The following is a 72,089-nucleotide window of genomic DNA, read 5'->3' on the forward strand; positions in this document are numbered from 1 at the left end:
GCGGTCTCGGAGATATTCTGGTCCAATGCCATGAAGGGCTTTATAGGTCATAACCAACACTTTGAATTGTGACCAGAAACTGATCGGCAACCAATGCAGACTGCTGAGTGTTGGTGTGACATGGGCATACCTAGGGAAGCCCATGATTGCTCTTACAGCTGCAGTTCTGAACACTCTTCAAAAGTAGCCCCATGTAGAGAACGTTTCAGTAGTCGAACCTTGAGGTGACACGGTCTGATGGGGTCAGTAATTCACCCCTCAGGGTGATGGATGGAGAGATGGGATTGTCCTGGGGAGGCAAAACCCACAGCCACTCCATCTTATCCAGGTTGAGTTTGAGTCTTTTGACACCCATCCAGACCACAACAGCCTCCAGGCACTGGGACATCACTTCTACGTTTTTCGTTGATAAAATCGCTCGGATCCGGGCGGACCTCGACTCCAATTGGATAACAGAGTTGACTGACAACGAGTAGGTAGAGGTGACTGGGGCCCGTACTTGTCCACTGTCTGGGAAGAGTTTGATCTGGTGACACCTGATGAAGTGGACAAGGCCATTGGAGCTGTGAGTTCCGCCACCTGCTTATTGGATCCGTGTCCCTCCTGGTTGCTCTTATAGCTCAGACAGCAGGGAAGTGACATGGAGCTGGGTCCAGGAGATTGTCAATGCTTCTTTGGGCAGGGGGTCCTTTCCAGATCCCTATAAGGAGGCACCCCCTCCTCAAGATGCCTTCCCTGGACCCAGCCATTCTTAACCCACTGTCGGCCAGTCTCCAACCTTCCCTTTATGGGGAAGGTTGTTGAGAAGTTGGTGGCGCTCCAACTCCAACGATCCTTGGAAGAAGCTGATTATCTAGGCCCTCAACAGTCAGCATTCAGGCCTGGCTACAGCACAGAAACTGCTTTGGTCGCGTTGATGGATGATCTCTGGCAGGCCCGGGACAGGGGTTTATCCTCTGTCCTGGTGCTTCTTGACTTCTCAGTGGCTTTCAATACCATCGATCATGGTATCCTTCTGCGTTGGCTGGAGGGGTTGGGAGTGGGAGGCACTGTTCTTCAGTGTTTCTCCTCCTACCTCTCCGGTCGGCCACAGTCAGTGTTAGTGGGGGGTCAGAGGTCGATCTCATGGTCACTTCCTTGTGGGGTGCCTCAGGGGTCTGTCCTCTCTCCCCTGCTATTCAATATCTACATGAAACCACTGGGTGAGATTATTCAGATGCATGGAGCGAGGTATCATCAGTATGCAGATGATACCCAGTTGTACATCTCCACCCCATGTCCAGTCAACGAAGCAGTGGAAGTGATGTGCCAGTGCCTGGAGGCTGTTGGGTTTTTGGATGGGTGTCAACAGACTCAAACTCAACCTGGATAAGATGGAGTGGCTGTGGGTTCTGATTCCCAAGGACAATTCCATCTCTCCATCCATAACCCTGGGGGGGATTATTGACCCCCTAAGAGAGGGTCCGCAACTTGGGTGTCCTCCTTGATCCATAGTTCACATTAGAGAACCATCTTTCAGCTTTGGCGAGGGGGACATTTGCCCAGGTTTGCCTGGTGCACCCTGTCTGGACCGGGACTCACTGACATACCATACATAAATTGTATAGGCCCGGGGGAGATATCTCAATTCCCCCATGCCTGGCGGCAAAGGTGGGTTTTAAGGAGTTTACTAATACATACATATACATATATACATACATAAAAATGTAATAATGCCATATTTCCAAAATAAAAAGTCATTTCACTAATAGAGTTACCCTAAATTCTTAGATCACATGCCTGTGGGAGCAGCCAGATTTTAAGATGACTAATGGGATCCATGTTAAATATGGGCAAGAAAAAATGACTAAAACAAAGTAATGAAATATTAGAGAATGTTTATTTAATTTGCTATATCACTATTTTTTTAAAAATGAAGCAAGATCAGTAGGAGAAAAGAAATAAAAAAGAGTGTGAGAAAGAGACAGTTAAAAGTCTAGTCATGCTGTATTACCTCTCATGTCTGCTATCTGTGCTTAATATTTGAAATGTTTTTTCAGTGCAAACTGAAATAAAATAAAATAACCATGTCCTATTAATACCTCAGTAACTTTTAACTCATTTAAAATGGAATGCTTCCATACTGAAAAATATATCTTTTGAAAAAAGACTAAACCACATTAGCTTTAAATAAAGGCTGTTAATAGACAAAAATAATTTTTAAAAGGTTTGGTTTCAAATTATTAACTTTTTCTCTTAATGAGATATTCCCTATTATTTAGCTCTGGCCTAACAATGATTATGTAACATTTGGGAAAATATATACAAACAAGCAAGCCAGCACTGGAGGCCAAAATGGAGAAAACCTCCACAGCCACCATGTATTTGCCTTTGGTGCTCATGTAGGATGGAACAAAGGAGAGCCATACACTGCAGAAAATCAGCATGCTGAATGTGAGACATTTGGCTTCATTGAAACTGCTGGGGAGTTTCCGGGATAAAAAAGCAACAGTGAAACTGGCAGCTGCCAGAAAGCCCATGTAGCCTAGGACACAGTAGAACATGGTAGATGAGCCTTCATTGCAAAGCAATATAATTTCCTTAGTTTCTGAATGGGTGTCAATGTCAGGGAAAGGGGGAAATGTGAACACCCACACAAGACAGATTCCTGATTGAATAATGAAACCAGAGAGAACGATAGAAAGTGACAGTCTTCTTCCCACCCAGTTCCTCATCCTGGATCCTGGCTCGGTGGCCATAAAAGCCAGAACCACAGTGATAGTTTTTGCCAGCACAGAAGACACAGCCACTGAGAAGATGATGCCAAAACTAATTTGTCGGAGGAGACATATTATATTGTTAGGTACAAAAAGGAACTGCAGTGAGCAAAGGAAGCAGAGGAGGAGGGAGATTAGTAAAACATAGGTGAGATTTCGGTCATTAGCTTTAACAATGGGAGTATGGTGATATTTCAAAAATGTTGCCAGCACTACAATTGTGGAGAGAGAAAAGAAAATTGCCAGAATCACTAGACTTATTCCCATTGGTTCCTCATAGGATAGGAATGAAATTCTCTTAGGAAGACATGAATCTTGATTCTTATTTGGATATTGACCATCTGGGCAGTCTGAACAGTCATCCATATCTGGAATTGAAATATACATGCATTTAAATTTGTGTTTTTATTTATTTGTTTGTTTGTTTGTTTGTTTATTTATTTATTTATTTTATATGCCACTAACTCCAAAATGGACTCTGAACAGCTAACAACAGTCATAAATGTAATACAAGTAAAAAGAGCAATACATACATCAATAAAATCTACAGTGCCATAAAAAACTACTATATCATTAAAAAATACCCCATACATACTCACAGTCAATCCTAATTCCAGGCCTGCTGAAAAGGCCAGGTTGTAATACCGGTAGGGAGGAGATTATTGTTCTATTATTATTATTCCATTAATATTATGAAGATATGTATATCATAATATGACATATATGACATCCCAAACTCCATAACTTTAATCTTAGACTATCAACTATGACCTCAGCCCATTCCTAAGAGGTCTATAACAGTTTTAGGTTGTAAATCCCATCACTATCAGTTTGCATGCATGTGCAGAAATATCCCAGGTGGCGGTGGGGAGCCTCCCACTGCCACCTCTACCAATTCACCAAACCAGGAGCAACCCACCACTGGTCTGTAAGGAACATGCACAAGTGCACCAACATGTCTACAGTCCCTGTCTTATTGTCTCTTTATTTATATCTATTTCCTGTATTCATATAGAATAGAACAGAACAGAACGGAGTGGAGTGGGTGGGGTGGGGTGGGGTGGGGTGAGATGGAATGGAATGGAATAGAATAGAACAGAATAGAACAGAATAGAAGTAAAGACAGGTGGGTGTGAAGTTACAGAGAGCTGCTCCTTAAAAAAACATTCCCTAATTCGTAGCAGATGGTTTCTTGAGTATGAAATCTGTTTAGAATTGCAAGGAATAGTAGAAAATGAAGAAACCATCTGAGAGCATTTCACCAGGGCAGCCTTCATCGGCGCCATCTTGGAAAGTTTATACTCTGTTATCTTATACATGCTTGACAAATACAAACAAACAAACAAACAAATGCCTTTAATTTACCATTTGTTTGGACTATGACCCACTTTATTGTCTCCCGAAAGGGGGTGGAAAATCTGTGTGGCTGAATCTCTACCCACCAGCAGCCATTTTTGGCCTCTATACCACCCCATTTTGGAGGCTTTTTTGGATTGTTTTGGGGGCTTTTTTCAGCCTATATTTGAGTCTTTTTTCTGACCATTTAGAGACTTTTTTCAGCCCGTTTTTTAGACTTTTTAAGCTCTTTTTAAGGCTTTTCTTGTTTATTTTTAGGCTTTTTTGCCCATTTTTCAGCTTTTTTCAGGCCATTTATTGTCAACTCATTTCCCTATTACTCATGTGACACAGATTTTATGGAAGACCAAATAATGCACAATTATAGAAATGAGAAGATAATCCCAATGTGAGAGAAATTAGGAGTTTCAATATTATTTTAATCAACTCTATAATTGTTTGATTTGGGTTTTTTGTCAAATGCTGAACTCATTGCCTTAAGTCTTCTTTTCATTTGGTAAGGCAAACCTTCCTTCTGGAGACAGCAAAAACCAAGAGAATGCAAGTCAGCTTCCTGTGGAACCATAATATAACTTGCTTCATGATGTCTCTTACCCTTCTGGATTGATATTTTCTTTTTGGGACATGGATAACAATCATAGCAGCAAAATGGCTTTGACTCCTGCTTTTTTTTGTAATTACCAGGTGGGCAGCTCTCAGAACACACTGAAACAGGCAAGGTCTACCCGATAAGTAAAATAAGAAGGAAAACATTAGTGTTCACTCTAGTACTAAAAAGAAGATTTTAAAAATATGGTTGTTTGGGAAACACTGCATTAGAATAATGTATGATTAAATATTTTTCCTATAGCTTTCTTCAAGTTAACTACAATGTATGCATGGAAACTAAATAATATTTTTTAATATATTAGATAACACTACTTTTCAGATATATGTAATTCATATACTGTTTACAATTCTTTTCAGTTGTGGGAGACATTTATCAGTCTTCTATGTTAAAGGATGTAGAGGTGTCATTTAGATATAGGTAGTCCTAATTTACTGACCTCTTGATCAATGATTGTTCAATATTACAATGGTACTGAAGTGATTTTTGACTAGTCTTCAAAGTTGCAGCTTTCACAGTATTTCTGCAGTCACATAGACTTCATAGCCAGTTTCTGACAAAGAAAGTCAATAAGGAATCTGACAGGAAGTTTCATGCTGCAATTATCTAACTATTTAATATTCATATGGTGATTTCCTAACAATTGCACCTGGACATGGAGCTGTATGTTACCACAATCATGTTATGTTTCATTTTATGAATATGTATCCTTGCAAGAGAGATGTTGGTCCCAATTATGATTGGTAAAAAATAACTACCTGTATCATCCCAGTCATCCAAATGAAATCATCTACACTCAGAACATACTTGGTTGAAAGAGCTGGGCCAAGTGATGGATTCCTCATGAATGGTGAACATTTGGTCTTCAGTAGCCCAGGAATCCAGCTTCCCAACTTTCAATCGATAGAATGACTGGTTGGGGAATGTGATCCAGTTCTCAAGATCCAAACCTGTAACCAGTTCTCCTTTCTCATCAAATGAAATTTCATCTCCAACACTGTTGTTAAATGCAATTCTTTTCAAAAAGAAGTGTAACTGAATAGAGAAATAATTGAATATATTTATAAAAAGAAAAGAGTAGAGGAAAAGAAGAGCATGGTTAAGATACAGAATTATGTATCAGCTCAGAAAAGTTTACACAGGGGGATACTTCTTAATATGCAATGTTCTAGTGGTCCCCCTTATTTGTTTATGTTCTGCCTGACCGGCCTCAAGCAATGATTAACGGTCCAGGAAAGAAGGTCAGACACACACGTGCATAGTTAGTCAGCAAACTTGTATTAAACAGAAAAGAAAAGGCTAAAGAAAACTGTCCTTATTTTCAGGAGTAAAACACAGTTTGAGTTGAGCATGCAGCTAGGTACAAAGTTCATGAAAAAGCAAACAAATACAAAAGTCAAGTAGCATAAATGTTCCAAGAGTTCTCTAAATTCTCACGGCACAAAAGCAGCAGCTTGTCCCAGAGTTTTCAACTCCCACAACGCTGAGTTGAAATCCAAGAGCAGAAACTTCAAAGCAGGAACAACGACGCCACACAAACCACCCAGATAAACAGCCACAGTTTGCCTTGGCCCCTGTTCCCTTTTTATGCCTTTAGCCCTCATTAAGGGAACCACACCCAGCCCAGGTGCGCCTATCATGCCTTATCATACTTCTTAAAATGATCCCTTCTTTGTAAAGCTCTTCGGTTGCGTAAATTAATATATTGCCCTGCAGACGAACTGAATGAGGACAAACTGTCCGAAGAACTGCCAGCCAAATCCCCTGGGCTGTCTGCTGAATCCTCCTGGCTCTCTGCCACATCTTCCTGACTGTCTGCTACATCTTCCTGGCTGTCAGCCAGGCTTTCACAGTCACTGTGTGCTGCGTCTCCCCCATCTGTGGAGGCAACGGCTGGCCCAGGCCCAAACACAACAGTTTATATGTCACCATTGATCAAAAATAATTATATTGTAGTTATTGTGATAATTTAATAATAAAAGAAATCTAGACTCACCTCACCCAAAAGATCCCATGTATCAAGGAGATTTTAATTCTGAAAAATATTCAGATTTTGTTTGGAATGGGGGTTTATTTTACTTATAAATATAATATAATTTGCACTTCTTTTAGCAAGGAACAAAAGTAAATGTTTTAACTATTATATATGCAGATCAGAAAAGATTTAGATACAAACCTATAGTTATAGAAATAATATAATAGATATGATTATTGCAGCTGTAATTTTAGTTTAGCATCTGTCATTTCTGGGTGTCATAAAATTTTTTGGATATAATCTGTTACCAACAGACTACAGGAAAGGCCTTTTGCTACTATCCAAGTAGTCACCTAGGAGTTTGAAAATATGACAATCCAGAAAAGAAAAAATAATGAATTGCCTGTAACATTTTGAGTTGTGTTTGATTTAGGCTGTGTTTTTGAGACATTGAAATCTGAAATGGTATAGAGCTTCCTGCTTGAGCAGGTGGTTGGACTAGAAGATCTCCAAGGTCCTTGCCAGTTCTATTCTGATTGATTGATTGATATTAGTACAAGTAATTGTTGATACCATCTCTTTTAATGGAGAAGGTGCAATGCAGCAGTAATATTGGCTATTTAAGAAAGTGGTAGAGGGTGGTTTTTGTTGTTGTTTTGATGTAAACAAAAACCCTGTCAAACAATGGCTTGGACAGGTGCTGTTATTGCTTTTAAGATGTACTGTTATTATGGATCACATGCTGGTAGAGTTATTGCATAGGAATGTTATAATTTTTCAATGGTGCACAAGGATAGTCAGCTGATGTAAGAGCAGACTGAAGATACTATAGGACAGAGGTGTCAAACTGATGGCCTATGGGTCAGATGCATCATGTGCAGGCTACACCCATCCCAGCTCTGTGAAAGGAAACACATTAAGATACATCACATGATGGCAACTATTGTTGTGAGCTGCCCCAAGTCTCCGGAGAGGGGTGGCATACAAATCTAATAAATGATAATGATAATGATAATGATAATGATAATGATAATGATAATGATAATGATAATGATAATGATAATGATAATGATAATGATAATGATAATGATAATGATAATGATAATGATAATGATAATGATAATGATAATGATAATGATAATGATAATGATAATAATAATGTGATGTCACACATTTGACACCCATGCTGTAGGACAGTGTTTCCCAACCGGTGTGCCGCGGCACACTGGTGTGCCGCGAGACATGGTCAGGTGTGCCACGAGGCGGAGGCCAGCAAAGGTTGTTTTGAAAGTCGGCCCCCTCGCGCGCATGGCCTCTCCTCACTAATAGTGGCGGGCAATAGCCGGGGGAGGGGCGGCTTCTGCAAGTGGGAGCTCCAGGGCTGAGGCTTCCACTTGTGGCTGTCCCCGCCCGATCCGTCCTTCTCTCCGGCTTTCTTGGGGCGCGGACCCCTCTCACAGTCCCGCTTGGTCTTCTCGGCCACCGACATGCTGCGGGAAGCCCGGGAAAACCAAGCAGAGCGCCCAGGCCAGGCAGAAGAATGCCGCCGCCTTGCTATCCCGCTTCTCTCTGGCCATGTGGTTGTAGAAGCAAGCTCTCCCCCCTCACACGCACACTTTCAGCTGGGCAGGGGGCGAAGCCGACCCCCCGGCTGCCGGCGAAGGAGGTTCGCTCGAGCCTCAGAAAGGAGGCGGATTCAGGCAAAGAGCCCGGCGCAACGGGCGCAGCATTGGAAAGCGAGCGGGCGGTGGGGGCACTTCGCTTCTACCTTCCTGAGGCGCTTTTTTTGGGCTCCTTGTCCGGCGAGTTTCTGCCTTGCCTTGCCTACTTAACGTGGTGGGAGAGATGCTAATTCCCATCCCAAACAGTCCTTCTTTTCCCTCAGGAGTGGGTGGGCGTTTTGTCCCTGGCACCACGTCAGCAGCATCAGGAGGACAACAGATGACTAATCCCGCCAGAGAACAAGAGAGAGAAAGCATGAGAGAGAAAGAAAATAAGAGAGAGAACGAGAGAGAGCAAAAGAGAGAGAGAGAGGTGCTTTTTGAAGCATATGGTAAAAAGCACCCAAATAATAAGAAAACCCCCCCAGCCCACACCTGTTTTTGAAAAGAATAAAAGAGGGAAAAAAACCAGCCCTCAACTGTTTTTGGAAATGGTTCGAGTGTGTATACACACACACGCATAAAGGGGGGAGAGAGACAGGGATGGAAAAAGAGGAGAAGTGAGAGGGAGAAGGAATGAGGGAAAAAGGGAGGAAGAGAGAGAAATGAGAAACATGAGAGAGAAAAGGGGGAAAGACAGGAGAAGTACCCAGAAATGAGAGAGCGGTATAAATTTGAGGAGGGATGATTGGTGATTGACTGTATTTATAAGAGGATGTTACATGGGATTGTATATATGAGGGGGTTATTTATTTATGTATGTATGTATGTATGTATGTATGTATGTATGTATGTATTTATTTATTTATTTATTTATTTATTAGATTTGTGTCATTTTGGTTGGTGGTGTGCCCCAGGATTTTGTAAATGTAAAAAATGTGCCGCGACTCAAAAAAGGTTGAAAATCACTGCTGTAGGAGATGCGAGATAACTTCCTCATTTGATTTAGATAGCAGTCCACTTGGGTTGGCAGAAAATTGTTTCTCGATATATGTCTCTTAAATGAGGTATTTTAATTGGAGCAGAATTGGAAAGTTTGTTATATTTCTAGAACCTTAGAAAAAGATAGAAACTCTATAGAATGTATTATATAATTAGTAGCATGCATTCTGAAACCAGGTAGGTAGCTGGATTCAACTGGAAAGGTTGTGGGTACTTACCTGATATGCCCCTTCTCATAGGGTGGAGCTAGTCTCTCTTTAGCCAATCAGGACAGAGTCAGAAGTATAAAAACACCTCTATACCCTCGTGCCCCCTATTTTGATGAGGGACAATGTATAGATTAACTGGGTTCTCCCAAACCTCCACTACTAACCATCCTATAATTGTCCATCCAGGTGAAAAACAAGGGAGGGACTTGGAGGCTAGCTCTACCCTACAAGAAGGGGTGTATCAGGTGAGAACCAATGCCATTTCTCCATCATGGGTGGAGCTAGCCTCCAAGAATGGTTCATATCAAAGCCTAGTGTCCTCTGGGAGGGTCAATCAATACTGACTTGGATCCCCTCAATCTGGACCACCTGTCCTAATACCCACTGGCCAAACAAAGCCTCCTCTGAGGCAAATATGTCCAGTTTATAGAGGCAGATGAATGGCGACGTTGAGGACCAGGTGGCCATATAACAAATATCTTCAAAGGAAGCCCATGAAGACCAGGTGGTAGAAGTTTCCACATTGTAGGCAGAATGGGCTGCTACAGCAGACGGTCTTGGCAAAGAGAAATAGTCATAAGCCAAGGAGCCAATGATGCACTGTGGCAGATGAGGCCTTCCAACTGAGAGAGGTCAGCTGAAAAGACACAAAGAGGGCCTCAGATTTATGGAAGGAAGAGTACATAAGTATCGAGTCCTCGGAGAGGGGCGGCATACAAATCTAATAAATTATTATTATTATTATTATTATTATTATTATTATTATTATTATTATTGAGAGCCCTTCACACATCCAACAAGTGCCAGCGTGCTTCCACTTGGGTAGCACAATTTCCTGAGCCCTGTGCAAATAGGAGTTCACCTTCAGGATGAAGTTGGGGTCAAGCCAGAGGACCATCCTAACCTGGTGGAACATGCAAAGATTCCCTTGCAGGGACAAGGCAGTGAGCTCCGAAATTTGCCAAGCCCTAAGTCATAGCAATGAGCACCTTGTATATAAGATGATGTAAAATGGAAGTGGTCAAAAGTTCAAAGGGATACCCCAACAGAGCCTGTAGGACCCTTGACAGATCCCAGGTTGCTGTGTACCGGCAGTGGGGAGATGTTGGAGACACCCTTAATGAACCTGCAGAGTAGAGAATGGGTGGCCAGAGAATCCAGAGACCTGCAGGAGAGCACCATGGAGAGTGCTGCAAGTTGTTGGTGGAGTGTGTTCAGAGCCAAACTCTTGGCCAGGCCCTGGTGCAGGAACTGCAGGATGTTGACAATAGATAAATTGACTGGAGAGCACCCTGCGAGCTCACACCAGTCATTGAAAAACTTCCAGGTGCCTAATATATGCAGTTTGTGGAAGGCCAGCATAATTTAGATTATGTCCTTGGGAACCTCGTTGTGCTGCGGAATGAACCATTCAAGTGCCAGGCAGGCAGTTGTAACCAGCACATATCAGGATGCTGGTCTGACTCCTGGGCAAGTGACCACTCTGTTGGCAGGATCCTCTGAGAAGGGTGCACTGACAGGAACTTCAGATCTGCAAACCAGGCTCTCCTATACAAATGTGGAGACAGAAGAACCACCTTGCTTTCTCCTGCATGATCCTCCTGATAATCTTAGGGATCAAGGGCATAGGAGGGAATGCCTACAGAAGGCCACAGGGCCAGGGGCAGTGAACAGCATTAAATCCCTTCTGCCACATGAGTCCAATATATGATGATGAACCATGGTAGCTTGGCATTCACTGGGGTGGCGAAGAGATCTATGACTGGCAGAACAAAGCAGCTCACCAGCAGCTGGAATTAATCTAGATGGAGGCTGCATTCCCCTTGATTGATCTCATTTCATCTAAGCCAGTCTGCTGTTACATTGCTTACTCCAGAAATGTTCTCTGCTACCAGAGACTGCAGGTGGCGCAATACCCAGAGATGCAATCTTTTCACCTCAGCCATCAGCCATCTGGACATTATTCCCCTTTGCCAGTTTATGTGGGCCTTTGTGGTGACATTCTCTATTAAGACTATCACATGTTGACTGGACAGGAACAGTAGGAACTGACAAAGAGCCAATTACATGGCCTCCAGGAGATTGATGTTCATGGATGTCTCCACAGGGAACCAGGTACCCTGAGCTATATCTGACAATACATAACCCAAGATGCTGGCATCAGTGGTCACTGTCAGTCTGTGGGGCTCTAGGAAACAAGATCCCTTGTTTATGGCCAGTGATGTCCACCATTGGAGGGATTCCCAACAGTGGCTGAAACCTGGACCCTGGCCGGGAAAGTGCTGTGGCCCAAGTGTTGAAATGGAAGAAGAAACCATTGGAGGTCTTTGGAGTGCAAGTGAGCCCAAGGTGTAATATGGATGGCTTTCCCAGGAGGGAGGACAATTAGTTCAAGGGAACCACATTTTGCTACTGGATCTGAAGAATCGGGTCTGATAGATTTCTCTCCACTCCAAGGACAGGTACACCCTGCAATACAGAGAGACGATAATGGCCCCTAAATGAGTAAGCCTGGTGGATGGGGATAGCTGGCTTTTACCCCTGTTAACCAAGAAATCATGGAGATGGAAGGTGTCCAGTGTTATCCGGATGTCCCATTCTGTCTGGGGTGGAGAGGATGATTGGATGAGGATGTCATCCAGATAACACTGAACCCTGATCAAAGTGGACTTAAGATGGGCCAGTAAGGCACCCAAAACCTTTGTAAATACTTTTTAAATACTATTGAGGATAATTACATGGAAGTACTTGTAATACACCCCTGAATAATAGAATCTCAGGTATTGGTGGTGAGATTCCCTGATCAGAACATGGAGCTAGGCTTCTGATAGATTTATGGAAGATAACAGATCCCCTTGTCTAATGCCAGTGAATAGACTGCAGGGTGTGCATCTTGAATATTTTGTGAATGGTGTACCTGTTAAGGCATTTCAGATTGAGAATTACTCTCTGTCCACTTGAGGATTTTGGCACCACAAACTACATGGAGCCCCTACTGGTTCACAGACACCTATTAGATGGCACAGATGTCCAGCAGATGCTGAATGGCTTGCCTCATGAGGACCCTCTTGGTGGCTTTCAAGGGCAAGGTGTAGTGGAGGAAAAACCTCAGAGGAGTAGAGAGGAATTTGGGCAAGAGACCCGATAGGGTTAGGGTTTCCCAGACCCAGGTATCGTTGGTGATCTCCTTCCACCAACTGGCAAAGAGCACCAGTTGACTCCCAATTGGAGGTTTTGGATCAAAATTACTTGTACCGGCAGAAAGGGCCACCACCGGCTCCTCAAAAGGGCCATTTGAATTGAGAAAGGGCCACCACCGGCTCCTCAAAAGGGCCATTTGAATTGAGAACCCCTAGTGGGATGGTCTAAGGGAGGCCACTGACATCCCCCAAAGTGCCCCTGATATCACCCATAAGACTGCTCTGAAACCCTTGGGGTTCACTTGGAGAAGAAGGCTGGTCTTTGGGCAGACTTCCCAGTACAAGATGGGAGAATCTTCTTTTTATCTTTAGATTCCATCACTATGAGATCTAGAGCTGTTCTGAAAAGGGACTGACTTGAAATGGGGACAGATGCAAGTCACCTTGTGGTGAAGATCCATGAGCCTGCCCTTGAGCCAGTGCATCTGATGGGCTACCGCAGCTGATCCTATGGCCCGAGCAGCAAAATGGGCTGTCTGCAAGCTGGAATCCAAGATGAACTGGGCGTTCCCCAGGAGCTCCTGGTGAACTTGTTTGTTCTCAGCTGTCAGGTGCTCTTGCAGCACATGCAGCCATTTGAGTGAGGATCAGCAAAAGAAGAATATTTGGTGGCTGCCCTAACCATCCAGTCCACTGAAACTGCCATTTCAGTTCAGCAGTCCTCCAACCGAAGGAGTTCCTAGGTGTCCTCTGGCATTTGGGCTAGATTTGGACTGTGGAATAGATCCACAGTGCTCGTACTACATTGTTCACAGAGACCTCTGGAGCAATGTTCCCTCTAATTTTTTTGGGGTGGTGGTGGAAAAGTATAGTGTTTGAGTTGCAGTCCCCTTGGGACTGGGCGGCATAGAAGTATAAATGAATGAATGAATGAATGAATGAATGAATGAATGAATAAACAAACAAACAAACAAACAAACAAACAAATAAATAAATAATCCCTTCTTTTTTATTAAAAGAAATTAATAATAAAACAAAACCAAAATCTATTACTATTAAAATTAAAACAACCAGCAAAACCAAAAACATAACTATCAATAAAAACAGGTGAGGGCTGGGGGTTTTTTCTCTGTCATTATTTAAGTGCTTTTACCATATGCTTTAAATCAAGAGTCACTTCTCTCTGTTTCACTCTCTTTCCTGTCATTCTCTGCCTCAATTCTCTCTCTCTTGTTCTCTTTCTCTCTTGTTTTCTTTCTCACTCTTTCTCTTTTGTTTCTCTCTCTCTCTTTCTCTCTCTCACACACTTTCTCTCTCTTGTTCTCTCCTTCTTGTTCTCTCTCTTTCCCTCTCTCTCTCTTTCTCTCTATCTTGCTATGTCTGTTGCTCTCTCTTTCTCTCTCTCTTGTTTTCTCTTTCTTCCTTTCTTCTCTGCAGAGACCGGTGAAGGTTTTTATTTTGAATGGTGGGGAGATGAGGAGCGTGTGCGCACACGCGCCCGACATTCCAAATCACCCTCGCCTGCCTCCACAGAGAAGAACGCCCACCCCGCCTCTCCTATATCCCCTTTGCCAGCAGCCGGGTTGAAAGCGCTCTCAGCAAAGGGACTGTGAAATGGGCGGGGTGGGCATTCTCAAAGCGGCTAGCGGCTGGATCAGGAGGACAAGAAGTCGCAGCCATCAGCACCGCTGCAGCCAACCCTGCGGGAGGAGCCGCACTCCAAGGTGGGAAGTGGAGGAGGATAAAGAGGGGCAGATCAGGCGGGAAGGCAGGGGGAAGTGGTGAGAAGCCAAGGGTGTGAGGGGGCCGGAGGCACTGGGGGGCAGGCAGGAGCGTCCGTGGCCATGGCACCTTGTGAGGCCTTGGAAAAGGGTGCGCGGGGGGTTGTTTTGGGGCATGCGGCCGGGCACCTTAGAGGGTACATTGCTCTGGAGGCCGGTGGTTCTGGTCCCAGGTCATCATCTTCTGACATTTGGAGTTCTCCTTGGTCAGATTTCTCCTCAGACAGGCGGTCCTCCCCTATGTCCTCCAGAGAGTCCAGGGAATCCTGGGGCAAACAGGCCTCCAAATCTAGCCCCCTCTGGACAGTGCCTCGGGTGTCAGCTGAGTGTGACTGTTGAAGTAGATGGTAAAGTAAGGGGGGCTTGAGGAGAACCCATCATGGCCCTGCTGCCCACTTCTATGCCCGTAGAAGTTAATTCTATCTTGGACTATCCTGGTTGCCAGGGGGTCCTGAGTTGGGGGGGGTTGACCCTTGCCTGACCACTATGTCACTGGTAGGGAGTGAGAAGCCACAGACATCCACACCTGTAAGACAAATATTGATATTTTCTAGTGATAACAAATCACTAGACAATGTTTGATGGGTGTTAGTGACACTGTTCATCACACACAGCCTTTTTTAAAGAAGAAAACCCCTGTATAACTGCAATGGAGGGATTCTCCCTGTGTCCATATTCCTGCCCTTGCCTAGAGGTGCTTCCTCCTTGGGGGATGGTCCTATGAGTTGATTTACTAATGGTTTTAGGCAGTGAAGGGCTATCAAAAATTTTACTACTACACTGTGGGCATGGCTTTTGCAGGATGCCCTGCATTTTATTTCAACATCTTTCATTGCAAACTGGATACTCTGGGGTATAGCTCCATTTTTGCTACCCCACTGCATTCTCCCCATCCAGGCAGCAGCCCAATCCTGGCTTTAGGATGGGCTTTCTCCCCCTGGGAGCCAGACTCCTCCATTAAAGCAGCTGATGGTTTGGCCTTGACAATGGATGATCGGGGCACTGGGGAGGGAGAGGTGGCCTTGTTTGTTGACTCCTCCCCTCTACTGACCTTTCCAGTTTTAGTTTTGGCTTTCCCTCTGCCACTGCATTCAGCCATTGCCTAAATGTGCAGCTGTGAGGGAAAGTGAGTCATTCTGCTTGCCTCTTGGAGCGTCAGGATACTGAAGAGGATGGAAACAGTATCAGCTGCTCAATCTGTGTGTGTACAGGCTCAGAGTGTCAGCAAGAGCGATGGTGACATCAGCAGGTGGAACATCACGTGGGCCCAACAGTCAGCTGTTCCTGGGTAGCACGAGTGGCAGCAAAGTACTCTTTGAAATAAGCAAAGACAGGATCTGGCAGCTAATGGAGAGCAAGTGACAGACGAAATGGCCGTTGCGGCCAAGATTGAAATCAGCAGGCCTGGTAAGTCTCTGAGCATTCATATTCAATTATGTTGGGGGCTGAACATAGAGCTGAGTCTCAGGGCCCTCCTGCTTATACTATTACCATCCATAACTAGGTCCCAAATAATTATTTACAAGTGAAGTGTTAATCTGGCTAGGGATCACAGGCTCTAGCTGGAGGGAGAGGCATGGTGGCCTGTCAAGCTTGAGGCTTCTGTGACTTCTCCTCCAGGCAAAGCAATCCTCTCCCCCTACTTAGTATCAATGAAGTACAGGCCAATAACCTGATCTGGTGCCAATGACAGGCTTGCACTTGCTTCCTCAGCAGCGGTAATTCGCACTTCAGAAGTCAGACAGGCTTTCAGCTGGAATTGCTCCTTTTTCCTCACTATGACAGATGTCACTGATAGAAAACTCACAGAAATTTTGAAATCTGAAGAGATTGAAGTTAGACAGAAAAGTTTATATCCTCCAAGGATGGGAGAACACAAGTTCTTTATGTCTAGGACCAAGTCAAAAGAGGGAGTGTGAGGGTACAGGTGCTTTTATACTTCTGACTCAGTCCTGATTGGCTAACGGGCAGTGTCTTCCCATTCTTGAAGGCTAACCCCAACCACTATGGAGAAAGTCAACTTCAAGGGCATAATTGAAAATGTGAAGGTTTAGTCTGAAGGCTGTTTCAGCCAGGCACAAACTTTGATTTCTAATCTTTTGAACAATGGGTAAGAAGGTATCCTTCAGGCTCAGTGCTGGAAAGGAGATATTTATACTATACATAGAAAGTATGGTCATTGACCAAACTCTACCATTCCTTTCCAGGACTATCCATTCAACAGGATACATTTCCATATCATCTCACAAGAATCTGAATTGGGATTTATAGGGGCTTCCTCAGTGTTTTAGTTCTGGTTATCTCCAACTAAAAATAAAAATATAACCAACTAAAAGCAGTTTCTAGCACTTTTTCAGTTGCCTAGGTTTCTTCGTGATTAGCACAACCACATTCTTGTAGGAGCAGACGATAGAAGCATGCTTTATGCTGATTATTTGGGTGTGATGTAGTTACCCTCCAAATTAGGGCATGAGAAGTAATTTTTGCAAGGATTAGTTGCTTCTCATTAGCTGATTAATGGAATGATTGTAATTGTGTTTCTGAGTGGTGGAAGATAAGGTACCAGGGTGTTATTTGAACTCAAAGGGTGTTGTGGTTAGCTCTGGCCCAACTCCTGCCCCAAGGACTGTGGATGTGTGGGAGACATCCACATGCTGCAGGCCTGTTTTGCCCCCGGTGGAATCTGCTGATGAAGGCTCCTCTGACCAAGAAGACATGAGTGACAGGGAGGGGCCGAGTGTGGCAGACAGCTCAGAAGGAGATAAATTATCTCCTTGGATTCAGAACAAGAGTTAATGATACAGCCACGCATGCGGAGAGCGACGCATAGGCAACAACAACTGAGATATTATTATCAAAGAAAATGAGGCCACCTGTGGTTGGGTAGGGCTGTGGTTATTAGTGAGGCTGCTATAAATAGCAGCCTGTGGGTTTGGCCATTGTGGAGGATTATCTGATCGCTGTGTTTCGTGACTGCTTTACTAACTTTGACCTTTTGTGTGCTGATTTTCCCCCACTTTGAAACTAAGCCAGAGCAAAGTGTGTTTCACTTTGTGAAAGAAGAAGGACTGTGAATTGCCTCATAGCTGCAAGCTAAGTATCACAGAACTGATCAGAGACTAGTACAAATTACCGGTTTGTTTGGAGACGAGTGCTCTTTGCTATACCAAAAGAGGGCTTAGGTTAAGTGAATTTTCCTTGTAAAGAACATTGTTTTGAATTTTCAAATGTGTGTGTGTCTGAAATTTGTACCTGTGAATTTTTTGGGAGGAGTCTACCAGAGAGCCCGACAGAACAAAGGGTGGGGGTGAAATGGAGTGGAATGGATCAGACATTAGAATAAAATTTATCAAGTGAGCGATGGTTGTTAAACAGCATTGGGAAATTAGTTTCCATAAAAAAAATCAAAAGTAAACTTTGGTCTTTTTGTATTAGATTCTCTCTTCTATTTAACTTTGAACCTGTACTAATAGGACTGTCGATGTCTGTCCATAGACACTGGCAGGATTTTCTTTGCTAACTTTGCCTACTATTCTGTCATCCCTCTTGTGGGTCTTAGATATGTTTCCTAAACCTTGGTTGTTAACTAAATCTTGTTATCTCATAGCTGTAGTACACACAGCAACATGTAATACAGTTAAATATTATCAAAATGAAAAGTTGTCTAAAAACTCATCCCTGAAGATTTTGACCCTTCTTTTTTATTATGTTAAATGGAAAGGATAGTGAAGATGGTAAATCTAAAGCATTTGAGCATCTCATATAACAGCCATTCATCTCAGGGAATTCCTTCCTCTTCTGCACCTAATCTTTTTCTTTTAAACCAGTCCCTAGTTCAACATCTCTCCAAAACCTCTTCTTTCTCTCTTCTGTTTTTTCTTATTATTTTTTCATCATTCTGCATCTCCACTAATTGATTTTCTAATGCTGATACTACAGTCTTAAAACTCATTGATTGTTCATTCAAAAGCCAGAAAATGAATATTCTTATTTAAATTCCTGTATCCTATGTTGTCTTCTCATTCCTCAGAAGCATTTTCATCTAGAAAAAACATATAAGAACTCTTTCATCTTCTAAAATGATTATAGCTTTCCTACTGTTTTTCTGAAAGTTGCCTCCTTTCTTTTTGTAATCCATAGTTCACTTTCTCAGTATAATTTATCCTCTTTCCCTTTCAAAGAATAGCTGCATTCATGACTTTAGGCTGATAATGTTTTTGGGAGAAATGATTTTTGGCTGTGTTCCAGAAAGGTAGGAATCTAATTTGAACAAATTGCTCAGGAAAGGATTTTGACAGGAAGAGAGTCTGGAAAATCAAGGCAGGAAAAACTTCAACAATCCTTCAAGAATAAAGAAGGAATAAAAAAGGAAAGAATTACAGAAATTCCTACCTAACCTCACAGAAAACTGCCGCTTCTGATCTGCTATTGACATCTCATTCCCAGCTTATTTCACTACTTATAATATTACCTGCCATGGCTGTACATCCTGAAAATTAGATTTCTTGCCACTCAACCTTCTTATATATTGTTGTTTATGCACTTGTAAGGTATGTAAAGCATGTGCCACAGCATATACTGCATTATATATGCTGTAACTGGGACTGGTCATCCTCATTTCAAAAAAAGCCCCAGGAAGGATCTCCAGTTTCTCTTTTCCAGTGCAGATACCCTCGTGATGTTCATTCTCGGGTGGGTCTGGAAATACACAGCCAAATGCATGTTCCCATATATCTTTAAGGAAACCATCTTGGGGAAAGAATGAGAAATGGTTTCTTGTCTCAAGAAAATGCTGAAATTCTTTAACTTCATTTGAGTAAACTGCAAAGGAGAGTGCACCATGGAGCACTTGGATATCCCAGCTCTTCTGATAAAAGAATGATGCAAGACCCATTTGGGAAGCAACAATCCACACCTTACCTTTTGGCTTCATAGAAACCATTTCCATTTCAGGCAGATATAACAACCACCTCAAATGTAAAACATATTTTTCTTTGATTATCACAACATTAGCTTTGCTGTTAATGAAACAATGAAATATCTCCACAAACCATTTCAGTCCATCATCCACATTACTGAAATAAATTGTCCTGAACTGCTCTAAGAAAGCAATACAGATACCATGAAGAGAAAACCATGAAAAAATCAGTTGTTCAAATTTTGCTCCACCATCTCCTTTCATAAGAATTCCAATCCAAGTCCATTTAAAGTGGACAAGTAGCTGAAGGATTCCTCTAAAATAGAAGTTTTCATCTGGAACCATGTGATAATAGAAGGGGATATCCGTTTTACCATTTATATTTGGAGGAGAGCCATATAAGAGCTATACAAATAAATACACGGAAAAATGATTGACAAAATCAATATGTATTTTCTGCAAATAAAGAGTTCTAAAATGTCTCAGAATATGCTCTCAAACAATTTATGTCCATGAAATATTTGTGAAAATACATTTGGGATAAATGATTGCTGAGTTCCCCTTCATCTTCACAATTCAATGATTCTCTGGATTTCTTTTGTTTTTGTGTATTATTTTTTTTTCTTCAACAATAAAAATAATTTCATGAATGAATATTCTTGATCCAAAATGGCGCTGATGGAGGCTGCCTCGGTGAAATGCTCTCAAATAGTTTCTTCATCTTCTACTATTCCCTGCAATTCTTAATAGATTTCATACTCAAGAGACCATCTGCTAAGAATTAAGAAACGTTTCCTTAAGGAGCAGCTCTCTGCAACTTCACCCCCCCACACACACACCTGCCTTTACAAACACAGAGGAGATTTTAGCACAGGAGAAAGCCATTTCCTGGCAACCATGGATCACCCAAAACAAACACAGCTGGCAGAGATAAAGACATAAAAGGGCAGGAATTTTAAATAGACTTAAGAACAAGGGAATTTTTAAAAAATGCTCCCTTCAATCTTTCTTATCAGGACAGGAAAGAAGAAGGAGGCTTGGCACTTCCAATCTGGAAAGATTACTATATTGCCGCATCTCTATCATGGATGAGAGTTTGGATGAGCCTATCTAATACCAGACTACTTAATCTAGAAGGTCATGACCTCCATTTAGGATGGCATTACTATTTATGGGACGAAAAACCCCAGACCCACAAATATTTTACCAACCATCTGATTAGGAAATCGTTAATATATACTTGGAAAAAAATTAAGACAAAACTTTATAAAGGAATCCCATTATGGTACGCTCCACTAGAAGCATATGTGCATCCCAATTTTCATAAAAAAAACAATATAATAAGATACAAGGACATAATAAACTCTAATGGTGAAATCAGATCTAGGACAGAATTAGAAAATCTTGGTCAAAAAACAGAATGGTGGGAATACTTGCAGATACAAACTAAATTTAATAAGGATAAAAGCAAACCCGGAATAATAAAAAAATGCTCCACTAGACAAATTATGCACAGGACCCCAAGAACAATTAATCAAGAAATTTTATTCTTACTTAAACTTTAACGAATTGGATAATATTAATACAAAAATTAACGTAAAACAGTGGAATCTGGACCTTAAAAAAGAGATTAAAGAAGATGAATGGCAACTACTCTGGAGTATAAATTTCAAACTAACCATTGCCACGTCTTACAAAGAGAACTTAATTAAAATGTTTTAAAGGTGGCACATTACTCCGATAAAATTAACAAAACTAAACAATAAACTTTCACCATACTGTTGGAAGTGTCACCAAGAGATTGGCACCTATTTCCACCTATGGTGGCAATGCACAAAAGCCCAGAAGTTCTGGAATATAATTGGACTCTGGATCGATGAAATATTAAATTTGAAAATTGAAAAAAAAACCGAATGCTTCCTTCTAGGTATTATTAAACAAAATTTGTCTAAAACCCAAATACATCTAATTGTCCACTTAGTTACAGCAGCTAGACTAACCTTTGCACAGTGGTGGAAAAACGAGGATATACCTTCGAAAGATGCAATAATCAAAAAAATCAAATACTGTGCAGAGATGACAAAATTAACTATACTAGTTAGGAATGAAACAATATCCTTATTTAATAATTGCTGGGATCCCTTTTACAATTGGTTAGAGAAAAAAGAGACCACCACGTTACATAATTGAAATGATGGTTACAAACTCAACCAGATACAAATCCGATATATAGTTTTCTCATATTTCTTGCTATAGTGATAAGAGACTTTAGAAATATATGTACAGAATATTCACTACTAAATCTTACAATCTCTATATTTAGATTAATTCAACGCCAGTATTTAAATACTCAGATGGCTAACCTGATATTAGGGAATGAGCTAATAAATTAGGAACTGGTTCCCGCTTTCAGTACAGCTTCTCCGGATATTCGCCTACTCTTTTACTTTCTCTATTTTCCCCATTTCCTCTGTTCTCTTTACTCTCTCCCCTCTTTTTCTACCCCCCTCCTTTCTACCCCTCCTTTTTTCTGTATAAATGTCTATGTTCACAAATTGTTATACCATGCTAAGACTCAATTGGTTTTTGTATTGACTTTTTATGTTTTGTATATTTGTTAATAAAAAATTTAAAAATAAAAATAAAAAAATCTTTCTTATCAATTGATGTTCACTTGCAAACAAGATGAATAAAATATTGCTTTTAAACAGATGCAATTCTGAGTTTCACAACGCATCTGCACTATACTTTACTGAAACCTGGCTAAACGAGGAAATTGATGATAATAGTATGCATATATAGTGAAACCTTGACTAACAACCATAATTTGTCCTGGAATGTTGGTCATTAGCTGAAATGTTTGGTATCCGAAACAATTTTCCACATAAGAAATAAAGGAAATGGATTTAATTGGTACCCAGCCTTTATTTCTTGTGGGGGAAATTGATCCCTCATTTATCGCGGGTGTTCCATTGCAGGGCCACCCGCAATGAAGGATTTTTTCTCTCCCCCCACACCCAATGTCCCTCCCTCCCTCCCCCATTCCTTATCTCTTTACCTCTTGTCTCTCTGCCTTCATCTCCTCGGCAGGCAGGCACTGATTTTGCTGGTCCCAGGGGGGCTTCTCTTTGAGGTCAGCGGTGGTTGTAATGGCTGCAGTGGTGGCTGCAGTGGCTTCTTTTTGAAGACAGTGGCAGGGGTGGGGGAAGGGTCCTGGGGGCCTGGGGGCCTGGGGGCCTGGGCATGGATGTGATGTTCCTGGTGCTGCTGCTCCTCAAAAGGAAGCTGCCGGAGCTGCCTCAGCAGTTACCGCCACTGCTGGGACCAGCTGGTGGTGGCAGCAGTGATGGTGGCATAAGTGCTGAGGCAGCTCTGGCAGCTTCCTTTCGAGGAGCAGCAGCACTGGGAACATCACCTTCATGCCCAGGCACCCAGCCCCCCCCCGCTGTCCTCAAAAAGAAGGCACCAGAACCACCGCCAGAATTGCCACCACCACTGCTGTCCTGAAAGAGAAGCCTCTCCCCCCCCCCCCCCCCGGGACTGCCTTGTCATAGCCAAAGTGACGATTTGTTGTTCCCCTGGCGAGAAGACGAAGGCAGAGAGGCAAGAAGTAAAGAGGTAAGGAGAGGGGGGGAGTGTGGGACAATTGGGTGTAACATTTCGAATAACAACCAATTTTTTTTGTTTAGACTCTGAATTTTTGTTCAGTATCTGGTGCAAAGTTTTGACAAAATTTTTGGTTGTTATCCAAGGCATTCGTTAACTGACGTTCCACTGTACTGGTGTTATAGATATTTCACGCAGATAGGAATGCAGAATTATCAGGGGGGGATGAGGAGGCTCATGTATATATATCAACAACAGCTGGTCTCAGGACATCACCATTATACACAAATTCTGTGATGAAAATTTGGAGTCTTTAATTATGAATTGCAAACCTTTTAATTCTCCTCAAGAGATTAATTCTTTCTTAATATCTGCGATTTATGTCCCTCCACAGGCATCTGTAAAAAGGACACTAAGAAATCTAGCTGTTAAAATTATGGAGGCTGAAGCCAAATACCCTGATTCACTGGCCATTATTTTGGGAGATTTAAACAAAGCAAACCTAAGAGATGGTTTACCAAAATACTTTCAACATTTAAATTGTTCCAATAGAGGTAATAGAAACATAGAAGATTGATGACAGAAAAAAACCTCATGGTCCATCTACTTTGCCCTTATACTATTTCCTGTATTTTATCTTTGGATGGATATATGTTTATCCCAGGCACGTTTAAATTCAGTTACTGTGGATTTATCTACCACGTCTGCTGGAAGTTTGTTCCAAGTATCTAATATTTTCTCATGTTGTTTCTGATCTTTCCCCCAATTAACCTCAGATTGTGCCCCCTTGTTCTTGTTTCCTATTATAAATACTACCCTCCTGAACCTTGTTTAACCCTTTAACATATTTAAATGTTTTGATTATTTCACCCCCTTTTTTCTGTACTCCAGACTAAACAGATTAAGTTCATGAAGTCTTTCCTGATAAGTTTTATGCTTAAGACCTTCCACCATTTTTGTAGTCCATCTTTGAACCCGTTCAATTTCATCAATATCTTTTTGTAGGTAAGGTCTCTAGAACTGAACACAGTATTCCAAATGTAGTCTCAGCAGTGCTCTATATAGTGGGATCACAATCTCCCTCTTCCTGCTTGTTATACCTCTAGCTATGCAGCCAAGCATCCTACTTGCTTTACCTACCGCCCGACCACACTGTTCACCCATTTTGAGACTGTCAGAAATCACTACACCTAAATCCTTCTCTTCTGAAGTTTTTGCTAACACAGAACTGCCAAAACAATACTCAGATTGAGGATTCCTTTTCCCCAAGTGCATTATTTTACATTTGGAAAATAGTAAACGGCAGTTTCCATTGCTTTGATCATTTATCTAGTAAAGCTAAGTCATTTACCACATTACAGATGCCTCCAGGAATACCAACCCTATTGCACACTTTAGAGTCATTGGCAAATAAGCAAACCTTCCCTACCAAACCTTCCCCTATGTCACTCACAAACATATTTTAAAAAATATGACCCAAAACAGACCCTTGTGGCACACTGCTTGTAACTACTCTGCTCAGAATGCTCACCATTAACAACAACCCTCTGATATCTATGCTTCAGCCAGCTGCAGATCCACTGAACTATCCAGGGATTAAGTCCACTCTTCACTAATTTATCTATCAGTTCTTTTTGTGAGACTGTATCAAAAGCTTTGCTGAAGTCCAGATAGGCAATATCCATGGCACCACCTTCATCCAACACCTTTGTGACATAGTCAAAGAAATCAATGAGATTAGTCTGACATGATTTGCCCTCAGTAAAACCATGCTTGTTTGGGTCCAATAAGTTACTGGTTTTTAGATGCTGATTTACCCTCTTTTTGAGTAGAGTCTCCATCATTTTAACTACAACTGATGTCAAGCTAACTGGTCTGTAGTTACCAGATTCTTCTCTACTACCCTTCTTGTGGATAAGCACAACATTGGCCATTCTCCAACCATCAGAAATGTCTCCTGTTGAAAGAGATTGGTTAATATCTTAGACCATTGCTACACAACAATTAAAAAATGCTTATCGTTCCTTATCAAGAGCAGCTGTGGGCCACTCTGATCATTGCATGATTCACCTTTTACCTGCTTACAATTAAACGAGTGAGGACCAGGACTGAAGAAGCAAAGTTAAAGCTACAGGCTTGCTTTGACTTCACAGACTGGAATGTTTTTAAATACACCTTTGCAGACCTAGATGAACTCACAGATACTGTAGCATTATATATCAGCTTCTGTGAAGACCTATGTGTAACAACCAGGAATTTGCAAATATACAGTAACAATAAAGCTTGGTCCAGAGCCAAACTCATGCAGTTACATCATTCCAAAGAAGAAGCCTACAGAAATGGTCATAGAATGCTGTACAATGAGACCAGAAATATATGAACAAGGGAGATCACAGCAGCAAAAGAAACTACTGTGAAAAGCTAAAGAATCAGTTCTCAACAAATGAATCAGCAAACTTGTGGAAAACTCTCAAAAACATCACCGGTTACAGCAAATCACCTTCCCAAGCTGAAGGAAATCAGCAACTGGCTGATGACCTGAATGTGTTCTACTGCAGGTTTGAAAAGAAACCACAACCACCTATCTGCACAACTTACATCCCAGACACACCAACAACAACCAAATCTTCTACAACTGAACCCATCCCATTGGTTTTACAACCCCAAGTGATCACAAAAAAAGGAAGTGCAAGATCTATTTCAAAGACAGAAGGCTTTAAAAGCACCAGGCCCAGGCAAGACGACTTCTTCTTGCTTAAAACTCTGTGCTGACCAATTGCCCCCCCATCTTCACCCAAATCTTCAACAAATCACAACAGTTGTGCTATGTTCCTTCCTGCTTCAAACGCTCTGCTATCATCTCAATGTCGAAGAACCCCTTCATCAAGGAACTGAATGACTACAGACCAGTTGTTCTAACATCTGTAGTTATGAAAACCTTTGAAAGGCTAGTGATGACCCATTTGAAAACCATCACAGATCCACTGTTAGACCCCCTGCAATTTGCATACTGAGCAAATAGATCGCCAGATGATGCTGTTAATATGGCTCTATGCTGCATCCTACAACATCTTGCATGTCCAATGACATACGCTATGGTCCTCTTTGTAGACTTCAGTTCAGCATTCAGCACCATCATATCAGACATTCTCTTAACCAAAGTAAATCAGCTAGCAGTACCTAAAAATATTTGTAAGTGGATCACAAGTTTTCTAACAGACAGGAAGCAGCAGGTGAAGTTAGGAAGAATCACATCTGATACAGGTACAATTAGCATAGCCCCTCCCCCAAGGCTGTGTACTCTCACCACTTCTCTTCTCTCTATACACCAATGTCTGCATCTCAAATGATCCATCTGTTAAACTACTGAAGTTTGCAGATGATACAAGAGTGATTGAACCCATTTGAGACAATGATGAATCCACATACAGATAGGAGGTTTAATAACTAGCCTTGTGGTGTGACCGAAACAATCTAGAACTGAACACACTCAAAACTGTAGAAATGGTGGTAGGCTTTAGGAGAAATCCTCCCATCCTTCCACCTCTCACAATACTAGACAACACAATATCAACAGTAGAGACCTTCAAATTTCTAGGTTCTATCATATTTTCAGACCTAAAATGGTCACCTAATATCAAAAACATCATCAAAAAAGCACAACAAAGAATGTTCTTTCTGTTCCAACTCAGGAAACTTAATCTGCCCAAGGAACTGCTGATACAGTTCTACAGAGGAATCATTGAGTCTGTCATCTGCACCTCTATAACTGTCTGGTTTGATTCTGCAACTCAACAAGACCGACACAGACTTCAGAGGATAATCAGAACTGCAGAAAAATCAATTTTTGCCAACCTGCCTTCCATTGAGGATTTGTATACTGCTCGAGTCAAAAGAAGGGTGGTAAAAATATTTACTGACCCCTCATGTCCTGGACACAAACTGTTGCAACTCCTACCCTCAAAACGTTGCTACAGACACTGTACACCAAGACAACTAGACACAAGAACAGTTTCTTCCCAAACACCATCATTTTTACTAAACAAATAATTCCCTCAACAACTTTTTATTAAATCTATACTTCTATTTCTACTAGTTTTTTTCTCATCATTCCTATCATCATTTTCCTCCCACTTAGGACTGTATGACTTTAACCTGCTGCTTGTACCCTAAGATTTTTATTAATATTGATTATTTCTTCATTGCTTATTTAACCCCTATGGCAATCATTAAGTGTTATACCACATGATTCTTGACAAATGTATCTTTTTCTTTTATGTACCTTGAGAGCATATGCACCAAGACAAATTCCTTGTATGTCCAATCACACTTGGCCAATAAAGAATTCTATTCTTTATTGGTTCATACTATCTTATAGAACCACAGAGGGTTTGTAAGCTCTTTGTTGTACAAATAAGACAAAATTCTTAGGCTTTTTCCCCATCTGGGTGTCAGACTCTGGTAGGCAATGCATATCATCTCTGGCATATTGAATCCTACTCTTATGCATTAGATACTAGTATTGTCCCATATTAGAAGACAATAAATTCTGATTCAGTTTTGATTAAGCATGTTGAACAAAGCCCATACTCACCAGGAAAATGCACAGCTCATCACAAGATTGAAATCCCACAGGCCAGCTTGGAAAGCAGCTCTTCACTTAACATTTACCCAGTTTTATCCCAAGAATGCCTGGAGATAAGAATGGTCCAAGATGCAATGGTCCATCTTCTGAACTGATCATTAGTGAATGTTATACCAAACCATATGGTTTTATGTGCCTCATTTTGTCTGGTTGAAACTCAACAGAATCAAATGTTATACTGGAGGAGGTGCCTCTGCTTGTATCAGTGGGGATGGAAAGATTCTCCTTGTTGTGACTGTGGCACTGTGGCAGATATGCAAACTATTAAACTTATTTATTTATTTATTTATTTATTTATTTGATTGATTGATTTATAGCCCGCCCTTCTTCTCATGTCTTACAAGAGTAAAAGTGGCTTACAAGAGTAAAAGTCAATCTAACAATAAAAGTAATTAATTATGAATATTAAGAAAAGTTAAAAAGATAAGAACCCTGTATAACACAATCTATCATCCATCATTCACACTACTGGGCAGAGAGAGCTATTGCTCCCAGCCACAGGCCTGCCAGCATAGATGGGTTTTCAATACCTTTCAAAAGGCAGGGAGAGTGGGGGCAGTAGGAATCTCTGGGGGAGTTAGTTCCAGAAGATTGAGGCCACCACAGAGAAGGCCCGTCCCCACGATCCTGCCAGTTGACATTGTTTGGCCGTTGGACCCCTGATTGTATATATGTTTACTTCTTTTCTCATCATACATTAATGATTATTTTAACTGTTTTAATATTGGATTTTTATATGCTGTTTTTGTTACTGTTGCTAGCCACCCTGAGTCTATGGAGAGGGGCGGCATACAAATCCAATAAAAATAAATAAATAAATAAATAAAATAATATAATAATAATGGCAATCTCAAATATGTCACAAATCTTTTTCTAGCTCCTGTATATTGATATTGATCCAATATGCCTCTAAATACAAAGATTTAAGTTTCCAAGAAACATTGTTTTAGAATATATGTGGCTTAAATTCATTTTGGGAATGGATGCTATCCTCACCCCAAATCTCCCTTATTTCCTTATATAGTCTGCTTCAAAATCTACTATGATAAGCCTTGCTTCAAAGAAATGCACTGATTAAGGGGTAGATGAGGAATGGGAGAAATCAGGTTCAAGTCTATCATAACCAAAAGAGCTCAGTGTATAAAACTTTGGATCCATCATACACTCTCCCAGCCTAACCAGTCACAATCGGTAGTAGCAAAAAAAATATAGGAGGAGAGAGCACTTCCCTGAGCATGAGAATTGAAGGTAGCAACTAAATCAAACAAAATATACCAAATACAATTCTGAAATCTTATGTCATTTGTATTCATCACAATAGCTACTTTATTGGGAAGAAATCCAAATATCCTGCAAAAAAGAAAAATATTTAATGCTTATCAATTGTTAATTGTTTGAAACTGACAATCATATCAAATTCTGAAATTTGATACACATTTCTTTACACCTTGACAATTATATTCTTCATCTACATCATAATTAATATCTTGCAATCCCTTCTATCTGAAAATACAAAGCAAAGTAAGGGCAACATATCATGACTGCATCTTACCTGTGGAATCCTATAAACACCTAAAATGTCTGCCATATCACTAGAAATTTGAGGATCAAGAGTCCCAATAACTGATTTCAGTTTGTTCAGGATGCCACACTTGTAGTTGGGAATAAATTGGTTCTGACTGGAGAAAAGTTCCATTGTGGCATGGTATGTGTACTCTCCACCATAACTTTCATATATTCTAAAGCCCAAAGTAACGTTAGGTAAGAGCTGGAGGTCTTCATTGATCTTCTTCACAGCAAATATCATGGTCAAAATATGCTGATAATACTTGATTAGAATTCTGCAATGGAAATTAGATGCCGAATCAAATGAAATTATGCGTCTAAAAAGAGCACCAAATTAAACTTTACAAGAATAATGATAACTGATAATTTGATTATCATTCACTTTTTGATGAAATCAGAATTTGTTTTTCATAAGTGTGTTATATGATTCTGGGCAAAGCATTTGCTCCACGTGTAAAATACACATTAAATTTAATTAGCACCATTAAACTGTGGAATTTGATCCCTTTATACTTTGGTAGAAAAGATTTTTATTGTAATTTAAAAGACCTCAAAGAAATAACATGAATTTTGATTATGGATTTCCTTTACATTTTCTTAAAGGTGTATCTAGGTTCTTTTCCAGAATTGACAAAATATTTTCTTAACTGCACCATCATGAAATTATATCTCTAATAAGATATAATATATCATGGCCATATTTATTTATTTATAGGTGTTTTATTTATTCATGTAAAATATGCTGCCTCTTTGACTTAATACTATTATTCCAATAGTTAAATACAATTTTCCCTTTTTTAATCATTTAATTTTAGAAGCTGATGTTATAATTTCCAGAAATATGTAATAATGAAGGACTGAATAATTTTATTTTAATTTTCTCCCTTTCTTTAAGCAACACAACATCTTACTATTACTTTTCTTTAGAAATCATAATGAAAGCATAAATTGAAAGCATTTTTTATTTTTATTTTAAAATGTATATGTGCAATATTGGAATTAATTATAATTAATAGATTTGATGTATAAAAGAATTTTATTGATTAAATAGTAGAAAACTTAATTATGATGGTGATGATGATGATGTCTGGATAGTGGATGTGGCAGTGCTTGGAGACAGCAGAATAAAAGAGAAAGAACTGGAGAAGATAACAAAGTACAAAGACTTACAAATAGAGATAGAGTAACTATGGCAAGCAATGATAGTACCTATAGTAATAGGCACTGGGAGAAATCCCAAAACAACTTGAACACTATAGGCATTGACAAATTTGCCATCAATCAATTGCAGAAGACAGCTTTATTTGGAACAGCTCCCATCTGGTGACAATATCTGTAATACTATCAAACATCCAGATTTGCCCGTCCCAGATCCTGGTAAGGACTCAATAGGCAGACCAAAATTACACGGCCAATCTGAATATCAGGCTGATTGTAGTAGAGGTAGTAGTAGTAGTAGTAGCAGCAGCAGCAGCAGTAGTAGTAATATTTTGATACCTAGGATACTGGCAGCAACCTGTATCAAACATTAGCACCACTCAGTGATATTTGTGATACTTTTTAAAATGCTCAGTTGATTAAGTTTCATGTTTAATGGATAATAATAATAATAATAATAATAATAATAATAATAATAATAAATGTCTTACAGTGGTTCACCACCAGCAGAATTCTTGGGAACTTCTTTAAAGCATTCTACAACTCTACTTATAAACACTAATGAAGTAATGCCACCAATAATGAAGTCACCTGCTTGAAAATATTTGTGAACAATCGGGATAGTGTCTTGGATTCTACACATTATTGGTTGAGCCTTGCAAGATATATGGGGCAATAACAGGATAGCAACCAATATCATCTTTACTATAGCTTGTTATCATTTCTATGTAATGTTGACAAGTCTCCAATAATAGATAACCTTGAAATAAATCTCTCTATTCTTCACATAACTCCACTTGCATTTTGAGCTTCAGAATAAAAATAATTCTGCTACATCATTCCAGTAATGATTTTATCTGCCCCCAAACTCTAAATATATGTTTTTTCTAAAACATATGAAGGATTTAAACTGCCCATCATCCCTTATGGCTCATTCTTCTAAATAAACATAAATTGTCTACCAGGGGTTTGAGAACCAACAAGGTTAAAAATGATACTTTTTTTTATAATTATAGTGATGGGTGAAAAAAAAGTGTGACTTTAAATTGCCATTACTCTATTGATTTAAGAATATGGTTCTCAATTTTGAACCCATTATTAGTATTCAGAATTTCACAGAGCTCTAGCTTCACATCATCCCATGGGAAAAGACAGCTCATTCAACTTTATGGAAGGTATCAGACCTGCCTCAGCTTAGAGAAATAAAGATGGAGTTTTTGTTTATGAAATCCTGCATTCAGCAACCATTATTTCCAATTTAACTAAAGTTCTAACCAGAATCCAGAACGTTGGAGCGATCGGTGCTTGTCAGCTTGATTCTTGTAGGCTCAGCAGCATTGATCAATGCTCTCTTGGTGTTTTCCCATCCTTTCTTTATGGGTTCCATCCATTCAGCCAGGACTTGGAAGTCCATAGGTAGTTCCGTCATGGAAATAAACTCTTGGCCACTAGTGATTTGGAAAGGGGCCAACCCGGTGCTGCTGTGAACAGCGTTATTATATGCTACTTCTGCAAATGGCAGCAATTCCACCCAGTCATATTATTGGTAATCTACATTAACAATGGAAGTACTGCACCATTGTATTAGTCCATTTTGATGCACCATTGGTACTTGGAAGGAAAGCTGAGCTAAACCCTTGCATGGATCCAATCAGGGATATGAATGTTTTTTGTGGATCCAATCAAACATTCTTTTACCTGAGTCTTCACATCACGCAGTGCTGGATCAAATGTTGAAGCTCAGGACTCCAACCAGAACCCCAAGCCCAGGGTGGCTGGATGAAATTTTTAGCTTAGATTCAGATTAATTGTCAGGGTTCCAGGTAACATTCAAATTTAAATCAGCGTCAAATTTAAATCAAGTCAAGGTATTCCTTAAAGTTCCAATTTATTTCAGAGCCGTCCTGGCACCTACATTGGGGAACCCGAATCTGAGCTTCCTACCCAGTTGAAAGTTCACATGCCTTACCCCTCCTCCCCATCCACAAACTTGTCACTTTGCCCACTCAGGTTGTGCTAGCATGGCAACTCTTTCTTCCACTTCCACCCACTGGTGGACATATGATGATCTTGAACCTCTTGAAGGAACCTCTTGGGAGGAACCCTCCCAAGTTCACATAACATCAGATCTTCTACAGATAGTGTGGCAAGCTGTTGGTTTATCACCAACTTCTGCATCGGCTTAATATCCAATTTAATCATTAGTATTCTGCATTCTTTATCTTTATAGATTAAGTTTGATTTTATTGTTTATATTGGGAGGAGGAGCTTCTGCAGGTGGTCATAATGGAGAGATTTTGGCTGGTTAAGAAGACTACAGTGGAATATTGTACATTTCTAAGATTTTTGACAGTTTTAGCCCAAACGTTGCTGGTTTAATAATAACTCTTCTTCACAGATGTCCTAGATTGCAGTTACTTGATAGAAAGGTACAGACCCTCTTTGATTTTCATTTTGTCTGCAAATTTTTGTATGTGTCCCTAGTGTCATCTACTGTTTTACATACTATGGACCATGTAGTCTGCACTAGTGTTACCCACTCAGCCAGACACACACATTGGAGTGACCATTGCAAAATTGCAGACTGTTGCAGCATAGCAATAAAGTCCTGGCCCATGGCAACATGAAATGGCATGAAGGGCTTTGTCTCTACGGAAATGGGGTGGTCAGTTTTACAGAGGATTGCCAAGGGGATGCATGAACTTCAGGGATGGAGAGCAAAGCAAGAGAAGGCACCATAGGCTACACTGCCCCAGCCCAACTCAATCTAGACCATCTGATCCATGGGTTAATGAGACAATTGGTTGTGCCTCCCCAACCAGCCTTTCTTGCCAGGTGCTGCTGTACTGGTGGCTCTGTCCTACCCAACTCTTCCCACTGCCATTTCCTGTGAACTTCCCAGAAGACGGCTGAAGTGAGGGGCAGATGGTAGTGCATTGGCCTCTCTGGTGCTCAGCTTATCTTCCTGGTGAGGCTCAGAGCACAGTTGCTATCATTGCTGCCCATCTCATCTTCTTGGTTTCTGCTCCAGGACCTTCACAGGCTGGGAAGCATCAGGGCATGCACCTACAAAGCTCACCAGCCTCAGCATCCACTGCTCCAGGCTGGTGTGAGGCCTTGATGGGGCAGAAAGTGGAGAGCTGGTGAATGGGCATGCTAGGCAGTCTTTAAGCCTCTCCAGAAAGGCAAGGCTAGTGGCAGCCAGAGCACTTTCTTCCTTTTCCCATTTCAAAAAAAAGAAAGAAAGAAGGAAGGAAGGAAGGAAAGAAAGAAAGAAACAAACAAAGAAAGAAGGTATTGTGAGTGGTTCATGCATCCAGCTCAGCTGGTCACAGGTTTTGAATACCAGGAGATGGAGGAATACTGACATCACAGCCCAGTGTTCTTATCATCTGAGTCTGAGAGTGAGAGTGAAGGAGAATTGGACACAGGGAAACCACCAGAGACTATAGAGCCCCCCCTCCCATTAAATATCTCTATGGGACATTTGGCCACACCCTGGCAGGATATAAGACAAGTTGATGAGTAAATGGGGTGTGGAATGACAATGCTCAGCATGGATGCTATAGTCTCAGAACAGAGAGCCGTGTCTGTTCCTTTGGATTTTCTTTCCAGTGTTTGGCTACAGCCCTGAAACTTCCCTTGTGTGTGAGAGTAATTTGTCAAAGCTGAAGAAACAATTAATGGAAGATTTATGACTTTATTCTGGTTTGCATTGCAGACTTTGCTGATAACGACAGAAATGCAGCCAGCCTGACATTCCTTCGCGATCAACTTTCTATTTCAGACTTGCTTGATAAATAGACTTGTTTATGCTTTCTTCTGAATCAGAATTTGATTCCTCAAAGCAAGGAAGGAAGGAAGGAAGGAAGGAAGGAAGGAAAGAAAGAAGGAAGGAAGGAAGACTTATGACCACAATTGAGCCCAAAATTTTGGTTGCTAAGCAAGAGTGTTGTTAATTGAGTTACACATTTTAAAACTTGGCCACACACATCTAGTCACCTGACCAAGCCAAACCCACCTGAAGGAGGTGGGGAGAACTGAGGATGGGTTTTTAGCACCAAGAGGGTGGTGGACTAAAAAAGGTTAGGAACCACTTTTCTACACGCTGACATTTAAGCAATGTAGTGATCCACTCTGACAATAGAATGGGTAGATATCCTTTGAAAGAGACAGATATAAGGAAGAAATGACCTGGGTACAGGACAACCACCAAGCTTGACCTGTACCCAGAAAGAAACTGCGAGCCTGTGTAGCTCACATAGAACAGTGCAACATGAACCAACTATGTGAAATTCAAAATTGCTCATCCAGACATTTTTTTGTTTTTTTTAAATATATTTTTATTGTTTTTCTCCACAATACATCCATACACACACCTTAATTCTTAACAAAAATACACATAAATATACATTTCTATTTGATATAACATACACCCATGTCTTAATTTGCACCTTTTATACTTTAATAACCCACCTGTTTTCCCCTTCTTTCCCCTTCTCCCCTTCCTTCTCTACTTCCTTTTCTCCCTATTAACCTTCCCCTAAGTATATCTATTTGCAATCCATCCTTTAGTTAACAGACAGGTAACTTATGTCCCTAATCCCGTTAAATTGTCTCTCAAAAAATAAAATAAAATGCAGGACAGGAATTTTCATGTTTTCCCATTTTAGACTATGGAAAATATAGAAATAATTTGTTAGCTCCTCCCCTCTTCTGCTCCCCCCTTTCTCCCCATGTGTGAGTGTGTGCAGTGTTCCCCAATTCAATCTTAATTATTTAACAGAATGAATTAAATACATTGATCCCTAAATTCCAATTTGCAAAATTAAAGAGAATCATAGCCTCATAATATCACAGATTTTCAGCTAATACTAAGTGAAGGATAATTTCACTGAGCTTTGCTCCTGTATCAGAAACTCACCCAAACATTTTTATCTCTTCAAAATCACAGACAAATTTACTAGAGCTTTAAACAAACACTTCTAAAATAAGGAAATAATTATAGAGGAGTTTAGTGCATATATTACAAACTTCTCTTGATGAGTTGCTCCCTGTTGTTTAGCTCTGGTCTAACAATAATTATGAAACATTTGGGGAAATATATGCAGACAAGCAATCCTGCACTAGAGGCCAAAATGGAGAAAACCTCCACAGCTACCATGTATTTGCCTTTGGTGCTCAGGTAGGATGGAACAAAAGAAATCCACACACTGCAGAAGATCAGCATGCTGAATGTGAGACATTTGGCCTCATTGAAACTGCTGGGGAGATTCCTGGAGAAAAAAGCTACAGTGAAACTGGCAACTGCCAGAAAGCCCATGTAGCCCAAGACACAGTAGAACATGGTAGCTGAGCCTTCATTGCACTGGAGTATGATTTCCTCAATTTCTGAATGGGTGTCAATATCAGGGAAAGGAGGAAATGTGAACAGCCACACTGTACAGATGGCTACTTGAATCAGGGAGCCAGAAAGAACAATGGAACTGGCCAGTCCTCTTCCCACCCAGTTCCTCATCCTGGATCCTGGCTTGGTGGCCATGAAAGCCAGAACTACAGTGATGGTTTTTCCTAGCACAGAAGACACAGCCACTGAGAAGATAATGCCAAAGCTAACTTGTCGAAAAAGACATATTATATTTCCGGGTGCAACAAGGAACTGCTGTGAGCAAAGAAAGCAGAGGAGCAGGGAGATGAGTAGAACATAGGTAAGATTTCTATTGTTGGCTTTGACGATGGGAGTATGATGATATCTCAAAAATGTTGCTAGCACCACAATTGTGCAAAGACAAAAGAAATTTGCCAGAATCATTAGATTTATTCCCATTGGTTCCTCATAGGATAAGAATGAAATGCTCTTGAGAAGACATGAATCTTGGTTCTTATTCGGATATTTACCTTCTGGGCATTTGGAACAGTCATTCATGTCTGAAATTTAAATTTAAATATGTAATGAAAGGCTCTGAAAAGCTAAAGAATCAATTCTCAACAAATGAATCAGCAAACTTGTGGAAAACTCTCAAAAACATCACCGGTTACAGAAAACTACCTTCCCAAGCTGAAGGAAATCAGCAACAGGCTAATGACCTGAATGTGTTCTACTGCAGGTTTGAAAAGAAACTACAGCCATCTATCTCCACAACTTCCATCCCAGACACACCACAACAGCCAAATCTTCTACAACTGAACCCATCCCATTGGGTTTACAACCACTGGTGATCACAGAAAAGGAACTGCAAGATGTATTTCACAGACAGAAGCCTGGAAAAGCACCAGGCCCAGACAAGATAACTCCTTCTGGCTTAAAAGTCTGTGCTGACCAATTGGCCCCCATCTTCACCCAAATCTTCAACAAATCACTAGGGATGTGCTATGTTCCTTCCTGCTTCAAACACTCTATTATCAACCTAATGCCAAAGAAGCTCTCCATCAAGCAACTGAATGACTACATACCAGTTGCTCTAATATCTGTAGTTATGAAAACTTTGAAAGGCTAGTGATGTCCCACTTGAAAACCATCAAGGATCCACTGTTAGAACCCCTGCAATTTGCATACCAAGCAAAGAGATCGACAGATGATGCTGTTAAATATGGCTCTGCACTACATCCTATAACATCTTGAATCTCCAAAGACCTATGTTATGGTCCTTTTTGTAGACTTTAGTTCACCATTCAATACAATCATACTGAACATTCTTTTAACTAAATCAGCTAACGATGCCTGAACACACCTATAAGTGGATCACAGGCTTCCTAAGAGACAGGAAGCAACAGGTGAAGCTAGGCAAAATCACATCAGACACCTGTACAATTAGCACAGCCCTCCCCCCCAAGGCTATGTAGTCTCACCACTTCTCTTCTTTCTATACTCCAAAGACTACATCCCAAATGAACCATCTGTTAAACTACTGAAGTTTGCAGACGGTACAACAGTGATTGGTCTCATTCAAGAAAACGATGAAACCACATACAGATGGGAGGCTGACCAACTAGCCTCGTGGTGTCACCGAACAGTCTAGAACTGAACATGCTCAAAACTGTAGAAATTGTGTTAGACTTTAGGAGAAATCCTCCCATCCTACCACCTCTCACAATACTAGCCAACACAGTATCAACAGTAGAGACCTTCAAATTTCTAGGTTCTATCATATCTCAAGACCTAAAATGGTCACCTAACAACAAAAATGTCATCAAAAAAGCATAACAAAAATGTTCATTCTGTGCCAACTCAGGAAGCTCAATCTGCCCAAGGAGCTGCTGATACAGTTCTACAGAGGAGTCTGTCATCTGCACCTCTATAACTGTCTGGTTTGATTCTGCAACCCAACAAGACCGACACAGACTTTCAGAGGATAATCAGAACTGCAGAAAAATCAATTTTTGCCAACCTGCCTTCCATTGAGGACTTGTATACTGCACGAGTCAAAAAGATTGCTGTGAAAATATTTACTGGCCCCTCGCATCCTGGACATAAACTTTTTTAACTCCTACCTTCAAAATGTCGCTACAGAACACTCACACCAAAACAACTACACACAAAAACAGTTTTTTCCCGAATGACTCTGTTAAACAAATAATTCCCTCAACACTGTCAAACTATTTACTAAGTCTGCACTACTAATACTACTAGTTTTTTCCTCATCGTTCGTATCACCCATTTCCTCCCACTTATGACTGTATGACCATAACTCATTGCTTGTATTCTTAAGACTTTTATTAATATTGATTGTTTCCTCATTGCTTACTTGACCACTATGGCAATCATTATTTATTTATTTATTTATTATTTATTTATTATTCAGATTTGTATGCCGCCCCTCTCCGCGGACTCGGGGCGGCTCACAACAAGGCATAAACAAATCGTAACAAATCCAAATAAATTTAAATATTTTAAAAAGTTTAAAAGAGAACCCCAATATACTAACAAGCACACATTAAGTATTGTACCTCATGATTCTTGATAAATTATCTTTTTTTTTAATGTACACTGAGAGCATATGCACCAAAGCCGCCCTGAGCCTGTGGAGAGGGGTAGCAAATAAATCCAATAAATAAATAAGGAGAGTGGAAGGGGGGGCAACAGCCATTGTGATCTCCGGAAAGTTAGTATTAAAATCCCTATTGAATATGTAGTTGATCTTATGTAATGCTGCTCATAGGCCCACCCTTCCTTCCCTTCTGCAATTAGCTTTGTTGTTTCCATCTTAGTCATGCTAACAAATGGAATTGCTGTTGCTTCTTTCCCTAAGCTAAGTAATTTTAGTAGTTTTAAATAAATTTTAAATGTTGCGGAGAGCATGATGGCTGTTGCCCCTTTATTTATAAATATATCTGGAACTCGCATTTTTAGGACAATTCTTGATGTGTGTGTATGTATGTATATGTATGAGCATATGTATATGTATACGTATACGTATATGTATACGTATATGTATACGTATATGTATATGTATACGTATATGTATACGTATATATTGATTCACATAGATATGGAATAATACACAGTTATAGAAATGAGAAGTTTACACCAGTGTAAGAGAAATTAAAATATTATTTTAATAAATTATATTAGCTACTTCGCTTTTTCTTTTGTTAAACCAGAACCAATTTTAAATTTTTTGCTCAAAGTCGTCCAATTGGAAGAATTGTCCTAAAAATATGAGTTCTTCAATTTGCTAAGAGATGTGAAAATACAACTACAGCAATTATAACTCAGATTTCTGTGCAGTTATAACAAAACTTGATTCATGAAGCTTCTTACCTTTCTGGCTTGACATTTTCTCTTTGGGACATGGATGACAGTCATAACAGCAAAATGGCTTTCCTTTCTGTTTTCTTTTGAAATACCCAGGGAGGCAGCTCTCAGTACAAATTGAAATAGGAATCCTCTAGCAATAAGTGAAATAAAAAGGAAAATGTTAACATTCATTCAGGTACTTGGAAAAATAGATAGAAAAATAATTGGATTTTAATGTTTGGCAAATAATGAATGCTAATTCTACCTTCAGTTCTTTTCTTCTTCATCATCAATATCATCATCATCATCATCATCACCACCACCACAAAAATCAATCTTCATTTTTTGTTTTATTTTACTGATTACAATTTTTCCTAAACTGAGAAATAGTTTTGGCTTAAAGAATGTCCCATGCTGAATTATTTTCATGGTACTCAGTTTAATCAAAGTCTTTTTTCTGGACATGTAATCTTTTACACTTTGGGCAATTAGATATTTTAAATACAGGAAGTTCTTGATTTTTGGCAATCAATTTCCAATCAAAGTTATGACCGACACCTCAAAATGTTGTTGTAATCCAATTCCTGAGTATTGACAAGCAGCCCCTAATATCATATGACTGCATTCATGCATTCAGCAATTGGCCCACAATAACAGATCTTTACAAAATCCTGTAATCATGTCACCACAATTTGCAATATTTTCACTGAAAACCAATATTTTCCATTTCCGATTCATGGCAGTGAGAGGGGAGAAGGGGCGCCCTTTCTCAAGGGGTGGAGCTAGCCTCCAGGTGTGTGGGTTAAGACCGCCTAGTGACATGTTAGGACTGAATCATAAGCTTTAAAAATAATTAGCCTCCATTGTTCCCCCTTTTTTGATGAAAGCAATGAAGATTCTGTATGCTATTCTGCTATGTGTGTATTGTCATTGAATATCTCTATTTTCTCAACCACAGGCCTGTTTTCAGGGCAGGCCTTAGCGGCTAGCTCCACCCATTGAAAAAGGGTGTATCAGGGTATACCAATGCCCCTTCTCCAAGAAAGGTGGAGCTAGTCTCCAAGTGTGTGGGACAAACCAAAGTTAGACCCTTTTATACGGGTGGGGTACCTGGGCCTATTTGGGACCTTTTGCTAGTATAATCTGCTGCAGTACCCCATGGCCAAAGCCTGTGTCCTCAGAGACATAAGCCTCTATCTTGTAATGTCTAATGAAAGGGACCAGAAACTCCCATGCTGCTCCCTTACGAATCTCCTCAATGGAGACCCTGGTATACCAGTCAGCCAATGTGGCAGCGCTACAGGTTGAGTGGGCAGTGATCCCTGGGGGGGTGGGGGTGGAAACCCTGCCATTTGATATGCCAAGGAAACTTAGGAAAGAGTCCTTCATAGACAACTGCCCACTACCTTATGGCTGAGCACAGCCAGTTTAAGGGAAAGGAACAGTGCTTTCAATTTGCAGACCAGGTTCATCCTGTGTATGTAAGTTGACAGAGCCTTTCTTACGTCTAGTTTGTGTCATGTCAATTCCTACTCTGTCCTCGGATTCTTGTAGAATGTGGAAAGAGCCATATCTTGCTTGCTATGAAAAATGGAGTCTACCTTTGGACTGAATGTGGGGTCCAGTTGACAGAATACCCTATCTAGGTAGAAGGTGCACTGGTCTCTCCTGATAGAAAGAGCAGCTAGTTCCAATATTCTGTGAGCCAAAGTGACAGCAACTAGGAATGCCATCATGATAGGAAGAGATTCCAATGGTTGTAATTGATCCCTGATGAGAGCATTGACAACCAGGGCCAGGTCCCAAGATGAAAACCTGTGTACTACCAGGGGCATAGTTCAGATACCCCTTAGAAGAATTGTTTGATTAGATCATGCCCTGCCATTGATTCCAGGGACTTCAGGATTATAGGTAGTGCCATCACCTGGAGCCATAATGAGTTGATGGATAGGCCTAGTTATAGGTCCCATTTCAGGAACCTGAATATGTCTATTATGGAAAGTTCCAGAGAAGACTGAGCAACCCCCTACAGAAGCTACTCCAGGTGGAGGAATACATGCATTTGGTGCAAGGTCTTCTAGCAGCTAGCATGATTTCATGATCTCAGAGTGAACTGCTCAAGCACCAAGCAGTTATTGCAACCAGCCTGGATCTGGGTGTTGGATGGACCCTTGTGATAGCAACCATTCTGTTGCTGGGATTTCTCTATGGAGAGTCATGCTAGGTCCATGAACCATGCCCTCTTGGGCTAGTCAGCCAGCACTAGGGTCTCTGCCTGCTCCTATATTACCTTCCCTACTAATCTGGGTATGACTGGAAGAGGGGGAATGTGTATAGTAGTCCCCTCAGCTAGGGGAAACAGAGGGCATCAATCCCCTCAGCACCCAGAATCTTGAACCTTGTCCAGAACCTGAGCAACTGAGCATTGTAGGGGGTGGTGAATAGATCTATTACTCGTCTCCCAAACCAAGAGATCAGTTGTCTGAATGTCCTCAGGTGCAGAGACCACTCTGCCTGATTGATGTTGTGACAACTGAGCCAATCTTCTGTGACACGGTCTACCTCTGAAATGTGTTCTGCCATGATGGAAAGGATGTGGGCCTCTGCCCATAGACCCAGAGACATGGCCTTGTCTCTTAGTTGTTTGGACACAGTACCCCCTTGTCTGTTTATGTGGGCCTTGGTCATAATGGAATAACTGTGTGTTGCCTGGTATATAGGTATATCACCAGTCACTCAAACTGAGATGTCAATTGTCTGAACACCCTTGGGTGCAGACGCCACTCTGGCTGATAAATGTCATGGCAACTGAGCCAGTCCACACTGATGTTGTCTACCCCTGAAATACGCTCTGCTGTAATGGGTTATAGGTGTTTTTTCACCCATAAACATAGAGCCATGCCCCCCGTCCTCAACTGTCTGGACACTGTGGGCCTTGGGTGTTACATTGTGCATCAATATCAGTACGTGGTGGCCCCACCAGTGATGTTTGAAGTATTCAAGATCCAGGGTGACTGCCTGCAATTCTAGGAGATTAATGCTGCACTCTGCCACCTCTAAGGTCCAGTTGCCCTGGGCCACCTCATTTCCCAGGTGAGCTCCCAAAACCCAGAGTACTGTACTTGCATTTATTGTGAGCATTTCTTCTTGAGGTTCTATGAAGCAGGTCCCTTTGTTGATTGGCTGAGAGTTCCAGCACTCCAGTGACACTCAGACTTTCCTGCTCACTAGAAGGAGAGAAGAAATCACTGGAGATCCCCAGAGTGGAGATTTGCCCAGGGAACAATGTGAATAGCAGAAATCATTTTCCCTAGGAGAGAGGCTAGGGTTTGTAGTTGCAAGGTAGACAAGTCCTTCATGACTGCAACCGATTCTAATGGACTAACCCTCGGTTCCTAGGATAGGCAAGTTATGCCTTCCATGGAGTCTATGATGGCTCCTAGATGTGTCAGTCTCATGGAGGGGACTAGTTGGCTCTAGGCTCTATTAATCAGGAACCATGCCCTTTCAGGACCTCGCACATGATCCTAACATCCTAGGTGAGGCGACCTGTATAGAAAAGGTCTCCCCTCACCCGCAAGATGCGGTTACTGATGATGGGAATATCTAAACAGTATGTGGAGGTAAATCTCTGAGAGATTGATCAGATGGGGCAGATGTCCCTGGCTGATTCCTCCCCCAGACAGTGTAAAGCATGTGCTTCTTAATTCCCCTTTTTTACCATATGCTTATTGGGGTGCTTCGAGTTGCCCCCCATCCACCAGGCAGCTTGTATGTTAGAAAGCAGGTGGAGAAGATCCCCTGACCCCGTCGGCCCTTGAGCACACTTGCGTGGGATTGCCAGGCTTGCAGCCATCTGGAGTCTGGTATGAGCAAGTCATGTTGGGGTGGAACCTTATTGACTGCTAATTATTTACTTACTAGGCTATGAAGTTAGTGGCACAAGGTTGGTCACACTCCAGGAGTGTCTTAGCTGGGTGAAAGCGCCCACTTTAACAGATGAAAGCCTAAGGCTAGCATCAGCATAGATAACAGCAAATAACCTTATATTGAAATAGCCACTGTCTTCCCCTACACTGATTTAATGGATGAGATTTCTGTGAAATCAAGTATTTCCCATATGAGTTAGCCTTTTGAAATTGGCCTGGTTATCTAGTTCATTTGTTAGTGTTACACACTACAATAATAATAATTAATAATAATAATAATAATTTATTGGATTAGTATGCCGCCCCTCTCCATAGACTCGGGGCGGCTAACAACAATGATAAAAACAGCATGTGACAATCCAATAATAAAACAACTAAAAACCCTTATTTATAAAAACCAAACATACACACAAACATACCATGCATAACTTGTAATGGCCTAGGGGGAAGAAATATCTCAACTCCCACATGCCTGGCAGTATAAATGAGTCTTGAGTAGTTTATGAAAGACAGGGAGGGTGGGGGCAATTCTAATCTCTAGGGGGAGTTGGTTCCATAGGGCCGGGGCTGCCACAGAGAAGGTTCTTCCCCTGGGGCCCGCCAAACGACATTGTTTAGTCGACGGGTCCTGGAGAAGGCCAACTCTGTGGGACCCTATCGGTCACTGGGATTCGTGCGGTAGCAGGCGGTTCCGGAGGTAATCTGGTCCAATGCCAAGTAGGGCTTTAAATGTCATGACCAACACTTTGAATTGTGACCGGAAACTGATCAGCAGCCAATGCAAGCCACGGAGTGTTGAAGAAACATGGCGAATCTTGGAAGCCCCTGATGGCTCTCGCGGCTGTGTTCTGCACAATCTAAAGTTTCCGAACATTTTTCAAAGGTAGCCCCATGTAGACAGCATTGCAGTAATCGAACCTCGAGGTGATGAGGGCATGAGTGACTGTGAGCAGTGACTCCCTGTCCAAATAGGGCCGCAAGTGGTGCACCAGGCGAACCTGGGCAAACACCCTCCTCGCCAAAGCTGAAAGATGATGTTCCAATGTCAGCTGTGGATCGAGGAGGACGCCCAATTTGCGAACCCTCTCTGAGGGGGTTAACATTTCCCCCCCAGGGTAATGGACGGACAGATAGAATTGTCCTTGGGAAGCAAGACTCACAGCCATTCCATCTTGTCTGGGTTGAGTTTGAGTCTGTTGACACCCATCCAGGCCCAAAAAGCCTCCAGGCACCGGTACATCACTTCCACTGCTTCGTTGACTGGACATGGGGTGGAGATGTATAGCTGGGTATCATCTGCGTACTGATGATATCTCACTCCATGCCCTTGGATGATCTCACCCAGTGGTTTCATGTAGATATTAAATAGCAGGGGGGAGAGGACCGACCCCTGAGGCACCCCACAAGGGAGAGACCTAGAGGTCGACCTTTGACCCCCCACTAACACCGACTGCGACCGACCACACTGCTGAGGGCCTAGATAATTGGCTTCTTCCAAGGACCGTTGGAGTTGGAGTGCCACCACCTTCTCAACAGCCTTCCCCATAAAGGGGAATTTGGAGACTGGACAGTAGTTGTTGAGCACGGCTGGGTCCAGGGAAGGCTTCTTGAGGAGGGGGTGCACAAGTGCATCCTTATAAGGTGCCAGGAAGGACCCCCTCCCCTAGGAGGCATTGACAATCTCCTGGACCCAGCTCCGTGTCACCTCTCGGCTGGCCGAAACCAACCAGGAGGGACACGGATCCAATAAACAGGTGGCGGACCTCGCAGCTCCAATGGCCTTGTCCACTTCATCAGGTGTCACCAAGTCAAACTCCTTCCAGATGGATGGACAAAGACGTTTAGCCCCAGTTACCTCGACTGACTCATTGTCAGCCGATACTGCTATGAAACTGGAGTCGAGGTCCGCCCGGATCCGAGCGACTTTATCAGCGAAAAACAAGTTAAATTCCTTGGCACTGCCCTGTAAGGGCTCCCTTACTCCCCCCTGATTTAGAAGGGAGCGGGTCACCCTAAACAGATCAGCTGGGCAGGATTCCGCTGATGCAATCATGGCGGCATGATATGCACATCTTGCTGCCTTGAGCGCCACTTTGTAGGTCTTAATAAAAGCTCTTACAAGTGTTCGATCGGAGTCAGACTTACTCTTTCTCCATTGCTTCTCTAGACGTCTCTTCTGGCGTTTCCACTCCTGGAGCTCCTTGTTGAACCATGGAGCTGTATGGGATCTAGTGCCACAGAGAGGTCGCAGTGGTGCAATTCAGTCAAGAGCCTCTGCTGCAGCCTTGTTCCAGGACTCAGCAAGAGATTTCGCCAAGCTGTGGACGAGTGAATCTGGTAGATCCCCAAGCACCCCTCTGAAAGCTCTCTGGTTCCATCAGGCATGTGGGGCAAAACCTCCTAATCGGTTCCGCCTCCCTGTGGGGGAGGATTGGAGCCAGGAAATCGAGCCACAGTAGAAAATGGTCTGACCATGACAAAGACAATATTTCTAAGCCCCTTAGTCTCAGACCATTACTCAATTGCTCCGAGAGGAATACCATGTCGGGTGTGTGTCCCCCCTCATAAGTCGGACCCTGAACTACTTGGCTCAGGTCCATGGTTGTCATGGTGGCCATGAACTCCTGTGCCAGTCCAGAGGAACCGCCGAGTGACAGCAGATTGAAGTCCTACAGGACAATAAGTCCGGGGAACTCCACCGCCAACCTGGCCACCTCCTCAAGCAGCACAGGCAGGACTGTTGAGACGCAGCTGGGAGGCAGATATGTGAGTAACAAGCTCACCTGAACCCCTAAGTCCAACTTCACAAGGAGCAATGAGTCTATGCAGGTGAAGAGTCTCCTTGGCTACAATAGCCATTCCCCCCTTCCCTGGGGTCAAGGCTGATGCTATCCCTGAAACCCAGCTGGGCATATTTCCGAGAGAGGAACTCCTCCCTCTGGGCCCAGCCAGGTTTCAGTCACACATGTCCAATGCCCACCTGCCTGCCTACTGCTCTCAGTTAAAAGGGCCGCACTTGTAGGAGAGGGAAGATCTGACTTAAAAAGCTAGGCTTTGCAGAAAATGGGAGGCAGAAACTGGGAACAAATCCTGAAATAGTTTGGGTTTTTTTAAATAGGAAAAATCACCTTTAGTGTTTTTAATTAAGTGGTGTTATTCTCAAGTGTGGAAGTGGTGGTACGTTTTAAGAACGCCGTGGGACATGGGACAAATCGCTAAAAATCGGGACTGTCCCACATAACGTGGGATGTCTGCTCACTTTACCCATGTCTGGAGTGGCTTAGCCTGGCCTGTTTCCTGACCCAAGGCTGCACACTTCTTTGCCAGCGCACTTCCTGCACAATCATCCTGACCTGGTTATGATGATTTAACCCTGGTACCTCCTCACATTTACTATACACTTGTTACCCTCTGGATCCTTTTAGACTTGGAGTATAAAAAGGTTTGTTCTAGCTACTGGAATGGTCTTTTTGAATACTTATTTCACTAGTATACTAATTTGAACATTTCTGAACACAATGAAATGAAAATTGAAGTGAGAAAAATAATGATTATTTGTTTATTTTGCTTATCAAACCCCGCCCCCCGTTTTTGTGAAATTTTGTTCATTTTCATCTAGATTAGGCTGCAAAATCTGCCCTTTTTACCATCTTTGGTATTGGGAAACTAATTTAAACATTTCTGAATATAATGAAATGAAAATTGAAATGAAAAAATTGATGCTTATTTGTTTATTTTGCTCAGAAACCCCCCCCCCATGGCTGTGTGCCCTTTTTTCATAGATAGAATAGCCTGCCAAATCAGAATTTTTTCACCATCTTTGGCATTGGCATATTAATTTGAACATTTCTGAACATAATGAAATAAAAAAAATATGTTTTGAACACTTGGAGTCCTCCGGGTCATATGTGACCCTGAGTAAAAAAGGTTGGTTCTAGCTACTGGAATGGTTTTCTTGAATACTTTTTTCACTAGTATACTAATTTGAATATTTCTGATCACAATGAAATGAAAATTGAAGTGAAAAAATTAATGCCTATTTGTTTATTTTGCTCATCAAATCCCACCACCCCCGTTTTTGTGAAATTTTGTTAATTTTCATCTAGAGTAGGCTGCAAAATCTGACTTGTTTACAATCTTTGGTATTGGGAAACTACTTTGAACATTTCTGAACACAATGATATGAAATTTGAAGTGAAAAAAGTAATGCTTATTTGTTTATTTTGCTCATAAAAGCTCGCCCCTCCATTTTTGTGCAATTTTGTTCATTTTTATCTTGATTAGCCTGCAAAATCAGAATTTTTTGAGCATCTTTGGCATTGGCATACTAATTTGAACATTCTGACCATAATGAAATGAAAATTAAAATTAGAAAAAATGATGTTTGCAAAGATTATACACTTGTGCTTCTCTGGGTCCTTTTAGACCCAAAGTATAAAAAGGTTGGTTCTAACTACTGGAATGTGTTTTTTTTTTTAATACTTTTTTCACTAGTACACTAATGTGAACATCCCTGATCACAAACAAATGAAAAATGAAATTGAAAAAAGGGATTTTGCTGGCTAATCTATCTATAATTTGAAATAATTGCACACAGCCAGGGGGGCAAAATAAACAAATAATCATTATTTTTTTTATTTCAATTTTCATATCATTATGTTCAGAAATGTTCAAATTAGTTTCCCAATACCAAAGATGGTCATAAAAGGCAGATTTTGCAGCCTAATCTAGATGAAAATGAACAAAGTTTCACAAAAACGGGGGGCAGGGTTCTATCTAATCTATTTTTCAAACTTGGGTCTTCTTCGGGCCTGCAGAGTAGCCAGGTACCTGCTGACATTCAGGTGTTGAAAGAGGAATGCTAAGGAAGGGGTGAGCAGAAAGGGCTCTGCCCCTGTCTGCACAAGCCCATGCCTCCCTGAGGGCATCCACTGGCAGAGGCCAGTTCAAGCAGGGATCACCCAGTTTCCTCTCCCACCTCACTCCCACAAGAACCAATTATTAAATTATTTAAATTCTATTATTGATATACTAAGGTGATACACTATCCTCACCACTGTTCTGCATAGACTTGAGTCCCTCAGTCTGATGCCACAAGGACTGGATAGAGATACTGAGCTACCATCAGCTGCATCCTCTACCTGGATGATATCAAGTTGAGTCATCATAATTAGGAGGTTGTGAGTTTGATCCTAGGTAGAGACAGATGTATGTTCTCCCACTTGGGCAAGGGGTTGGACTAGATGGCCTGCAAGATCCTTCCAACTCTGTTAATCTATTAAATGTCTGACAACAAAATAAAAAAATGAAATGAAACAAAACAAAACAGTGGATTGTTTACAGAAGTTTTAATGCTCCAACACTGGAAGTTTTTAAGAAGATGTTGGATAACGATTTGTCTGAATTGGTGTAGGGTTTCCTGCTTAAGCAGGGTGTTGGAGTAGCAGACCTCAAAGGTCCCTTCCAACTCTGTTATCCTATCCTATCCTATCCTGAAATGAAATAATGAAATAAAATGAAAATTAACATAACATAACATGACATGACATGACATGACATGACAACATAAGATAAAGATTGGGGAACACTGTATTAGAGTAATGTATGTAGAAGTACTTTCACTATATCTCTATATTTCCAATGACTTTAAAATTTACTGCAACCTATCTATGGAAACTTAGTAAAATTTTGTGTAATGGAATAGGTAATACTTCTTTTCAGAAATTCTTTTTCTTCTTTTTTTAATAATAATTTTTATTAAACATTTTCTTAAAAAGATTTTTATAATCTGCTTGTTTACAATATTTCTATATCAATTTGCATCAATTTTAAATCATTTGTTCCTCTTTTTCAATTTACATTTTATTATACATATAATTCCATCATTATATATGTTTCTATTATACTACATAATATCACATCACTTCTTATATATGATACCATTTCTCCAAATTCATTGCTCATTTCTAATTTCTTTACCTTCTTTGAAATTGACCTTTCTTAACCTTTCTTTACATCTGTCATCTAGCCATTTATACCATTTGTTCCATATCTTATAATATTGTGATTCTTCTTTATCATTTATTTCTTTTGTAAGTCTGTCCATTTCTGCACACTCTAGAATTTTCTAGAAGATGAGCTCCCATCACTCATATCTAGCTCCTATCCTGCCCAATCAGTAGTTCAAAAGCATTATTGTGAGTAGTTAAATGGGTACTACTCCAGTGGAAAAGACTAACTGCGTAAGGGCACCAGCACTGGATGTGCCCATGTAGGAGATGAGATCAGTGGAAAAGACGTGGAATATGTCATCAACCTGATCTCACTAGCCAGATGGTACACTATGCAGGCACAAAATTGAATGAATTAACAATAAGGTGATCAGGACTTCTCTATAAGTGTAGATTTTCCTGACAAACATATGCCATATGCCATATGAAATAAAATAAACAGGGATGCCAGCAAGAAGTTTAATGTTGCAGTCATGCAATGTCCAGTTTAATGACATGAATGATTTGCTCATGTCAACTGATGCTGTGAGTTGGTGCCATTTCACTCCAGAGATGGGCTCCTCCCGGTTCAGACTGGTTCTATTGAACTGGTAGTAATGTGGTGGCCAGGTTCATTGCAACTGGCAGTGACCCAAGCATGCCATACCCCCAAGCTGGTTCTCTCAGTGGCACCATTAGCATCATCATAACTACTGTGGATGTGCAGAAGAATTCAGAACCCAATCCCTGTTTCACTCATTACTTGTGTCTTTTTGCAGTGAAGTTGTTATTTCTAATTATGGTTGGTAAGGGTGGACTAAATACATCATCCCAAACAAAATCACCTATATCCAGAACTTACTTGGTTGAAAATTGTGGGCCAAGTGATAGTTTCATCATGAATGGTGAGCATTTGTCCTTCAGCAGCCCAGGGATCCAATTTCCCCACTTTCACTTGAAGGACAGACTGATTGGGGAATGTGACCCAGTTCTCAATATCCAGTCCAGTAACCAGTTGCCCTTTCTCATCAAAAGAAATTTGAACCCCAATGCTGTTGTTAAATTCCATTCTTTTCAAAAAGAAGTGAAGCTAAATTTAGAAATAATTGAAAATATTTGTAAAAAGAATAGAGGAGAGAGAGTAAGAGGAAGATATAAAATTATGTGAAACTCCAAACAGTTTACACATAAGAGGAGTACTTCTTATTTAATTTAATTTATTAAATTTATAAGCTGCCCAACGGACATTGAACAGCACACATAGATAAAAACAATATAAAATACAGTTAAAACCCCTGAGATAAAACATTAATTTCTTCTCGGATGGAGCTAGTTGGTAATGCTCAGCAGCCCCAGGCCTGCCAGCAGAGCTATGGTTAGTTCCAGAGACCTGGAGTCAATACAGAGAAAACCCTCCTCCATGGTCTCATCAATTGTCATTGTTTGGCCTATGGGACCCAGAGAAGGCCAACCCTGCGAGTTCTAATCCGTCACAGGAAAGTATGAAGGAGAAGACAGTTCTGTAAGTAGTTTGGTCCTATGCCACAAAGGACTTTATAGATGATAACCAATACTTTAAACTGCATCTTGAGACCGACTGGAAGCCAGTGCAGCTTGTGGAGTGTTGGTGTAATGTGGGTGTACCTAGGCACACAACAGCTTGCATGACTGCATTCTGGACCAACTGTAATCTCTGAATGCTTTTAAAGGGTAACCTCATGTAGAGTGTGTTGCAATAGTCGAGTCGTGAGATGATAAGGGCATGAGAGACTGTGAGAAGCTGACCAAAGAGATATTTAACCTGGAAATAAGGAACTTTCTGCCAGTGAGAATGATCAACCAGTGGAACAACTTTCCCTGGAGGTTGTGATCACTCCATCCTTAAGGACTTTCAAGGGGAGATTGGACTGCCATTTGTCCAAAGTGGTGTAAGGTCTCCTGCTTGGGCAGGGGGTTGGACAAGATAATTTAATTTATTAGTTTATTAGTTTATTAGTTTATTATTTGACTTCTATGATGCCTAACCCTGAAGGACTCAGGATGCAGATCCTTGTAGATGACCTACAAGGTCCCTACCAACTTAAATAAACAAACAAACAGACAAACAAACAAATAAACAAATAAATAAATAAAAAGTTTTATCATACCAAAGACCACTCTAAAACCTCAGCATTGCAAACTTTGGATGTTCCTTTTTATTATGCCAAGCGGAAAGGCTAGTGACTTACTAGTGAGTAGTAGTGAGGATGGCAAATCTGAAGCACTTGAGCCTACAATAACATCCATTCATCACAGAGAATTCCTTCCTCTTGTTTCTAATCTTTCTCTTTTTTAACCAGTCCCTTGCTCAACTTCAATTCATCCCTTCTTTCTTTCTTCTGCTCATTCTTATTCATTCTTCATAATTCTGCTTTCCCACTAACTGATGTTCTAATGCAAATACCAGTCCTAAAAATTACTCTAAGTGGGTTCTGCACCAACTCAGGAAGCTCAAGCTGCCCAAGGAGCTGCTGATATGGTTCCACAGAGGAGTCATTGAGCCTGTCATCTGCACCTCTATAACTGTCTCGTTCGGTTCTGCAACCCAACAATACCAACACAGACTTCAAAGGATAATCAGGACTGCAGAAAAATCATAAAGTGTTTCAATTCCTACCCTCAAAATGTCACTACAGAGCACTGCACACCAAGACAACTAGACATAAGAATAGTTTTTCCCCGAATGCCATCACTCTGCTAAACAAATAATTCCCTCAACACTGTCAAATTATTTACTAAGTCTGTGCTACTACAGTGGTACCTCAAGATACGAACCCCTCGTCTTACGAACAACCCGAGATACGAACCCGGGGTTCAGAAAATTTTTGCCTCTTCTTACGAACTTTTTTCGCCTTACGAACCTGCCACCGCCGATCGGTTTTTGTGATCTGCGGCTCTGTCGGCAGGTCGGGAGGATCCAACTGAGGTGGGGAATCCCAATAGGGAATTCCAGGGGCGGAGCTCTGACATCACGGAGACATCCTTCCTGGCCAGCCAAAACGTGGACTCCAGGAAGGAGGTCTCCGTGACGTCAAAGGTGTGGGAGGGGAGAGAGAACCATGCGTCAGAGGAGGTCTCCGCAGCCGCCCCATCTTGCTGCCACTTTCCCCTCTTGCCCTTCGCTTCCTCCGCTTGGAAGTGAGATGAGGAAGTATCGGGCCAGGGGATTTCTCCAATCTCGCTGTCAAAATGTGTCCGTGGGAGACCCAGCCATCCATCGCCCACTGCCCCCTCCTGCCAAAAGCCCGCAAAGAGCCAAAGCTGGGTGTGGAGAAAGGCGAAAATTTAAGCTCCTGGATGGACCGGAGAGCCTGGACACGCCACCTTCCCGCCCGCCCGCCCGCCCGCCCTGCCGATCGCCCTCCCACCCTCACCAACAGCGCATGTCCCACCCTCTCCAAGAGCTGCACCGAGGCCGCCCGGGAGCCACTCCTTCCAGGAGGGTTCCCCTCGCTAGCCTCCTCTAGATCTGCCATTCAAGGCTTTGGTAACTTTGGAGGATCGCTGCCCAGCACACGCGCGCTCTCCCGGCACAACTGACAAGAGGATTTTTTCCCCACCTCTCACGATCCCTCCAATGCCCCAACCTGCGGGAGGAGGGGGTTGGTTCCCCACACGGGAGCCACCCAAAGGCGAAATATGATTTGAAAAGCTCTGGTGCGCAAAAAGCTTGGGGAGAGTGTTACTTGGTAACGTGGGGAGGAGGAGGAAGAGCCGGGCCGGGAGGAGGAGGAGGAGTGGGAGGAAGGCAAGATCTGCTCCCAACACACGTTGGGAACGAGCAAACCAAGGGTTCTCAGCCAAGTCTTCTGAAAGAGACCGAGCTTTATGCAATCTCTTGGAATTAAAGGAGCGGGCGCCCGCACACAAAAAGAGGTGCTAGAAACACACGCTCAGTATCGGAGCTTTTATAAAAGAATCTCAAGGAGGGGGGGGGGGCTGGCAATGAAAAGAATCCAGAGTCCTAGGATAAAAGTCAAACCGGGCTGTTCAGAGGAACAGAAATCCAATCCCTTCACTAGAAACACGCGCTGAGAGTTTTGGTAGGGGCAAATTGTTTATTCGGAAAGGGACTGGTTTCCTCAGTGCTTTGAAAAAGTTACGATCTGAAGTTGATTGTCCCGAAATGCCTGGATTGGTAAATCGCCTTCCCTGGTTCCTTTCAAGTCCTTTGTTGCTTGAGAGAGAGAGAAAGAAAGAAAGAAAGAAAGAAAGAAAGAAAGAAAGAAAGAAAGAAAGAAAAAGAAAGAAAGAAGGAAAGAAAGAAAGAAAAAAGAAAGAAAGGTATGAAAACTCCGGGGAGGGGGCTGGAGAGAAACACTCCCCACAAAACTTCCTCCCCTCCTTCTTTTTTATAGTGAAACCGGAGTGAGGGAATATTATTGGATCGAACAGAAAAGTGGGGAAAAGAGGGTCATGAAGAGAGAACTTTCACTTGTTCCACCGTCAGCTTGCCAAACATTCCCCTGGTGCGTGAGAGAGAGAGAGAGAGAGAGAGAAAGAAAGAAAGAAAGAAAGAAAGAAAGAAAGAAGGGAGAAGGGTCCTTTCTCAGAGTCCAGAGAGATCTATAGGCTGATCTTCTTTTATAAAAGAATCTCAGGGGGAGAGCCCTGGAATAAAAGTCAAACCGGGCTGTTTAGAGGCACAAAAGAACAAAATCTCTTCGCTAGAAACAGGATTGGGGAAACCCGATGAGGAAATTGGGCGGGGTTTTCAAAGGGGGGTTACAGCAGAAGCTTTGCAGAGCCCAATGGTTTCATGGACAATGTAGTTCCCACCAAAGGGATCACGCCGCCCTCTGCCAGGTGGTGGAGTCTGAGGACTACTGTTCCCAGCATGCTCCTGGCTGGAAGGACGAGGCAGCTCAAGAAGGCTCGCCAAAACACAGCAATGTTTCTCCGTTACATCAAAAGGGGAATGTTTGGCAAGCTGACGGTGGAACAAGCGAAGAGAGAGAGAGAGAGAAAGAAAGAAGAAAAAAGAAAGAGAAAGAAAGAACGAAAGAAAGAAAGTTACGAAAACTCAGGGGAGGGGGCTGGAGAGAAACAGACTTTCTCTTTTATTTTGCAATTGGAGAGAGGGAATCTGGTGCCTGAAACGCAAGAATTGTAGAGGGAAGAGTTTGCAGCCAGCAGATTCCCCTCCGTTTTTTGGGGAGGAAGAATCTGCCAGCTGGAAATGCATTCCTCTACGATCCTTGTGTTTCAGGCATCCTTTTTGCAATCAGAGAGGGCGATGTGCCACCTCAAAATGCTTTCATTTAAAAGGTTTTCAACACAGTTGGAAGGGCTGCTTCAGGAATCAGGCTCCGAATGAGGCAGCCAAGCTGCAGGGGCTTGCTGGAAAGCCCAGTAGCATATTCACGAAATGGCAGGTCCAGGGGGAGTGATGTGCTGCCTCTTTATTGGGTCTTTCTGAGAGGAAGCCTGGCTTTCAACGCACTTTCCCGGGATGCTTCAGGAATCAGGCTCCATGTGGAAGTGAGGATCGCCTGTGACAACCTGAAAATGAAATGCGCGAAGTGTGTGGGCGGGGCTTTGTGCCGCTTCGGAACCCGTTTCTTTCCTGCTGCCACTCTCTCCTTGAAGGTTTTCCCAACGAAGCACTGCGCTGGGCTCCGAATTGGCGCAAAGTTCTCCCTGCCTCCGCTGCAGTTGGGAGGCTCCTTGGGGAAGGTGGCCGCAGAGGAGGCAGGGAGAACTTTGTGCCACTTCGGAGCCCAGCGCAGCGCTTCGTTGGGAAAACCTTCAAGGAGATTAGTGGCAGCAGGAAAGAAACGGTCTCCGAAGCGGCGCAGTTATCCTGCCTCTCCACCTCCTCCCCCTGCGGCCGCCTTCCCAAAGGAGTCTTCTGGCTGCCCAGGGGGCGGGGTTAGCTTTGTGCCGGGGGAGCGGGGGCTGCCACCCGAGCGCTCTTGCCCAGCGGGAGGCGAAGCACTGGGGTGGGGGTGGGGGCTGTCGGGACACCTCCCACCCCAGCACTTTGAATCCCGCCGGCCAAGAGCACTCGGGCAGAAGCTTCTGCCAGACACGGGCGATGAGCGGGACGTCACTTCATTCCTCCATGTCACTTCGCCGCTTCGCCGCTCCTTGTGGCTGGGGGGGGGAGTTAGGAAGGTCCTACTTCTCCCCCCCCAGCCAAAAACTCAAAGCCTATCTCCTGCCGCACGGTTTAGCCAGGAGAGGAGCGGCGAAGTGACTTGGAGGAATGGGAAGCTCAAACCGCCCGGTTTGAGCTTCCCATTCCTCCACGTCACTTCGCCGGCTTCGGGAGGCTGCTGGGAAGCCCCCCCCCCCCGGCTGTTTTAAAAGGTGACAGCCGGGCGGCAGCGTTTTTTTTGCAGGTTTTTTTTGTTGTTGCACGGATTAATTGACTTTACATTGTTTCCTATGGGAAACAATGTTTCGTCTTACGAACCTTTCGTCTTACGAACCTCCCCCCGGCACCAATTAAGTTCGTATCTTAAGGTACCACTGTATTAATACTAGTTTTTTCTCATCATTCCTATTACCCATTTCCTCCCACTTATGACGGTGACTGTAACTTGTTGATTATATCCTCAAGTTTTGTATTAATATTGTTTCCTGATTGCTTATTTGACCCCTATGACAATCATTAAGTGTCATTTTATTTATTTTATTTTATTTATTTGGTCAAACAATTATACGGTGATAATTTGTACAAATTAAACATTAAATAAGTAATGATAAAAAGTAACACAAGAAGACAATAGGACAGGGACGGTAGGCACAGTGGTGCACTTATGCACGCCAAGTGTTGTACCTCATGATTCTTGAAAAATGTATATTTTCTTTTATGTTCACTGAGAGCATATGCACCAAAGATAAATTCCTTGTGTATCCAATCACACCAATAAAAAATTCTATTCTATTCTATTCTATTCTATTCTATTTTATTCTATTCTATTGTAAGCTTAATTTTACCCTCCTTCTCTTTCATAGAAGAGCTGCATTCAACTATACACGAGACTTTAAATACCTTGAAGGACTTTATGGTTAAATCACAAGAAGATGCCACTCAACAAAGAGAGGCCATAAAGGAGGAGGCAACACAACAAAGAGAAGCCATAAAGGAGGAGGCAACACAACAAAGAGAAGCCATAAAAGCTGACTTGGCAGAATTTAAAGTGGAGATGGCCCAAATGAAAGCTGATATGGGCGAGATGAAAGACCAGATAAAGCAGATCCAACAAACTCTTCAAGAAAGTGATGACCGAGTTAAAAAAGTTGAAGTGCAATCTGATAAAAATGAGAAAAGAATGGATTATCTTGAAGGGAGAGCTGATGAAAGATACAGAAGATATGATGAATCTATCATCCAGCTGGAGATGCAACGAGCTTCGTACGGACTTCGATTTCAGAATATAAAAGAGGAAAAAGATGAAGATTTAAAAACGACTATGGCGGAAATTATTGGAGGTATACTTCAAGAGGACCCCATGGCCTTACTGAAAGAAATCGATGAAGTATACAGAATCTCGAATAGCTACATCCGTCGACACAACCTCCCAAGAGAGATACATATTAAGTTTACAAGAAAAGCGTTGCGAGATGAGATACTTCATTATTCAAGAAACTCCCCGCCTCAACGACATGGAGTAGAAATAAAGATATTAAAACAAGTTCCAAGAAGTGTCAGAGAAAATAGAAGAGATTATCATTTTTTAACTAAAATTTTGATCAAAGAAAATATCACTTACCGTTGGCTTATTCCACAAGGACTTTCTCTGACATGGCGTTCTACAAGATACAAATTGGAAAACGTAGAACAAGCCATGTACTTTCTTGAAAAGAGTGGCATCGGCCACTCCGACCACACAAGTAACCAACAAGTCGTCCAACTACAACCAGCTCAACAGCAACCAGGGGAAAAATTACCAACCCAGCAAGAAGAAGATTTGGGGGCCACTGCTCAAGTAATAGAGCAGGATCAAGGTCCTAGAAGAGTTCAACCTCAGCGAGAAACCAAAAAACCCATTAAATGACAACAAATAAAGACTTAAAAATCTTTTCTGTAAATGTCAATGGACTTAACGAACCAAGAAAAAGGAAGCAAATTTTTTCTAAGATTAGAAATCAAAATGTCCATATTGCAATATTACAAGAAGTTCATATTAAAAAAGATAACCAAAAATTACTGTTGAATCCCAAAATTGGAAAAATGTATGCTGCATTAGCAGACCAAAAAAAAAGAGGTGTAGTGATGTATGTTAAGAATGCTATAAATTCCAAACAAATATATAAGGATAAAGAGGGTAGGATACTGATTGTACAAGTTGATATTGAACCTAGACCTTTAGTGGTTGTTTCTATTTATGCTCCCAATGAAGATCAAATGACATTTTATAAAAATTTACACCAAATAATAATAGACCTAGCTATCGACAATGTATTGATAATAGGTGACTTCAATGCTATCGCGAATAGACAATTAGACCATTCAGGAGGGGGAGGTAATAAAAAAAGGGGAAAAGGTAGAAAAACAAGAAGGAACTTGCTACCTAGTACTTTTCAAAAAATGAAAGCGGAATTATTACTAAGTGACATTTGGAGGGAAAGACACCCTCATAAAAGGCAATTTACCTTCTACTCCAACCCCCACAAAATTTGGACGAGAATCGATATGTTATGGGCACCAAAAACGGTTGCAGAACAAATAAGAGAGGTCGAGATAGACGTTAATACATGGGCTGATCACAACCCAATAGTGGTCTATATGACGATGAATAATAAACAGAACAACTGGCGGATGAATAGGTATATATTAAATGATAAGAAATATAAGGATTGGATTGAAAAGGAATTAAAAATATTTTTTGAAATTAATAAAACAGCAGACACTACCCCACAGAACTTATGGGACACAGTTAAAGCATATATAAGAGGCTTAACAATATCTTATACAGCAAAACATAATAAGGAAAAGAAATTAGAGTATTTACAATTAACAAATGAACTAAAACAATTAGAATCTTTATCGCAGCAACACATTAAGAACAGAGATCTAAAGACAGAAATAAATGTAATTAAACATAAAATCAGAGTTATAGAACAAAACCAACTGACTGAAAAGATTAAAAGAGCAAAGCAACAATATTTTGAACATGCAAATAAACCCGGCAGATGGCTAGCGTATAAACTTAGAAAACAGAGCCAATCAAAATTAATCCAAAAACTAGAAGACAAAGACGGTATAATAAAATATGATACAGAAGGTAAGGCAGACATTGTCTATAATTTTTATAAAGAGTTATATACTAAAGATCATGTTATTGAAGATGAAGTTTTTAACTACTTAGAAACTTCAAATTTACCACAAATAACAGAAGACCAACAGGCCACCATGGATGGACCAATAACAATGGAGGAACTCCTAACAACAATTAAAAAACAGAAAAGCAATAAGGCCACAGGACCAGATGCCATACCTGCGGAATGGTACAAGATAGACAATGAAACAATAAGAAACCATATGTTAGAAACCTTTAATTTATGTAGACTTGAGGGAAAAATCCCCAAATCTTGGTCAGAATCACTGACAACTTTAATACATAAACAGGGTACAGAACCAGAAAAAATTAAAAACTATAGGCCTATTTCATTATTAAATGTAGACTATAAGATTTTTATTACTATCTATGCAGAGAGACTCAAAAGAGTTATAAACAGAATAATACACCAAGACCAAAATGGGTTTCTTCCAGGGAGACAAATTAAAAATAATATTAGAACTGTAATAAATATACTAGAATACTATGAACAACACTCAGACAAGATGGCATCTTTAATGTTTTTAGACGCTCAAAAGGCCTTTGACAACGTTAATTGGATATTTATAAAAATGCAATTAAATAAAATGAGATTTGGTCCAAAATTTGTTAACCTAATAGATACCATATATTCAAAACAAACAACGAATATAATACTGAATAATAGTCAATTACCAACACTTGATATAAATAAGGGAGTTCGCCAAGGATGTCCTATATCACCATTGTTATTTATCATGACTCTTGAAACTTTATTAATTAAAATAAGAGCGGACCCTAAAATAAAAGGTTTAACCATAGGAGAAGAAACCTATAAACTCCAGGCCTTTGCAGATGACTTAATGTTTATAATTGAAGAACCGACCACAACAGTTCCTACCTTACTACAAACCATTGAACAATATGGAAATGTAGCAGGTTTAAAGATAAATAAAAGCAAAACACATTATTTGACCAAAAATATGAATAATACACTAGAAACTAAATTAGAAAGTATTACTGGAATAAAGATTGTAAAAAAGGTAAAATATTTAGGAATAAATCTAACAGCGAAAACAATAACATTAAAAAATGATAATTATATGAAATTACTAGCAGAAATAAAAAAAGATTTAGCAATGTGGAATAATTTGAAAATATCTTTTTTAGGAAGAATTGCAACAATTAAGATGAATATCTTACCCAAGGTTTTATTTCTTTTTCAGGCAATACCAATAAACCCAGGGGGAATCTTTTTAAAAACTTTAACAAACTTAGTTAAAAAATTTATATGGCAAGGCAAAAAAGCAAGGATAAAAATGAATTGCTTAGAAGATATTAAAGAAAGAGGAGGATTTGGCCTTCCAAATTGGAAACTATATTATCAGGCCGCCGCATTAACATGGCTTAGAGATTGGATAATCTTAGATAATAAAAGAATACTTGATCTAGAAGGACATGATTTAATGCTTGGATGGCATGCATTTTTATGGTATGATAAGGACAAAAACCATTCATATTTTAAAAGGCATACATTAAGGAAATATTTATTAGAAGTATGGAAAGACATAAAGAAAAATCATTTTTTAAGTATCCCAGAATGGCTAGCCCCTTTAGAAGCAATAACACATCCAAAGTCTATAAAGGACAAGAAAATAACTTATAGATATAAAGAATTATTAAATGATCAGATGAAGCTTAAATCTAGAATTGAACTACAAGAAGAAGAGATAATAATAGATTGGTGGCACTATGCCCAGATCCGATCTAGATATCAGAAGGATAAAACTCTTTATATTTTTAATAAAAGTAAGAATCCTTTAACTACTTTAATTACCACTAATTCAACAAAAATGATAGGGAAAATATATAAATTACTTATCGCTCATAAAAATATAGAGTTGACTCTAAAAGATACTATGATAAGATGGTGTAGAAATATTGGCAAGGAAATAGATATAGATACATGGGAGAAAGTGTGGATTAATAATTGGAAAATGACTAAGTCAGTTTCCCTAAAAGAAAATCAAATTAAAATGTTTTATAGATGGCATCTCCCACCAAATAGGATAGCAAAAATGTTTCCCAAAACATCCCCAATATGCTGGAAATGTAAGAAGGATATAGGAACTTATTATCATCAATGGTGGACATGTGGAAAAGCAAAAACATATTGGAAGATGATTGAAAAAATATTAAAAGAAATAATAAAGCAAGATATAGATAATACCCCGGAATTTTACCTACTAGGTGTCACAAATCAGATCTACAAGAAAGAAATTCTTTACTTAATTATACACATATTAACCGCGGCTAGAATAATATATGCGCAAAATTGGAAAGGGGAGGAAATCCCCAAGGAAGAAGAGGTTATAGCTAAAATATTAGATTGCGCTGAAATGGATATGATGACAAGAAGATTAAACGATCAAGAAGATACTAAATTTTATGAAACATGGAACAATGTTTATAAATGGATAGATAAGAAAAAATAAGAAATATAGATTGATCCTTAGTTGTATTAGTTTTTACCTAGGTGATAATAATATTAATATTAGTTTAAAAGGACTTTTTGATGATTATGTATAAGTATAAGCAATATACCAAGATTTTTGATGTATAATAGTTGATTTTACCTAAATTGTTTGGATTGAACGTTTGACATTATTTTACTATAGTAATTAGGATTATATTAAAGGTATTTTTTGGTAATTATGTTATAATAACCTCGTTTAACACTTACATCGAAATTAAGATTTGTAAAACTTTAATTCAAACTTATTAACTTTTCTTTTTTATAACAGTTAACATATATCTAATTATGTATTCTTTTTCTACATTTGAATGTATACTTTCATAAGAAGCGGGGGAAATACACCCCCACTTTATGTTTATTGTTTGTATGTATTTGTTTGTTTTTATGAAAAATAATAAAATAATAAAAAAATTTAAAAAAAAAAAAAAGAAGAGCTGCATTCATGACTTTGGGGCTAATAAAGTTTTTGGCAGAATTATTTTTACTGCATTGTGGAAGAATGCTCAGGAAAGAATTTAGAGGGAAGAAATCTTGAAAACTAATCTAGAAGAAACTGCAGTGAGATTAGCAATCCTCCAGGAATTTTTTTAAAAAAATGGGATAAAGAAATAACATAAAATTCCTAACCTTCAATTCACAAAACATTGTCATTTCTGATCTGCAATTGACATTTCATTCAATTGATTGAATGCATACTTAATTACTTCAAAATTACCTGCCATGGCTGTACATCCTGAAGATCAGATTTCCTGCCACTCAACCTTCTTGTATATAGTTGCTGACCCATTTGTATGGCATGTAAAGCATATGCCACAGCATACACTGCATTATATATGCTGTAACTATGACTGGTCATCATCATTTCAAAAAAAGCCCAAGGAAGACTCTCCAGTTTTTCTTGCCCGGTGCAAATACCCTCAGGATCATCATTCTTGGATGGGTCTGGAAATACACAGCCAAATGCATGTTCCCATACATCTTTAATGAAACCATCTTGAGGAAAGAATGAGAAATAGTTTCTTGTCTCAAGAAAATGCAGAAATTCTTCAACTTTGTTTGTGTAAGCTACAAAGGAGAGTGCACCATGGAGGACCTGGATGTCCCAACTCTTATGATAAAAGAATGATGCAAGACCCATTTGGGAAGCCACAATCCACACCTTACCTTTTGGCTTTATAGAAACTATTTCCATTTCAGGTAGATATAACAATGTTCTCAATTCTAAAACATATTTGTCTTTGATTATCACAACATTAGCTTTGCTGTTAATGAAATGATGAAATATCTCCACAAACCATTTCATGCCATCATCCACATTACTAAGATAAATTGTCCTCAGCTTCTCTAAGAAAGCAATACATATACCATGAAGAGAAAACCATGAAAAAATCAGTTGTTCAAATTTTTCTCCACCACCTTTCACAAGAATTCCAACCCAGGTCCACTTGAAGTGGACAAGTAGCTGAAGAATCCCTCTAAAATAAAAGTCTTCACCTGGAACCATGTGGTAGTAGAAAGGAATATCAGTTTTACCATTCATATTTGGAAGAGGGCCATATAGGATCTATAGAAATTTTTTAAAAACCCAAAATCAATATGTATCTACAAATAAAGAGTTCTAAAATGTCTTCATAATGTCAAAACAGAAAAAATGGTTATGGGTATGCAATATTTATAGCAGTAGTTTGGGATAAATAATAGTTGAATTATGTTTTATTTGCACAGCTGAATATCCTCTTTGCATATTATTTTTTCATAAAAAATGGAAATAATTTTGTATATGAAAATGGTTCATGCTATTTTATAGTACCATACATGACTTTTAAAATGTTTTTTTCTGCAGACAAGAGAAATTTCAAAGACTCTTTTTTATTTTAATATAAATTGCAATGTATTTTTTGAGTCTCCCCAAAGCTGTTGAATTTTTTAAAAAATTTGGTATATTTATTTACTTACTTACTTACTTACTTACTTACTTACTTACTTACTTACTTACTTACTTACTTACTTACTTACTTACTTACTTATTTTTATGCCGCCCTTCTCCTTAAGGGCAGCTTACAACATGTTAGCAATAGCACTTTTTAACAGAGCCAGCATATTGCTCCCACAATCCTGATCCTCATTTCCGCCCCCCTCAGAAGGATGGAAGACTGAGTCAACCTTGAGCTGGTGGTGAGATTTGAACCACTGACCTGCAGATCTAGCAGTCAGCTTTAGTGGCCTGCAGTATTGCAGTATTGATCCAGTAATAATAATACTAACAAAATAAAACAAAGGATTTATGTCACCAAGGAATATTGCTTCCCAGCATATATGTGTCCCATATCCATTTTTTTGCAATGGAATCCACCCTTACCCACAAATTCCCTTATATTCTGTTCCAGATTTTTCCATGATGAGGAATGGGAGGAACCAAGTTCAAGTCTATCCTAGCTAAAAGAGCTCAGTGTGTAAATTTGGGCCCATCATACTCTTTTACAGCCTAGCCACTATGTGTTACTCTTTGAATATGTGGACTGAAGGCAGCATTTAAAGCTAATAACAAAATAAAACAAATAAGTAAAATAAAACAAATAAGTAAAACCAACAAACCTGATATAATTTTTTTGTTCATCCCAATACCAAATTCTATGGGAGGAAATCCAGAGGTCCTGCAGAGCATGAAATGCTTAATGCTTACTAATTGTTATTTTTTCAAAATGACCTACCACGTCAAATTCTGAAATTGGTATCACTTTGCTTTATCCTTTGATAAATACATATTCTTAAATATACTTCACAGAAAAATGAATATTAAAATAAATATATCTTAACAACTTACAATTCACTCTATGTGAAAATACAAAGCAAAGTATAGACAATGTCATCAATGCCTCTTACCTGTGGAACTTTAAAAGTGCCTAAAATATCTTCCATATCAAAGGAAACTCCAGGATCAAGAGTCCCAACAACTGATACAAGTTTGTTCAGAATGCCACACTTGTAGTTGGGAATGAATTGGTTCTGACTGGAGAAAAGTTCCATTGTGGCATGATATGTGTATTCTCCACCATAAGTCTCAAAGATTCTGAAGCCCAAGCTGATGTTAGGTAAGAGATGGAAGTCTTCATTGATCTTCTTAACAGCAAATATCATGGTCAAAATATTCTGATAATATTTGATTAGGACTCTGGAATGGGAATTAGATGCTGAATCAAATGAAATTATATATCTAAAAAGGGCAGTCAAACTAAGCCATGTTACAATAATATTAACTGATAAATTAGTTATCATTCAGGTAAATGATTATTAGCTTTTCATGAGTCTGTAGATAGATATTTATAGATAGTATTAGTAGATAGTAATAGATATTAAAATAACATTTTTCTTTTACTAGAGAAGATACCATGAATTTTTATGTTGGTTTCCTTTTTATTTTATTAGAAGAATACTTAGATTTTCCAGAATTTATAAAATATATTCTTAACATCATCTTGTTATTGGATAGCAAATACATTGTAACTTTTTAAATTATATCTATAATAAATTGCTTAAAAAGCACTTCAAATAATCCATAATGTGCTAAAAGTTGGCTTACTGTAAAATTAATAGCAGCAAAATTTATTTGTTGCAATGCCTTTATTAGTTTAAATAATTCACAATTTCTAAAAAAAAGTTACCAAAGCAGAATAAAATGTTTTCTCACGAAGATACACATTTCTTTTCTGCATCATACATGATCATATGCAATATTTATTTGTATTCTATTTATTGATGTAAAATATACTGCATCTCTGACTTAATACTATTATTCCAAAGTTAAATACAATTTTACTTGCTTTGAGATTTAGTTGGAGAAGTTGATGCTATAATCCGCAGAAACATGTAGAATCTATTAATCACGAAGGACTGAATAATTATTTCTATTTCTACTATTTTCTTTAAGGAACACACTTTCACTATTGCTTTTCCTTAGAAATTGGAATTAACTAAAAATAGATTTATAAAAGAAGTCTGTATAGATTGATACAATATTAGAAAGAACTTAATAGTATCTTACAGGGTTTCACCAACAGCAGTTTTCTTGGGAGCTTCTTTAAAGCTTTCTACAGCTATGTTTATGAAGATGAATGAAGTAATGCCACCAATAATGAGGTCACCTGCTTCAAAATATTTATGATCAATTGAGGTAGTATCTTGGATTCTACACATTATTGGTTGAGCTTCATAAATTGCATATGGCAATAATAGGAGAATCAAAAAATTCATGGCCCAGTTTACCAGTTTTCTATCACTTCCATGTAATGCTTGTAAGTCTCCAAAAATATGCAAACTTGAAGTACATGTATTTGTTCCTCATATAACTCCCATTTGGTTCTGAACCTTTGAATAAAAATCATTCTGACACATCATTTCAATAATCCCATATCCTCCAAACTCTAAAAACATATAAAGATTTAAACTGCCCATCATCTCTTCCAGCCCATTCTTCCAAATAAACATAAATTATTGACTAGGGCTTTGAGAAGAAATAAAGTTAATAATAATAATTTTAATACTGGTAATTATAAAAGAAGGGGAAGAAAAGTGTTATCGCTATATTTCCATTTCTCTGTGGAATTATAGATATGCTTCTCAATTCTAAACGTATCATCACCAATTTTATCCATACAACAGGACTGAGTAGTGACAACAGTCCTCAAATATTGAAGAATATGTTTGTGAAATGAAATGTGAGGCACAGAAAATACCAATGAATATGGGCTTGATTCAAAAAACTGGCCAAATTTATGACAGTCATTCTCATTTTAGGAATAATTTTATGTCTTGATGGTTACTTACTATTACTAATAGAGTAATAGCAGTAACTGATGTTATTTCATTTCAAAGCCAAACTTCATAAAGGTATCAAGATATATCACTCTCTCCCCAACCACTGTTGCTACATGCTCTTTAACTAATAGATGACACACCACCACCCACATTTGTACATCAATCTTGAATTGAAAAATGCTGCGTAATCCAAGATTATGGATGAAAAGTCCACAGATGTCCACAGTCAAGAATCAGAGCCTCATCGGCCTTGTGTCAGAGTTTATTCCTCCCCAGTCTGACCAATTGAACCTCCAAGCACTAGAACAGTGTTTTTCAACCAGTGTGCCGTGGCACACTAGTGTGCCGCGAGACATGGTCAGATGTGCCACGAAGAAGGAAGCTCAGGTTCCGGTCTCACAACTTTTGCTGAGAGAGAGAGAGAGAAAGAGAGTGAGAGAGAGAGAGAGAAAGAGAGAGAGAGAAAAGAAAGAGAGAAAACAACTGAGAGAAAGCAAGCAAGAGAGAGAGTGAAAGAGAGAGAAAAGAAAGCAAGAGAGAAAGAGAGAAAAGAAGAGGAATGGAGAGAGAGAGAGATGAGAGAAAAGGGGAGGAAAAAAGAGAAATGAGAAAATGATTGAGACAGAGAATGGGAGGAAAGAGAGAGAGACAAAAGAGAGAGAGAAGTGACTCTTGATTTAAAGCATATGATAAAAAGCACCCAAAAAATAGAGAAAACCCCCCAAGCCCTCACCTGTTTTTGTAAATAGTTCAAGAGTGTGTATACACACACAGAGAGAGAGAGAGCGGGGGGGGAGACAGGGATGGAAAAAGAGAGAAGAGTGTCTTAGGGTGTCATTTTGTGTCATTTTGGTTGGTGGTGTGCCCCAGGATTTTGAAAATGTAAAAAAATGTGCCGCGGCTCAAAAAAGGTTGAAAATCACTGCACTAGAGGACCTCAACTTCCTAACTTGGAACAGGACCTTAACCTGTCAAAAAGAGAAGAGAAGAGAAGGTTCCACGAAGAAACAAGGCAAGACAAAGGCAAGATATCAAACCGTGATTGATCCCTACTGCCTATTGAACACCACAAAGCCTCAATCTATCCAGCGCACCCCAGGACCTCCAGCACCCTAGCACCATCAAACTTCTTGCCATTAGCCCGAACCCCCTGCAGAACCCAGCTTACCCTGCCACAAGCCGAGCTATCAACCAAGGCTTGGAGCCATCTGAAGCTTGTAAGCCAAGATAGAGAGCATGGAGCGAGGTGAATGAGTTCCACGCTTCGACGACTCGATTGTTAAAGTCATATTTTTTACAGTCAAGTTTGGAGTGGTTAGTATTAAGTTTGAATCTGTTGCGTGCTCTTCTGTTGTTGTGGTAGAAGCTGAAATAGTCATTGACCGGTAGGACATTGCAGCACACTTAAATTGTGTTTTAGGCGCCGTAGTTCTAAGCTTTCTAGACCCAGGATTGTTAGTCTATTTTCGTAGGGTATTCTGTTTCGAGTGGAGGAGTGAGGGGCTCTTCTGGTGAAATATCTTTGGACGTTTTCAAGGGTGTTGATGTCCGAGATGTGGTATGGGTTCCAAACAAATGAGCTGTATTCAAGGATGGGTCTGGCAAAGGTTTTGCAGGCTCTTGTGAGTAGTGTGAGATTGCCGGAGCAGAAGCTACATAGGATCAGGTTAACAACTCTAGAAGCCTTCTTGGCGATATTGTTGCAGTGGGCTTTAGCACTTAGGTAATTTGATATTAGTATTCCAAGGTCTTTTATTGAGTGTGGGTTGGCTGTGAGAATTTGTTTATTCAGTTCATATATGAGGTTTGGATTCTTTTTGCCGATGTGGAGGGTAGAGCATTTGTTGGTTGATATTTGAAGTTGCCAGGTGCTAGACCAATCTGAGACAAAGTCAAGGTCTTTTTGAGAATAAGTGTGTTGTCAGTGGTGTTGAAAAGTTTTACGTCATCTGCAAAAAGAACACAGTTGCTTGTGATATGGTCGCAGAGGTCATTAATGTACAGAATGAAGAGAGTAGAACCTAGTACGCTGCCCTGGGGACCGCTGCTTTTGACAGGGACAGGGGTGGAAATGGCGCTTCCAATTTTGACAACTTGTTGTCTGTTTGACAGGAATGCAGTAATCCAGTTGTGGAGGAGTCCTGAGATGCCATAGGATTTAAGTCAGGGGGCTGTGGGGAACCTCCCGCATCAGCTGGGAGCCGGGTATAAAAGCCGGGTTGTGCAGCGGACTTGGGCTTCTTCCACTGACGTCAGGGGCTCTGGGGAACCTCCTGCATCAGCTGTATGTCAGGTGCGATGCCGGGTGTGATGCTGGTCACGGAGGGGGTTTGGGCATCCTGCACCGTTGTCTGGGGTTTTACAGAGTTCCCCTGTCAGCTGGGCATCAGGATTGCTGCTGGGGGTTCGAAGAGGACTTCGGCCTGAGCAGGGTCTAAAGGAAAGCTCTGGGTGTCCTCTGCTGCGGTCAGGACCCTGGGGGAAGCCCCTGCATCAGTCTCTGTGTCAGTCAGGCGCCGAGAAGCCGGTCACTCGGGCGCCGGGCGCACTGCTGGAGGCTCCACTGAGCCCAAGATGGCGGACTCGGCTCTCGGTCCCAGGAGGGCAAGGTTGGTGTCAGGAGCATCTGCTAGTGGGAGTGAGGGGTGGAGGTCCTGAGCTTGGTGGGTTAGTAGGAGGGTGGGTGGATTTAAAAAAGGAGGTATCTCTTCAGATTTAATGAAATTCAGAGTGTACTCACAGAGGTTCCTTATCACATGGGTTTTTTGGATTGGGGGTTACCGGTAGCTCAATTGTTTCTTGCCTTGTACGGGGTGTTGACTTTGTCTCTGTTTGTCTGAGCTGCTGGTGGTGTGGGTGTTGGGATTTTGGTTTTTTCTGCTTTGCTCGCTGGCTTCAGCTACCTTGTGGTCCTCGGATTGTCCTTATGATCCGGTTGAGGATTAATTTCTGTTGATCCAGGTCCCTGGGTCTTGGTATTATTACTTGTTAGTAATCTTGTCCCTTTTATCTTTCTTGCAGGATCTAGCTAGGCGTCCGTCTTCGTCGCCATCTTGGTAATTTACCAAGATAATTGTTTTCAGTTCAGAGATTTTTAGTTCTTGGAAAATTATTGGTTCTGCATAGGGTTGCATTGCACAGACAGACATGATTGTATTTGACTTGTATTTTCTGTTTGATGAAAAGGTAATTTATGCCCAGAAAAGTCTCTGAATAAATGTGAGTTATGCACCCATTATGTTCCTTCCTTTCTTTCTGATAGTCACTCACATCCTAACCAACTCTTGTTTGGATTATTATAATTCATTCTACATGGGGCTGACCCAGAAGAGTATCTGCTTTTTTTGGTTCAAAATTCTGTGACCCATCATATTTTTGGAATATCCTGAGGACATACTTCTTCAGCTATCCTAAAGATTCTTAATTCATGTGAAACTAAACAAGTGGTTGGTGTGATTGTGCCATTGTAAGGGTGTGTACAGCAGAGTGGTTTTTACATTGAGGAATAGTAGTGTTCAAATTCAAAACAATAAATACAATTTTAAAAAGCTAATAACACTGGTGCCATAAAAGCAACATAACCCACACAATTAAACATAAACTTCAGAAGTTTACAAAGCTCCACCTTCATACCTCCCAAGGCTTCTGGGAAAAGTTCAATCATTTAGCTATGTAGAAGGCCCTGGTGCGATGATGATGTTTGTCCATCATGTTCAAGGAGGACCTTGACATCTAATGGGTTGTGGGCTATATATAATATGTCTGCAGGTAGCTGGTAAAGCCTATATGTGCACGAAATATTCTGCCACAGGTTGCAGCATTTGCAGCTCTCACTTTGCGGAATGCTTGCTTCTCTTCTGCCACGAATGTACTTCTGGCCTCAGATGTCTGGCAGCCTTGGTGAATCAGCATGCACCATGCTGGTCAATCTTGAGCCAAGATTTCCCAGGCAGTGGTGTTGATATTGAGGAACTTGAAGGAAGCTTTCAATGTGTCTTTGTTTCACTTCCTTTGTCCCCCATGCAATCAGTTTTCTTTAGACAGCTTACCATAGAGGAGCTGTTTAGGAATGTGATGGCCAGACATCCTAGCAACATTATTATTATTAATTAGGTATGTATACCGCCCTTCTCTGAAAACTGAGGGCAGCTCACAGAATAAATATAGAAACAAAGTGTGCAAACAAATCTAATACATTAAAAGACTACAGCACAAACCCCTATATATTACTCAATCAGACAATCCAATCACACCATGCATCACATTTATTGGCCTGCCCAGCATGTCTGGGCTTTCATCAGCAGGGTTGGAATTTCATCAGCAGGCCTTCTCTGGAGAGCACCTCAGTGTCAGGCACCTTATCCTGCCACCAGATCCTCAGAATTCTATGGAGGCAGGTCCTGTGGAAGTGGTTCAATTGCCTAGCATGTCTTCTGTATACAGCCCAGGTCTCACTGGCATACAACAGGGTAGTTAGCACTACTGTTCAGTACACTTTCAGCTTTGTAGCAAGACTTATTCCATATCGGTTCCACAGGTTGGTCATTAATCTGCCAAATGTAGAACTTGCTTTGCCAATTCTGCAGTTGACCTTAATATCAATTGTCACTGCACAGGAGAGAAGGTGTGTAAATTGGTCCACTGCTTGTAGCTTTTGATGGAGGTGTGAGGGTCGGCTCTTGATATTTGGCTTTTGGAGCTGGCTGGTGCACCCCTTTGGTCTTCTTTATGTTGATAAGGAGACTAAAGTTGTTGCATGCTGCTGCAAAATTATCCACTCTGGCTTGAATTTCCTGCTCTGATCCAGCATCCAGGGCACAGTCATCAGCAAAGAGGAGGTCACCTAGCATAGCCTCCTTTATCTTGGTGATGGTCTGGAGTCTTCGCAGGTTGAACAATTTCCCATCGATCCTGTATTTCAGGCTAACTTCCAAGGAACTGTTCTGGAAGGCATCTGATAGAATGGCTGAGAACATTATTGCCTCTTATTTGTAAGCTGCCCTGAGTTTACAGAGAAGTGCAGCACAGAAATCCAAACAAATAAATATAAATAAATAAATTATGCTGAACAAGGTTGGTGCCAACACATACCCTTACTTGATGCCATTTGTGACAGAAAAGGCCTCTGAAGCGTCTCCACTGTCCAGCATATGGGCCATCATACCGTCATGAAATTGACGTATGATCAGGATGAATTTATCAGGGCATCCAAATTTTAACATGGTGCACCACAGGCCTTCACAACTGGCCAGGTCAAAAGTCTTAGTGAGATCCACAAAGGTGGTGTACAATTCAAGATTCTGCTCTTGGCTCTTCTCTTGGAGCTGTCAGGTTGTGAACATCATGTCCACAGTGCCACACCTTTTGCAGAAACTGCACTGTGCTTCAGGTAAGATCCTGTTCCAGGTAGTCAGTCAAGCAATTCAGCAACACTCATGCAAGGATCTTGCCTGCAATGGAAAGCAGTGATATTCCTCTATGATTATCACAGACTTGTTGATTCCCATTTCTCTTGTAGAGGTGTATGATAGATCATTCAGTTCCTGAGGAATGGTTCCTTGATTCCAGAAATACTGGAACAGCTGAGTGAGTTTGTCAAAAAGAACTGCACCACTATTCTTATAGATCTCTGCTGGTATTGCATCAGATCCTGGGGCCTTGCCACTGGACAGCTGGTTAATGGTCTGTAGGATTTCAGTCTTTGATGGTGGGGAGTCCAAGCATGGTTGATATCTATCAGGGGCATTCATCACCTCTTTGTTGATGGAAGATGGGTGGTTCAATACAGATTGGAAGTGCTCAGCCCAACACTGTAGAATCAGGGTCTTCTCAGTGATGAGAGTTGCACCAGCTGTGTCCAATAGAGGGGAGCTCCCTGAGGGCTGAGGCCCATATATAGAATTATTTAACATCATTTCTATCAGCAAAAGTCTGAATTTCATCTGCTTTGGTACTCAACCAGGAGTCCTATATCTTGCGAAGCTTGCTCTGTACAACCTTGTGAGTGTTGAAGGCATTTTTCTTAGCTGTTGATGACAGGTCATTCTGATAAGTACGGCAAAGGTGGTGCTTTTCAGCAAGTAGGGCCTTGATATCTTCAACATTTTCGTCAAACCAGTCCTGCTGTTTCTTGTGCGAGGGTCTAGAACCTTTAATGCAGAAGAGGGCACAATGCCTCAAAAGTGTTCTCAGTCCTTCTCAACATTTCCCTCTAATTGCAGCTCTGGGAGTATGTTGTCAAGATCGTCTGCTAGTGAAGATGCTGTGTTGGGGTTCCTCAGTTTACTGACATTGATCCATTTCATTGCAGCTTTGTTTCCCTGTGGACGTCTCTTTGGCTTGATGTGAAAGCTTAATTTGGAGATGATGAATCTATGTTCATCCAACAGTCAGTGCTTGGCATGGCCTTGGTCACCTTTACATCCTATCTGTCTTTCCTCCGCACAATGACATA

The 72,089-nt window shown here is 40.7% G+C and overlaps 2 protein-coding genes across 2 annotated transcripts; both read right to left on the reverse strand.

The window, feature by feature from the left end:
• Window positions 1–2,222: 2,222 nt before the first annotated feature.
• LOC139155305 (vomeronasal type-2 receptor 26-like) lies at window positions 2,223–24,885 on the reverse strand. Its single transcript, XM_070730425.1, has 5 exons — window positions 24,439–24,885; window positions 18,899–19,750; window positions 5,527–5,754; window positions 4,707–4,833; window positions 2,223–3,124 (listed from the first exon to the last, which is right to left on the reverse strand). Exons 1-5 carry the CDS (start codon window positions 24,883–24,885, stop codon window positions 2,223–2,225), a joined length of 2,556 nt encoding a protein of 851 aa, XP_070586526.1.
• Window positions 24,886–35,346: 10,461 nt separating this feature from the next.
• Window positions 35,347–65,014, reverse strand: LOC139155306 (vomeronasal type-2 receptor 26-like). Its single transcript, XM_070730426.1, has 6 exons — window positions 64,863–65,014; window positions 63,704–63,992; window positions 61,536–62,384; window positions 49,839–50,066; window positions 39,082–39,208; window positions 35,347–36,248 (listed from the first exon to the last, which is right to left on the reverse strand). The coding sequence occupies exons 1-6, from the start codon at window positions 65,012–65,014 to the stop codon at window positions 35,347–35,349; spliced, it is 2,547 nt and encodes an 848-aa protein (XP_070586527.1).
• Between the last annotated feature and the right edge of the window lie 7,075 nt (window positions 65,015–72,089).

This window comes from Erythrolamprus reginae, unplaced genomic scaffold (assembly GCF_031021105.1).
Source record: "Erythrolamprus reginae isolate rEryReg1 unplaced genomic scaffold, rEryReg1.hap1 H_1, whole genome shotgun sequence".
In the NCBI taxonomy this organism is placed as follows: domain Eukaryota; kingdom Metazoa; phylum Chordata; class Lepidosauria; order Squamata; family Dipsadidae; genus Erythrolamprus; species Erythrolamprus reginae.

Coding starts and splice junctions, on each gene's coding strand:
- LOC139155305 (XM_070730425.1), bottom strand. CDS start 24,885: ATGGCCAATGTTGTGCTTATCCACAAGAAGGGTAGTAGAGAAGAATCT. Junction 19,751..24,438: donor ACAAGCAGTGTGCCACAAGG/GTCTGTTTTGGG, acceptor TTATTTGTATAG/CTCTTATATGGCTCTCCTCC. Junction 3,125..4,706: donor GAAAATATCAATCCAGAAGG/GTAAGAGACATC, acceptor TTTCAATTCCAG/ATATGGATGACTGTTCAGAC.
- LOC139155306 (XM_070730426.1), bottom strand. CDS start 65,014: ATGTGTAGAATCCAAGATACTACCTCAATTGATCATAAATATTTTGAA. Junction 50,067..61,535: donor AGGATGTACAGCCATGGCAG/GTAATTTTGAAG, acceptor TTCTAAATTTAG/CTTCACTTCTTTTTGAAAAG. Junction 36,249..39,081: donor GAAAATGTCAAGCCAGAAAG/GTAAGAAGCTTC, acceptor TTTAAATTTCAG/ACATGAATGACTGTTCCAAA.